Below are 69012 nucleotides of genomic sequence, written 5' to 3' on the forward strand. Positions count from 1 at the left end.
GCTCACCTCAGCAACAGCTGAGAGGCTGCAGAGATTTAAAAGCAGCCCAGAGCACAGCACAAACAACACAACCTTGAAACTGTTTCGTGCAATTGTGAGTCTTCAAACAAACGCCTTGCATTATTTAACAGTTTCATGGCACTTCTCTCTTTCTCTTATTGGACTGGCAGACTCGAATGGGATTTTGAAAGGATATCCACTTCTGCACTGCTAGATGCTCAAGACTCAAAGTGAACTTTAAGCCAAAGAGCGAAGATGTCTTTTTCCCCGGATTCTCCCTTCTTCCCGGATCTCCACCTCTCTCCCGTCTCCAGTTTGTCCTTTAATCTCAACAGTCTCACCTGCCAGGAAAGGTGAGATGTCAGCTCTGAATTAATCTGCAGCCACCCCAATTAATAGTTCACTTCTAAAATGCATATTTTTATTTTAATTGTTTCATTCATTGCAATATTTAGTAATCTCACTTTTTTTTTGCTGTTCATGGTTTTTGGGTAACGCTGGCTAGTTGTCGCCATCATTTGTTGTCCATGTCTAACTGCCCCTTGAGAAAGTGGGAAGATGAGTTGTCTTTTCTAGCCGTAGGAATATTCACAATCCAAGATTTTGTCTCATCTCTTTGCTCAGGCCTTTGAATATAGGAGTTGGGATGTTATGTTGAGGTTGTACAGGATGTTGGTGAGGCCTCTCCTGCAGTACTGTGTCCAGTTTTGATCGCTCAGTTATAGGGAGGATATTATTGAGCTGGAGAGGGTTCAGAAGAAGTTTACCAGGAGGCTTTGGGTAATAAGAAGAAGCTAGGTAGGCTGGGACTTAATTCACTGGAGCTTGGGAGGTTGAGGGGTGACCTTATAGAGGTTTATAAATCATGAGGGGCATAGATACGGTGAATGGCAGATGGCTTTTCTCTTGAGGTGGAGAATGTCAAGACTTAGGGGGCATATTTTTGAGGTGAGAGGAGAAAGATTTAATAACGACATGCAAGGCAATTTTTTTTTACACCAACAGTTATGTATGGAATGAACCTCCAGAGGATGCGGGTATAGTTACAATGCTTAAAAGACATTTAAGTAAGAACATGAAGCATTTGGAGGGATATGGGCCAAGTGCAGGAAGGTGGGACTGGTTTAATTTGGAATTATGGTTAGCATGGACTGGTTGGAATAAAGGGTCTGTTTCCGTACTGTCCTACTCTATGGTGTGGAAAGAAAGGAATGGCAGTATTGAAGGGAAAGTTGAGGGTGCTGGCATTCCCATGTGTCTGCTGTCTTTGTCCTTCCAGCTGGGAAAGGTTGTGGTTTTGAAAAGTGCTGTCAAAGGAGCATCTTATAGATAGTATATACTGCTGTGACTGAGCATTGCTGGTGGAGGGAGTGAATGTTGAATTCACTGGTGGTTGAAGTGCTAATCAAATGGACTGCTTTGTCCTGTGTTCCTTCTGAGAGAGGGACTTCATTTGTTTTGCACCTTTTTGACCCTTGCTATCTCCATGCGCTTGACAGCGTACTTTTGAAGTATACTCGGTAGTGTTAAATGAAAAAAATAACATGTAGAAGTTTAACATGTGTTTGCTGTGTAAAAGATTAAAGCCAGATGAGAAAATCTCCCTCTGAAGTTTTGAGGATGATGTGACAAATGAGGGTCCATCATTGCCTGAACCAGCTCGCTCTAAAAGAGCTATGCAATTCATCCCACTCCACCTCCATGTTTCCAAATCTCTAAGAATGTTTCAGTTTCAATTCTTTATCAAATTCCCCTTTTGGATGTTGGATCTGCTTCCTCTGCAGTTTCAGGCAGTGCATTCCAGGTGATAACAACTCTGTTTAAAAAAAAACCATCTCTGGTTCAGTTGCATTCTGGTAATAAAACAATTACAACAGAGAAACCAATCACTTGACCCACCGTCTATGCTGATGTTTATTCTCTACACAAAACTTCCTTCCATTTCACTTTATCTAACCCCACCAACATCCTCTTTCAGATGGAAATACTGTAATGGTTTTGTTTTCTGGTTCCAAAGAATTAATGACCACCTTTTGAGCCTCTAAGCCAAGGAATGAATTTTGATTTTCCCAATTTCTTTTCCTGAAGGCTTCAGTTTTTGATGAACTTGGATTCACTGGCTGCAAATGCCAGGGGCTCTCTGGTAACTTTTGTGAGTTGCAAACAGGCAATTCACCGTGAGGGATATCACAACTGTCAGATCATGATCATATTCCCATCTAATATTTACACACAATTTTACAGGTTTCAATTCAGCACCAAATCAGGATCTGAAGTCAGGACTTGCCTGCATCCATCTTACAAAATGAGTTGGCAACTGTCCCCACCTCTCATTTAAAAGGCACGGATTCAGGCCCAAATCCAATACATGCTGTCAATCCCTACGCCATGGCTGGGGGAGTGCCACACTGTCAGAGAGCCCATTACTTCTCCAAAGAGCTATTAAATTAAGGCTCAATATGCTCTCTAACATGAATTTGGGTTTGTAAGAAAACAGGAGAATTCTCCCCAGGGTCCAGTCCAAAATTTATCCCTAACCAATATCATAAATAGATCAAGTCTGAAGATGTGCAGGTTACATGGGTTGGCTGTGCTAAACTGTCCTGTCATGTCCAGAGGTGTGCAGCTAGGGTGGATTAGCCATGGAAAATGCAGGTTAACAGGGATAGACTAGGGGAGGCTAGGTTTGAGTTTGATGCTCTTTGGAGGTTGGTGCAGATTCAATGGGCCGAATGGCCTCTTTCTGCAGGGATTCCATGACTCTATCGTAGGGCCATTGTCACATTGTTGTTTGTTTGAGTCCAAACTGGTGGCATACCTCCAACATTAAAATAGTAACTATATTTCAAAAGTCCATAAGTTTTTTTTTAAGTAATTCTGATGATGATATAGAAATGCAATGTCACATTTGAAGCCACAATGCCTCTGACAGTGCAGCAACTCCCTCAGCTATACAATCTGACATTTTATTAGTGCAACTTGAACCCAGAACCTTTTGACTGGAATATGAAAATATACACATTGAACAGAGGAAGGGAAGTCAAATGGGATAACGCCGGATTCTCCTGAGATAAATTTATCATCTTGGACAATCCGTGTTTATTAGAAGTCTCATTTCTTTTAGCATGCTCTATGATTTTTTTTGAATGCAGATGATGTTTCAGGCAGGAGGTTTAAAAAACAAAGCACCCACTTGACAACTGCGGTAAAAAAATTGTTGAAAATATTTGGCCTCATTCATGTTCTCCCCACTGTTTTTTTGTTATTCCCGCAACTCGTGACACCCCGAAGCGCAGACTCAAGCTTTCTCCCGAGAGTGGAAACCCGAGCCCGAGGCCTTGCCAGTTGCCACGGATACCAAAACTCCTACAGGTCTGTACAGGTTGTGCTCAGCTGGTAAATTGGGTTTGTTTGCCGTGGTTTCAGCATTCTGTTAGGGACAATGTGGGGGGGGGGGGGGGGGGGCGTTGATAGCGGTGGGGTCAGGTAACAGAGTACTTTGCACAAAAAGGATTATTGATGGGAGAGCAGCCAAGGGGGTCCTACATTGTGCGTTCATTATTTCTGCAAGAGACTGCAGGCCCAAAACAAGCCTCAAAATACAAAGGCAGATTTGAATATCTTCTATAAAACTGTCTCTGTGTACAAATGTGAGTTTGGTGCAGACTGTTTGTAGGACCTGCCTTTGCATATTTTTCCTACTAACTGCACAAGGGAAAAGATCACTTTTGCCATATTGGAGTTTAAGCTCCATGTGAGCCTCCCCATTCTACCTTAAACACTGTCATATTCCTCCACTCCTTTCTCCATTCATATGTTTATTTAGCTTCCTCTTAAATATACCTTGCACCTCTTCACTGTGGTCCTGTATTCGGTCTATCCAGGTAAAGAAATTCCTTATTGGATTTATGTGACCATATTGATGTTGCATTGGTCCATTGTTTTGTGGTCGCTAACTAGTGAAAACAACGTTTCTACATCCATCGCATTGACCTCTTAACAATTTTTGAACTCTTTAGGGCCCTGAATCTTAAATATCTCTAGCCTCTTCAATCTTCTAGGACATAAACAATGTTATCATCCGGAGGCCCACTGAAGATGTTACCTAGTATGGTGATGAAACGTCTGAAATGAACCTTCCAGCTCAGCACGCAACTACATCCATAAATAATGTGAACTAAATTTTTCTAAATGGGTGTTGAATGTGTTAAAAATTGGGAAGGAAAAAATCAGTGAAACTTGGAAATGCCTGAAATGCTCCAAACTAGTTTTATGTCCCTTCATATGGAACACCAGTTCCAAACATTCTCACCATTTCCAAATGTAATGCATTTTTATTGGTTTCCTACAGTTCTAATACCCAAGGAAGTTTATTTGGTAGAATTTCTAATGTTCTGTTGTCCTTTTTTATAACAGAGAAAACTAGATCTGTTCATAATGCCTCCCAAGTGTGGTCCATCCAAGGTTCTGTACAAATTTAACACAACCATCATGCTTTTCAATGCTAATTTTTAGACATAAAATATTCTATGGCCTTTATCAAAAGATTTTTATTTCAATAAAGCCTCCCACCTCCCTGGTTGAAGAGCCTAATGGCAATCACTGTCTAGATTTCTCGGGGGAGGGGGAAGGTACTAACAATATTAGTTGAAAATATTACAAAATTAAATCAGTGTGTTATATGATGCCTTTTTGTTTATGGAATACTGCCATTGCTGGTTAGGCCACCATTTATTGTCCATCCTAATTGCCTAAAGTCAAATTTTTTTTTGTCCATCTAGAGTCACATGTAGGCTAGGACAACAAATTTCCTTCCCTGAGGGACATTAGTGAAACAAGTGTTGACCAGTAGTGGTTACCTGGTCATCATTAGGTGAGCTTCTCTAATTCCATATTTTATTGAATTAAAATTTCACCATCTGGGATTTGAATCCATGACCTCAGAGCATTGTCTTGGGGTTTATGGATTACCAACATCATTACACCACCACCTCCAACATGCAGCAACTTTTCTACAATGACTAACATTAAAGCATGGAGTTAATTGCAACATATTGTGAAAGCAGGACCTCACAAGTAAACAACTCGTGAGGTTTATTAAGGGAAGAATGTTGGCCAATAAACTCTTCTTCAAGTGTACAATATCTGAATGGGGGCCATGGTTTTAATATTTGATCTGAAAGACAGCACCTTCAACAGTGCAGCACTTCCTCAGCGTACTCAGTGCAACAGCCTAGCTTAATCTTAGCAGGACTTATACACTTAATGGTAAGGTCCTAGGGAGTGTTGCTGATCAAAGAGACCTTGGAGTGCAGGTTCATAGCTCCTTGAAAGTGGAGTTGCAAGTAGATAGGATAGTGAAGAAGGCGTTTGGTATGCTTTCCTTTATTGGTCAGAGTATTGAATTCAGGAGTTGGGAGGTCATGTTGCAGCTGTACAGAACATTGATTAGGCTACTGTTGGAATATTGCGTGCAATTCTGGTCTCCTTCCTATCAGAAAGATGTTGTGAAACTTGAAAGGGTTCAAAAAAGATATACAAGGATGTTGCCAGGTTTGGAGGATCTGAGCTACAGGGAGAGGCTGAATAGGCTGGGGCTGTTTTCCCTGGAGCATCGGAGGCTGAGGGGTGACCTTACAGAGGTTTACAAAATTATGAGGGGCATGGATAGAATAAATAGACAAAGTCTTTTCCCTGGGGTCGTGGAGTCCAGAACTAGAGGGTGAGAGGGGAAAGATATAAAAGAGACCTAAGGGGCAACCTTTTCACACAGAGGGTGGTACGTGTATGGAATGAGCTGCCAGAGGATGTGGTGGAGGCTGGTACAATTGCAACAGTTAAGAGGCATTTAGATGGGTATATGAATAGGAAGGGTTTGGAGGGAAACGGGCCGGGTGCTGGCAGGTGGGACTAGATTGGGTTGGGATATCTGGTCGGCATGGACGGGTTGGACCGAAGGGTCTGTTTCAATGCTGTACATCTCTATGACTCTATATCAGTGGAGTGTGATTTGAACCTATTGTGATTTGAGACCACAGTACTACCCATTGAGCCACAGCTGATACTTACAGAACCTCAAGAAATTCCTTGGCACTGTGATAGGGGAGGTGATAATGGCGTGGTAATATCACTAGACTGATAATTTAGCACCCCAAGCTAATGTTCTGGGGATGTGGGTTTGAATCCCACTCTGGTAGATGGTGAATCTGAATTCAGGAAAAATCTGAAGCCAGACTAATCATAACAAAGTAACTGCTGTCCATTATTGTAAAAGCCCATCTAGTTTAATAATGCCTTTTATTGAATCTGCCATCTTTCCCTGGCCTACGTGGGATTTCAGATGCTGAGCAATATGGTTGACTCTTAACTGCACTCCAGACGATAATTGCAGTCTAGCCAAGAACACACATGAATGAATTACAAAAGTTAAAGATACCAGAGAAAAAGCAATAGATTGGGATTCAGAGACTCTGCACAAGTGAGTTAATTGGATGTCTTGTGTTACAGGTCCATCCCCCAGTTCACCATGTGGATTTGACAAAAACAGCGTGAAGAAAGGGTATGTCTGCAGGATGGAATCACATGGCATTTCAATCTGACGTCTTGTCTATTCTGTAATGAGCCTGTTGTGTGTGTGTGTGTTGGGGGGGGAAGCGGTGCGTGGTGGGGGGTGTCTAGGGTTTTCATTTCTATTCATCACTGGAAAAGCCAGCATTTATTGTGTCTTCTTCTAAACTTCAGAGGGCAATAGATGGTCAGCCATGTTGGTGTGAGACTGGGGTCACATGTAGGCCCAGAAAAGGCAAGGACAGCAGGTTTCCTTACATAAAGGACTTTGGTGAACCCATTGAGTTCACACAACAATGCGATAAGTTCATAGTCACTTTTACCGACACCAGGATTATACTTCTATTATTTAAAAACTGCATTCAAAGTTCTCCAACACCCATGTTGGTATTTGAACTCACTTTATTATTGGTCCAGTAAATTCATCGTAACTTGATCAAGTCACAGCTGTTGAAAATGTCTACATTGGGAGGTGACTAATTGAGATTTCTTGGCTTTTGCAATTGATCAGTTCCTGGGACCAAGGTTCAATTCCAGCGTCGGGCGACTGTCTGTGTGGAGTTGGCATTCTCCCCGTGTCTGCATGGGTTTCCTCCGGTTTCCTCCCACAGTCCAAAGATGTGCAGGACAGGTGAATTGGCCATGCTAAATTGCCCATAGTGTTCAGGGATGTGTAGGTTAGGTGCATTAGTCAGGGATAAGGGAATGGTTCTGGACTGGTTACTCTTTGGAGTGTTGGTGTGGACCAAAAGGCCTATTTCCAGATTGTAGGGATTCTATGATAGAATGGCTATACCACAGAAATCAGTCATTATCCCATCATCCCTGTGCTGTTTATTTGTAAGATTTGTTCAACTAATTCCCGTCCTTCCTTTTCACTCTGGCCCTCAACGTTTTCCTTTAAATTCCCTTCATAGGGAAAACCCTTTTCAAAACTCCTTTTTGAAAACCATGTTCAACTCTGAATCCATCACACACTGAGTTACTGTGATCCCAGAAACTCGCTACACAGAATAGGTTCCCCTCTTGTTAGCACTGGCTGTTAATTCTGTCCTCTCGTTCTCTATTCTTCCTCCAATGGGACCATTATCTCCCTAACTACCTTGTTTAGTGCTTTCATGACTTTGAATCCTGCCCTGTTAAACTTCCTCATATCCCCATGATAGGGGAGTCTAAAACAAAATACAAAGGTTTAAGATGAAAGGGGAGAGATATAAAAGGGTCCCCGGGGCAATTTTTTCACACAGAGGTTGGTGAGTGTCTGGAACGTGTGCCAGAGGTAGTGATGGAGGCGAATACAATTTTGTCATTTAAGAATATTTGGACAGGTACATGGATGGGATAGCGATCTGGACCAAATGAAGGCAAATGGGACTAGATTAATTATGAAAACTGGGCAGCATGGATAAGTTAGGCCGAAGGGCCTATTTCCATGCTATAAACTTCTTGGACTCTATGACCTGGAAACACTTTCAATAGAGTTTTTCAGAAGATTTGTAGCTCAGGTTGAGGTTCTGGATGTAGGTTTGCTCGCTGAGCTGGAAGGTTCGTTTTTAGACGTTTCGTCACCATTCTAGGTAATATCTTCAGTGAGGAGAAAGTGAGAACTGCAGATGCTGGAGATCAGAGCTGAAAAATGTGTTGCTGGAAAAACGCAGCAGGTTAGGCAGCATCCAAGAGGCAGGAGAATCGACGTTTCGGGCATAAGCCCTTCTTCAGGAAGGAGGGGGGTGTGCCAAGCAGGCTAAGATAAAAGGTAGGGAGGAGGGACTTGGGAGGGGCGTTGGGAATGCGATAGGTGGAAGGAGGTTAAGGTGAGGGTGATAGGCCAGAGAGGAGGTGGAGACGGAGAGGTCGGGAAGAAGATTGCAGGTCAAGAAGGCGGTGCTGAGTCCGAGAGTTGGGACTGAGTTAAGGTGGGGGGAGGGGAAATGAGGAAGCTGGAGAAATCTGCATTCATCCTTCTGGTTGGAGGGTTCCTAGGCGGAAGATGAGGCACTCTTCCTCCAGGTGTTGTGTTGCCATGTTCTGGGGATGGAGGAGGCCAAGGACCTGCATGCCCTTGGCGGAGTGGGAGGGGGGTTTGAAGTGTTCAGCCACGGGGAGGTTGGGTTGGTTGGTGCGAGTGTCCCAGAGGTGTTCTCTGAAATGTTCTGCAAGTAGGCGGCCTGTCTCCCCAATGTAGAGGAGGCCACATCAGGTGCAGCGGATGCAGTAAATGATGTGTGTGGAGGTGCAGGTGAATTTCTGGCAGATATGGAAGGATCCCTTGGGGCCTTGGAGGGAAGTGAGAGGGGGAAGTGTGGGTGCAAGTTTTGCACTTCTTGCAGTTGCAGGGGAAGGTGCTGGGAGTGGAGGTTGGGTTGGTGGGGGGTGTGGACCTGACGAGGGAGTCGCAGAGGGAGTGGTCTTTCCGGAACACTGATAGGGGAGGGGAGGGAAATATATCCTTGGTGGTGGGGTCTGTTTGGAGGTGGCGGAAATGGCGGAGGATGATACGATGTATCTGGAGGTTGGTTGGGTGGTAGGTGAGGATCAGTGGCATTCTGTCCTGATGGTGATTGGAGGGGTGGGGTTCAAGGGCGGAGGAGCAGGAAGTGGAGGAGATGCGGTGGAGAGCATCGTCAACCACGTCTGAGGGGAAATTGCGGTCTTTGAAGAAGGAGGCCATCTGGGTTGTTCGATATTGGAACTGGTCCTCCTGGGAGCAGATGCGGCAGAGGCAAAGGAATTGGGAATATGGGATGGCGTTTTTTCAGGGTGGGAGGAGGTGTAATCTAGGTAGCTGTGGGAGTTGGTCGGTTTATAGTAAATGTCCGTGTTGAATTGGTCACCCGAGATAGAAATGGAGAGGTCTAGGAAGGAGAGAGAGGAGTCTGAGACGGTCCAGGTAAATTTGAGGTCGGGATGGAAGGTGTTAGTAAAGTGGATAAACTGTTCAACCTCCTCATGGGAGCATGAGGTAGCGCCGATACAGTCATCGATGTAGTGGAGGAAAAGGTAGCTGCAGAAGATGGACTGTTCCACGTATCCAACGAAGAGGCAGGCATAGCTGGGGCCCATGCGGGTGCCCATGGCTACTCCTTTGGTTTGGAGGAAGTGGGAGGATTGGAAAGAGTTGTTCAGGGTGATGACCAGTTCAGTCAGTCGAAGGAGGGTGTCAGTGGAAGGGTACTGGTTGGTTGGGTGGGAAAGGAAGAAGCGGAGGGCCTTGAGGCCTTCGTGATGGGGGATGGAGGTGTACAGGGACTGGATGTCCATGGTGAAGATAAGGCGTTGGGGACCTGGGAAGCGAAAATCATGGAGGAGGTGGAGGGCGTGGGTGGTGTCCTGAACGTAGTTGGAGAGTTCTTGGACTAAGTGGGACAGGACCATGTCGAGGTATGCAGAGATGAGTTCGGTGGGGCAGGAGCAGGCTGAGACAATGGGTCGGCCGGGACAGTCAGGTTTGTGGATTTTGGGCAGGAGGTAGAAATGGGCGGTGCAGGGTTGTGGGACTATGAGGTTGGAGGCGGTGGATGGGAGATCCCCTGAGGTGATGAGGTTATGGATGGTCTGGGAGATGATGGTTTGGTGGTGGGAGGTGGGGTCATGGTCAAGGGGGCAGTAGGAGGAGGTGTCCATGAGCTGGAGTTTAGCCTCAGCAATGTAAAGATCGGTGCACCACACTACCACTGCGCCTCCCTTGTCTGCTGGTTTGATGGTGAGGTTGGGGTTGGAGCGGGGTGAATGGAGGACTGCACATTGCAAGGGTGAGAGGTTGGAGTGGGTGAGAGGGGTGGACAGGTTGAGGCGGTCAATGTTGCGGCGGCAGTTGACTCCCTCCCCTACCCTATCAGGGTTCTGGAAAGACCACTCCCTCCGCGACTCCCTTGTCAGGTCCACACCCCCCACCAACCCAACCTCCACTCCCGGCACCTTCCCCTGCAACTGCAAGAAGTGCAAAACATGCGCCCACACCTCCCTCCTCACCTCCCTCCAAGGCCCCAAGGGATCCTTCCATATCCGTCACAAATTCACCTGCACCTCCACACACATCATTTACTGCATCCGCTGCACCTGATGTGGCCGCCTCTACATTGGGGAGATAGGACGCCTACTTGCAGAACGTTTCAGAGAACACTTCTGGGACACCCGCACCAACCAACCCAACCGCCCCATGGCTCAACATTTTAACTTCCCCCTCCCACTCCACCAAGGGCATGCAGGTCCTTGGCCGCCTCCATCGCCAGACCATGGCAACACGACACCTGGAGGAAGAGTGCCTCATCTTCCGTCTAGGAACCCTCCAACCACAAGGGATGAATGCAGATTTCTCCAGCTTCCTCATTTCCCCTCCCCCCACCTTATCTCAGTCCCAACCCTTGGACTCAGCACCGTCTTCTTGACCTGCAATCTTCTTCCTGACCTCTCCATCTCCACCCCCTCTCCGGCCTATCACCCTCACCTTAACCTCCTTCCACCTATTGCATTCCCAATGCCCCTCCCCCAAGTCCCTCCTCCCTACCTTTTATCTTAGCCTGCTTGGCACACCCCCCTCATTCCTGAAGAATGTCTTCAGTGAGCCTCCAAATGAAGCATTGGTGGTGTAGCCCGCTTTCTACTTATATGTTTGAGTTTCCTTGTGTTGGTGATGTCATTTCCTATGGTGACATCATTTCCTAAGGTTGATGTCATTTCCTGTTCTTTTTCTCAGGGGGTGGTAAATGGGATCCAAGTCAATGTGTTTGTTGTTAGAATTCCGGTTGGAATGCCATGCTTCTAGAAATTCTCATGCGTGTCTCTGTTTGACTTGTCCTAGGATGGATGTGTTGTCGCAGTCAGCTAGAGGGCATGGTGTTATTCCCCAGGATGAGTCAGAACCTTGAGTACTAGGAAGGAAGGGAATTTTTAAACTAAAGGATTTAATTCCATTGGACATACGTGCACAATAACATTGCTCTTTCCTTGCAGCCAGACTCCATCAAGGCGCACAATGTCTCAGCCGGTGAGTTAGAAAACGATTTCTGTTTACTTCATATGGCACTAGAAAGTTGAGATAAGAACCAGAAATTGTTGAAGAAACTCAGCAGGTCTAGTGGCATCTGTGGAGAGAATGCAGAGTTAACGTTTCAGGTCTGGTGACCCTTCACAAGAACTGATGGTTGCTAAGAATTGAGATTGCTGAAAAAGACATCTTGTTGAAACTTTTCACCTTTCGCTCATCAGGACAACTTACAAGAAATACCAACACGAGAGGAAAATATCATTTGAGAATGGTGATTGGTTGACTGTTGTACTCTGATATTCAACAGCCAATGCTTGCAAAATTCAAAATTTGGTATCCAACATTGGATCTAAATTCACAACAATATTCTTGACAGCATTTATCAAATAATCCAGGATGTGCTAGTCATCACACTGATGTCAATTTAGGATTGTCAGTTGGGCTTACAACCTGATACACTTGCATGTACTGGAAGCTACATAAATTAACACACAGGATCCTGTTCTTTGCAGAGAGAAAGAACTTTTACACATACTGTATCTGTTTTAACTCAGCAAAACAGGTGACAACCATTCTCTTGTTGAAGGCAATACTTTGACTACTCAGAGTTTTAAAATTTAAGAAAACTATAAGTTAGCTGTCAGTCATCATCTAACTTGTACATTCTCCATGGCAACACTTATAATAATGAAGGTCCTCTTATTAAGCAATCAGTACCCTATTCTCCTACAATGTATAATGTTGTTTTTCAGATTTTTTTACAGATTACATTACAGTGTGGAAACAGGCCCTTCGGCCCAACAGGTCCACACCGATCCGCAACCCACCCATACCCCTCCATTTACCCCTTACCTAACACTACAGGCAATTTAGCATGGCCAATTCACCTGGCCTGCACATCTTTGGACTGTGGGAGGAAACCGGAGCACCCGGAGGAAACCCACACAGACATGGGGAGAATGTGCAAACTCCACACAATCAATTGCCTGAGGGGGGAAATGAACCCGGGTCTCTGGCGCTGTGAGGCAGCAGTGCTAACCACTGTGCCACCGTGCCGCCCACATCCTTACATTTTCCTTACATTTGTATTGCTTGTGAATTATCCTGATGCATGAAGACCAAAGCTTCAACATTTTTCTTTGACAATACACAAGTTCTGTACTACCAAATGATTATTTGTGCACTAACAAATGATGTAAGCTACTCCCTGTTATGATTATAGTTAGTCATCAAGAACGTTAGAGCTTTAATGATAGTATAAGATAATGACAGGGGTTAAAAGAGAGTCTTTTTAAACTCACACTAAAGAGGTATCTACTGTTAGCTACAACATGACAGACAACTCTTTTTAGATACTAGATTTCCATTCGAAAAGCTTAACTTAAAAGCTGAGAAGAGGACATTGCAAAGGAAATATATGTAAACGCAAAACACATAGTATTTATATAATCCAACTTATTATCAATCATGTATACTGCCCAAATGATGAAGGCAAAACTCCATCTCCAGGAAGATTGAACCAAAGTCGTCTTGATGTTGTTAAAAGTCACCCAACACCAGGTTATAGTCCAATTGGTTTACTTGGAAGCACTAGCTTTCGGAGCGCTGCTCCTTCATCCAGAATGAGAAGCAAGAGGATAACTTGACCTGAGAAAATAGACTAATTCAATTCCCATTTTAAAGTTATGCACTCCGTCTTTGTTTTTAGACGATGCTGTGATATGACATTGCTTGGTATATCTATCTTTAACAACCATAACTAAACTTTCTGACTTACAGCATCCTCAGTTGTTTTGGTTTTTATTTATATCTGCCTTTAACACAGCTTTAATAATTTGGTAAAAACAATGACTGCAGATGCTAGAAACCAAATTCTGGATTAGAGTGATGCTGGAAAAGCACAATAGTTCAGGCAGCATCCTAGGAGCAGGAAAATCGATGTTTCTGGCAAAAGCCCTTCATCAGGAATAGAGGCAGAGGGCCTGCAGGATGGAGAGATAAATGGGAGGAGGGTGGAGTAGATAGGTGGAAAGGAAGATAGGCAGGTAAGGCAAGTCATGGGGACAGTGCTGAGCTGGAAGTTTGGAACTGGGGTGAGGTGGGGGAAGGGGAAATGAGGAAGCTGTTGAAGTCCACATTGATGCCCTGGGGTTCAAATCTTCCGAGGTGGAAGATGAGGCGTTCTTCCTCCAGGCGTCTGGTGGTGAGGGAGCAGCGGTGAAGGAGGCCCAGGACCTCCATGTCCTCGGCAGAGTGGGAGGGGGAGTTGAAATGTTGGGCCACAGGGCGGTGTGGTTGATTGGTGCGGGTGTCCCGGAGATGTTCCCTAAAGCGCTCTGCTAGGAGGCGCCCAGTCTCCCCAATGTAGAGGAGACCACATCAGGATCAATGGATACAATAAATGATATTGGTGGATGTGCAAGTAAAACTTTAATGGATGTGGAAGGCTCCTTTGGGCCTTGAATGGATGTGAGGGAGGAGGTGTGGGCGCAGGTTTTACAGTTCCTGCGGTGGCAGGGGAAGGTGCCAGGAAGGGAGGGTGGGTTGTTGGGGGGTGTGGACCTGACCAGGTAGTCACAGAGGGAACGGTCTTTGTGGAAGGTGGAAAGGGGTGGGGAGGGAAATATATCCCTGGTGGTGGGGTCTGTTTGGAGGTGGCGGAAATGTGGTCAGATGATTTGGTTTATGCAAAGGTTGGTAGGGTGGAAGGTGAGTACCAGGGGAGTTCAGTCCTTGTTACGGTTGGAGGGGTGGGGTCTGAGGGCGGAGGTGCGGAATGTAGACGAGATGCGTTGGAGGGCATCTTTAACCATGTGGGAAGGGAAATTGCGGTCTCTAAAGAAGGAGGCCATCTGGTGTGTTCTGTGATGGAACTGGCCCTCCTGGGAGCAGATAGGGTGGAGGAATTGGGAATATGGGATGGCATTTTTGCAGGAGGTAGGGTGGGAAGAGGTGTAATCCAGGTAGCTGTGGGAGTCAGTGGGTTTGTAAAAAATATCAGTGTCAAGTCGATCGTCATTAATGGAGATGGAGAGGTCCAGGAAGGGGAGGGAGGTGTCAGAGATGGTCCAGGTAAATTTAAGGTCAGGGTGGAATGTGTTGGTGAAGTTGATGAATTGCTCAACCTCCTCGCGGGAGCACGAGGTGGCGCCAATGCAGTCATCAATGTAGCGGAGGAAGAGGTAGGGAGTGGTGCGGGTGTAACTACGGAAGATGGACTGTTCTACGTAGCCAACAGAGAGACAGGCATAGTTGGGGCCCATACAGGTACCCATGGCTACCCCTTTGGTCTGAAGAAAGTGGGAGGATTCGAAGGAGAAATTGTTGAGGATGAGGACCAGTTCAGCCAAATAAATGAGTGTGTTGGTGGAAGGGTACTGTGGGGACATCGGGGGAGGGAGAAATGGAGGGCGTGGAGGCCCTGGTCATGGTGGATGGAGGTGTAGAAAGATTGGATATCCATAGTGAAGATGAGGCGTTGGGGACCGGGAAACTGAAGTCTTGGAGGAGGTGGAGGGCGTGGGTGGTGTCTCGAACGTATGTTGGGAGTTCCTGGACTAGGGGGGATAGGGGGTTTGGTGGGGCAGGAGCATGCTGAGACAAAGAGTCGGCCAGGGTAGTCAGGCTTGTGGATCTTGGGAAGGAGGTAGAACTGGGCAGTGCGGGATTCCTGGACTATGAGGTTGGAAGCTGTGGGTGGGAGGTGTCCTGAGGTGATGAGGTTCTGTATGGTCTGTGAGATGATGGTTTGGTGATGAGGGGGTGGGGTCATGGTCGAGGAGACTAAGAGGAGGTGTCTTCGAGTTGGTGTCTGACTTCAGCGGTGTAGAGGTCATTGCTCCAGACTACCACTGCGCCCCCTTTATCTGCTGGCTTGATAGATTAATAATTGGTCTACCATTAATTGCTAGGAGAAAATGAGACAGCAGATGCTGGAGATCAGAGCTTAAAAATGTGTTGCTGGAAAAGTGCAGCAGGTCAGGCAGCATCCAAGGAGCAGGAGAATCGACGTTTCGGGCATAAGCCCTTCTTCAGGAATGAGGAGGGTGTGCCAAGCAGGCTAAGATAAAAGGTAGGGAGGAGGGACTTGGGGGAGGGGTGTTGGGAATGCGATAGGTAGAAGGAGGTTAAGGTGAGGGTGATAGGCCGGACCTCTCTGCCGCCACCCCCTCTCCGGCCTATCATCCTCACCTTAACCTCCTTCCACCTATCATATTCCCAACGCCCCTCCCCCAAGTCCCTCCTCCCTACCTTTTATCTTAGCCTGCTTGGCACACCCTCCTCATTCCTGAAGAAGGGCTTATGCCCGAAACGTCGATTCTCCTGTTCCTTGGATGCTGCCTGACCTGCTGCGCTTTTCCAGCAACACATTTTTAAGCACCATTAACTGCTGTTTGTGTAAGAGAGTCCCAAACTTCTACCAGACATGGTGTGAAGAAATGCTTTGGAATTTCACCCCTGAATCTTTACACTCTGCCCGAGTCCTTGATTCGCCAACCAGAGGGAATAGTTTTTCAAATAAAACAGCAAGTGGTGGAGAAGTTCAGCAGGTCTGATGGCATTTGGGAGAGAGAAATAGAATTTGAGTCTGTGATGACATAATTTCTATATACCTTATTCGCACCAACATTTTAAAACTTGGAACAAACTATACTCTGAATTTGAGGGAATACTAACTGTTTGTTTAATCTCTCCCCATAGCGTAATCCTTATAGCCAGGTAATATTCTGGTAAATCTATTGATTCCAGTATCTCCAGTATTTGTGGGCGGCATGGTGGCACAGTGGTTAGCACTGTTGCCTCACAGTGCCAGAGACCCAGGTTCAATTCCTGCCTCAGGCGACTCTCTGCGTGAAGTTTGCACATTCTCCCCGTGTCTGTGTGGGTTTCCTCCGGTGCTCCGGTTTCCTCCCACAGTCCAAAAATGTGCAGGTTAGGTGAATTGGCCAAGTTAAATTGCCCGTAGTGTTAGGTGAAGGGGAATGGGTCTGGGGTAAATGTAGGGGAATGGGTCTGGGTGGGTTGCACTTCGGAGGGTCGGTGTGGACTTGTTGGGCTGAAGGGCCTGTTTCCACACTGTAAGTAATCTAATCTAATCTAATCCTTCCTAAAGTGCTGTGCCCAAAACTGCTATTAATGATTCCAGAGCAGGAACATGATATTTGTACTATTCATATCCATTAGATATAAAGGCCAGTATTCCACTTTCTATTATTTTCTGTATTTGTGTATGACATTATAATGGTTGAGATATATGGATCACAAATTTCTTTGGATCTCCATTGTTTGCAGCTTTTCACTATTTATTAAGTCCTCTGTTTTATCTCTTTAGATCCAAAATGGACGAACTCTCATCTGCCTACTTTAAAATCTCTTGACACAGTTTTGTCAAATTATTTCATCTGTCAGTACTTCTGCAATGTTACACATGCAACAACATAACTTACTTTATGTTATAATAAAATGTTGGATTTGTGTTTTTTAATCTCATTATCTGCCTTGTTAATAGTGAATTAAGAGTGAATAGCTGAGGGCACAACGTAGATTTTTGATGAACACTAATAGTTAGGTTGTGTTAGAAGAGAAACATAGGCAAAAGTGAGGACTGCAGCGGCTGGAAACCAGAGTCTAGATTAGAGTGGTGCTGGAAAAGCACAGCAGTTCAGGCAGCATCCGAGGAGCAGGAAAATCGACATTTCGGGCAAAAGCCCTTCATCATGAATGGAGGCAGGGACCCTCCAGGGTGGAGAGATAAATGGGGGGGGCTAGTTGAGAAACATGTCTATTATTCCCTCCTCTCTCTTGCTGCTCAGCCAGATTCCTCACGGGGTCAATAATTTGCCATTAATTCCATAAGCTTCAACTTTAGCTAAGAATTTATTCAATGCCATCTGTATTTTCATATACATAACATCCATAGACATAAACATTGTCCATTACTTTATAAATCATCACTTCACAATAAATTAGTCAGCTTCTTCAGGCATGACCTACCTGTTACAAAGGTGTACTGGCTTTCTTTGGTCAACTGGATGTTTTCAAGCTGTTCGATCAATGCGTTTTAAATTATAGAGTCCACTAATTTCCTAGCAATGAAGTTTGGCTTTGATATTATAATTTACTAATTTCCCTCCCAGACCTTTTTCAGGTAAGTTTTAAGAATTGGCTTAAAAAGAGACTCAGGGATGTTAAGAGGTGGAAAGGTTTGGGAGGGAAGTCCTGTGCTAAGGGCATCAGAAGCTGAAGACATGACTGTAAAAGATGGAATGATTGGAGGGTGTGATTTAGCAGAGTGCAGCAATCAGGGAGGGGTGAGAGACCATGGAAGGATTTGGAAGAAAAAGGGATGATCATTTGAGAATTTGAAGCATTGCTTAACCTGGAGTCAGTGTAAGTCAGCATATAGAAGGTAATGAGTTGATGGGACTTGGTACTACATTGATTCATTGCATTGTCATTATTGCCAAATGAGAAATTTCCAAAAATCTTACACTGTATTCATAATTTCAGTTCGCAAAAAACATAGTTTCTGAAATAGTTTTTTAACCGCTATCTTAAGAGGGGTATGGGCGAGCCTGATGAGTTGAGAGTTTCCGTAGACAAAACCCATAATAAACTTGAATGTAGCAACATTTGGAGGAACAATGTGACACACGTAGGCATCAGGTTTGGTGGATTTCACTCACCTCCAGTTAAAAATATGTTGAAACATTACCGGGTTTATTTGCACAGATCAGGCTTCTGGACAAAATGCGGATGAAAGTGGAGGGAAATTTGCATCAACCAGACAAACAACACGTAAGACCCAACACTCAATTTCTTTTCTCTTTCCTGCGTGTGAGATTATTTGACCTCTTCAGATCTGTTCAATACCGACTGTGATTGGGATCCATGTTAACATTCATTGGTTATCACACCTACCTCTCTAGCATCATGTGAGCCTTCATTGGCTGTTAAACTGTTGACATCAGATAACTGTCAGACCTTTTCAATGTCTGTTACTCTGTCCTGCTTTCTGGTGTAGCTTCTTAGTTAATGATCGGAGGCAGGAATACTATTTTGTGGATGTTCCTGACAGTGTCCTAGAGACACCAATTTCAGCTGTAGCTATCCTACAGCCTGTTCCATCATAGATCGCTGAATTGAGTACACAAAATGTATGGAAACTGGGATCCTCATAAGCTGGATCGGCCAGTAGCACAACAAGTAGTTCACTTCCAACGTAACTACCATTGGTAGTCTTTGTTTATGTGTTTGATGGGATAGTGCAGAGGGTGCTTTACTCTCAATCTAACCCCATCCTGTATCTGTCCTGTGAGTGAGAGGACAACATAGAGGAAACTTTACCCTGTATCTAACCCCACGCTATACTTTTCTTGGGGAGTTTAATGGGATAATGTGAGGGAGCTTTACTATGTATCTAACCTCATACTGTACCTGTTCTGTGAGTGTTTGATGGGGACAATGTTGAGGGAGATTCACTCTATCTAACGCTGTGCTGTTTCCATCCTGGGAGCTTTTGATTGGGACTATAAAGAATGAGATTAACTCTCTTTCGAACCCTGTGCTATTACCTGTCCTGGGTGTGTAATTGAAGGAGGTGTTTATTGATTTTCCAGTTCGATTTCATGTTGAGCACAAAGGCATTGAAACTTTTAATTAATGTCTTTTTATAATTTCAGACCTATGTTGAATTTCTTCTGATATGAGTGATTTTGTTTTGCCTATTTCTGTTGCAAACAGGAAGATGGGTGTGCGCGATCAGGGATCAGTTCCTCCCCACTGACCCAGCTCCATGGAAAACGCACTGAACAGGCTGATGGACATCAATCATCAGCTCAGAAAAAGAGAAAACACAGTAACCATGGAAACTGGGAAACAGATCAAAGACAGGTGACTTTTGGAGAAGTTGCTATTAATTCATCGATGTTGGTGTTTTGGGGTGCAATTTAATTGAAGGGAACTCCCAACTTCTAACACTAAAGACCAGCTTTTGAGTCTCTGATTCCCTGATGTGATAATGGAACATGGGTCCACGTCTGTGACTTCCCCACACAGTGATGGTATGGGGGTCAGTGTCTGTGATATACCCCCACACAGTTAAAGGAAGGAGTCTGTGTCTGTGATATACCCCCACACAATGACAGGACAGGTGTCTGTGTATGTGATATACCTGTACACAGTGACAGGACAGGGGTCTGTGTCTGTAATATACCCCCACACGGTGAAATGACAGAGGTCTGTGAGTCCCCCACATGGTGACAGGATGGGGGTCTGTGTCTGTGATTCCCCCACACAGTGACAGGATGGGGGTCTGTGATTTCCCCACATGGTGACAGGCTGAGGGTCTGTGATCTCAGGATATGAAAGTAGATCAATATTCAGTCTCAGAGTCCATGAGTGGAGCATTAGAAGAAAACTGTCCAGATTTTCTCTGCAGAATACTAGCCAATGGAAAATCTGTGCGTTTTTTTGTTGTAAGGGAAAGCATCAAGTTGTATTCCTGTCACAGTGGGGTACCCCAGCCTATCTCACTGTCTACTGGGATGTCTCTTACACAAACCATGGGTGACATGTCCAACTGAGCCATTCCTGAATGTAGAGTTTGTGCAATGAGGGGAGTAAGGGAGAGCACTCCAGGCAGTTCTGTTTGTCTACTCCCCACTGATTGGACATTCTGGTTTCTGTTCCAGCTTTATAATCTCCGCTGGTTGTCCTGCCTCCAGGAAGTCGACGTTAAACAAATCCCAGACTCAGAGGAGAGAGTCCTCATTGGTGATTTCTCTAAAGTAAGAACGATCTCAGAACCCATTCTTTCTTGGTTGGCCTAGCTTTACGTTGTTAAAAATTATTCCAACTAAATTAAATCACATCGGCTAAATTAATCCTGTTGTTGTACTGGTCTTGGGATGTTTGACAGGAGCAGTGTAGAGAGAGCTTTGCTCAGATCTAATCCCATGTTATGCCTATCCTGGGAGAGGGACACTGGGTACTTTGAATTGTAATTTTCTGCATTTCCCAGCTGTGACATTGTTTGAGCAGAAAGTTCAAACAACTGATGAATCTTGTATCTTTGCTTGCTGCTTCAGGCCTGCATCCTGCCAATAGAAGATGGGAAACATCAGGATCTGAAATACATTTCAGCTCACACTGTGAGTATTGATGTCGAGGTGCTGGTGTTGGACTGGGTTGGACAAAGTTAAAAATCACATAACACCAGGTTAGAGTCCAACAGGTTTATTTGGAAGTACTAGCTTTCGGAGTGCTACTTCTTCATTGGGTAGCTGTGGAGCAAGACCTTAAGGCACAGAATTTATAGCAAAAGATCAGTGTCATGCATGCAATAAACCTTAAGTTATGTGGAGCTCTCTCACTCAGTCACTCATTCATGCACACACACATACGTATAAGTCTATGGGGTGAACTTGCATTTGCAGAATTGTAACTGCAGATACAATTTATTTTGTTCAAAAAGCACACCATATGGAGGCAACCCATCCATGTAACATTTTATAAATTCCTCCTTTGGAAATAGAACCAATCTGACTCAAGGTTGGGATACAAACAGACTCTTAACTTCACACCTTCAATGCATTGTCTGAGCTGAGATGTCACCTTTTTTAATAAAACATTAAGTTACCTCAAAAATGTGACTTGAAAAAAAAAGTCTGGGATTTACATACCGTGTATAGGTTGAGTTTTGAAGATGGTTTTCTAAATCTGAAATTAGGGGGTTGACTTATATATGATTTATTGTTTTCGAGGGGATGAATATTTATCTACAAAATAGATAAAATGGGAAATTTACCTTCCTGGCAGCCCCCTGGTTCTGGAATGTTCCCTGTAATATGTTCGGGATGTGATAAACCATGGATAATTGAAACCGTGGAAACCGACTCCATGGATACAGCTGTCGCCCGGTACTGTCATACCATTACAGTAATTCTGAAAACCTGGAGGAGAGTGTGATGGCTGCTGGGCTGGAAAATCCAGAATGGAACAAAATAGCCAGCAGACTGGAATGCTGGAATGGAGCGCAATGGGCAGGCACATTGACTCATAAATGTTGATCTTAATTGTGAAGATCTAGGGGTGACTTATATGCAAGTTATATATAAAAAAAAGATATTTTGGCCAAAAATAAGGGGTTTACGTATGCATGAGATTGACCTATACACAAGTATATACGGTATTAATGAACTAACCTGCAACCCATTCTAAAAGATGAAAGTCTAAAAGCAATCTAGGTTTGTTAAATATATTGTATCAGTTGCATGCATGACTCTAATCTTTTGCTATGAAGTCTGTGTCTTATAATCCTGCACCACAGCTACCTGATGAAGGAGCAGTGTGCTGAGAGCTAGTGCTTCCAAATAAACCTGTTGGACTATAATCTGGTGTTGTGTGATTCTTAACTGTGAGCATTGCTAGAGCACTGGGAACAATTAGCAGCTCATTGAACAATTGGGGTGCCAATCAGCAAAGAGTGTGTGTGGAATGGAGCTCTCAGCTCTAGGAAATTCACAGGCCCTGTACACACTGCTGCTGCACACTGTCCACCTTTTTCCCTCATCCACCACCCAGACACGCCCTGGTGTAACCATTTGCCACCTGGCGGTGGGAATCCCCAGTGGAAGGCTCTCTACGTGGGACTCCGCCCCATTTCACTCGGGGATCTGGGGTGGAGGGTGCTGCACACAACTGCTTGTTCTGTGGTGCCGCGGAGTCTGTGGACCATGTATATACGGGGTGTGGGTGTTTGCACTCCCTTTTTGATTTCCTTGAAAACCTTCTCCTCTGCTTTTGGCTGCTCTTCAGCCCCCCACTCCCGATCTTTGGGCACGTGGTGCGAAGGGGGGAGGATAAGTCAGAAGACCTCCTCATGGGTCTGCTGCTGGGCCTGGCCAAACTGGCCATCAACAGGTCCAGGCAGCGGGCCGTGGAGGGGGTCGTTAGGGCCGACTGCCTGCCCCTCTTCTGTGGTTACGTTAGAGCCCGGGTGTCCTTGGAGAAGGAGCACGCGGTGTCTACCAACACCCTTGAGCTGTTCACGGAGAAGTGGGCACCACAGGGAGTGGAGTATATTATTTCCCCTTTCAACTCTATTTTGATTTAACCCCTGCCCTCCCTTTTCACTTTTTTGATCACACAGCATTACCCTTTGAGAAGGGCTCTGCTTGTCACTGGCCACCCGGGTGCTCCAATTTCCTCCCACAGTTCAAAGATGTGTAGGTCAGGTGAATTGGCCATGCTAAATTACCCATAGTGTTAGGTGCATTAGTCAGAGGGAAATGGGTCTGGGTGGGTTACACTTTGGAGGTGTGGACTTGTTGGGCTGAAGGGCTTGTTTCCACACTGTAGGTAATCTAACCTAAAATCTTTAATCACCTGGAAATACAAAGCTAGCCTGTGTAGACTTTTCTCACAATTCAAATCTTTAATCCCCTAGAGGATTCTGACCAATCAGTGCTGCAGACCTTCCAATCTCCTTCCTGACGTATCAGCCAAGAACTGATCCCAGTTAATCCCAGAGGGGTAGGACTAAAGCTCTGTACAACTGATGCATCACTTCATGTCCTTTATACTATAGATACCTTGAGATAAAGGCCAACAGTCACTTAGACATTTTGATTCCTTTTTCACCTTATGATTTTTTTGGAAGAATCCGTGTACAGGGATCTCTAAATCCTATGGTTTGTCACAGCTTCTAGTTCACTCCATTTGGAAGTTCTCGCCGTTTATCCCTTTCGGATCCAGTGATGACTTCGCTTCTGAATAGTCACTGACTCCCTCAAGGCTGTTTATATCCTCCCTGAGTACAGTCAACCTCTTGGAGTGCAGCAGCCTGTATGCACCTTCCACAAGGGCCTTTATGTAAAATAGTGTTCCTTGGGGCAGAAGCTGCTGAATCCATGGAATCTGTGTCCCAGGAAGAGGCAACATCTCCAGCAGAGGGCAACGGGAAAGAATTGGATTTTTGTCAAACCAGCACTGGCTTTTTGGGTTGTGGCGTGGATCCTATCACAATTCGGTCTTGGACAAAGGCAGTGCCTCCTTGTTTTTCTATCCAACCTTATCTAATCGGGTCAAAAGATTTAATGTGGCTGACGCTCCCAATGTAATACCCATGGAGTGCGGCACTGTCAGAGGGGCTGGGCTTCAGATGCTGCATTGAACAGAGATCCTGCAATGACTTCTCATTTGGGTGAAAAATATTCCACGGCCACTATTTTGAAAAAGATCCCTGGGGTCCTGACCAATATCTTCCCCTCAATAAATATCTGAAAAACTGATCCATGGGGTGTAGGAGTTTGTTATGTGTAAATCAGCTGGTGCATTTCCCCTCATAACTGAGCAAGCTTTTCATAATGACAGAAATGATTGTAAAATCCTTTGGGATGTCCCGAGTTGGTTGGAAGGCGCTACAGAAATGCAAGTGCTGATTTTATTTGCCTCTCTGCATTATAGTACAATGATCTGACCAAGATTCTGGGATGTTTTACAGGTATCTGCACTGCTGCTCGGGGAGTATGAACATGTTATCCATGATTACGTGATAGTGGACTGTCGTTACCCATACGAATTTAATGGCGGGCACATAAAGGTGTGTTTGTCCCTTACTGTTCAGGATCTGTGATCTTGTGACAGTGTTTATCCTCATTTACGGCATTTCAGTTCCTCAGTGGTTGAGCCTTTCCCTCCACCTTGCCACCTCTGAGGTGGAAAGACTCTGCTTCTGGTGGCAGGGGGTGGGCACGCGAAGGCTCCCCTTTCCTTCTGGGTTCTTTTACTCTTTCAATTGCCCTCATTTTCTGTCGGAGATGCAGTTTTCAAACATCTGCCTGCTAGAAGCTGCGGCTGTGTTGTTGTTCCCACCCCTTTTCCAGAGGCCCCAGAGAACATGATTGGATTTGATGTCCATCTGTGAAGCCTGGCATGGCTGACTCACCCGTCAACATTTCATTCCTGATGAAGAGCTTATGCTTGAAACATTGACTCTCCTGCTCCTCGGCTGCTGCCTGACCAGCTGTGCTTTTCCAGCACCATACTTCTTGACTCTGATGTCCAGCACCTGCAGTCCTTACTTTCTCCCCATGGTTCCGGCTTCTCGTGTTGACAGTTAGTAGCTCTCTCAGCTCTGAATCACAAGCTTATGGTTCACACCCAATCCACAGACTTCAGCAAAAAAAGTCTCTGTTGATGCTGCAGTGCAGTACTGGAGAAATGCTGCACTGTTGTGGCTGCAGGTTAGTTTGGAGGTAGTGTTAAACTGAAGCCCATCTCCAACATCAAACTGCAATTTTCAAATGTTCTGCCTGGTGCATTGGCGAATATTTTCCCTTCTATCCACATCACAAAGTAGGATTGTTATCACTTCAGGGTTTGTGGGATCTTGCTGTGCAGAAATTGGCTATCAATATTTCCTGAAGCACATATGCCACTGGAACACTGAGCATTTGAAACACAACATAGAATTGCACTTCTTTCTTTTCCCCCTTTACTATGGTGGGGGAATTGAAATGTACTGATCCCAGTGATCCTATTCATTCTGAACCTTTTCCCTGGTGTATTTTGCAGGGAGCCCTGAACCTGTACTCAGAGGAACAGCTCATCAGCACATTCTTTTCAGGTCAACGATCACCTCGTCCCAGGAAGCGGTGTAGGGTGATCATTTTTCACTGCGAGTTCTCCTCAGAGCGAGGTCCAAAATTGTAAGTGAAACTAACCCTTTTGTACTTCTCTTCTGTTCCCTGACCTCACTGTCACTTTATGGACACAGCAAATTGTATACATCTGGTCATCTTATTTGAAAAGTGCATTCTCTGGCTGTGGAGCTGAGAAATGAGCGTTGCAAAATGACTGACCACGGCAAGGTTGAACCCATGTCTGATCTCACACACACACGAAAACGGGATGTGGTCACTCCCTCCTTATGTGCCAGGTATAACTCTGAGTAACGATAACATCTCCAAGTTAGAAAGTTGTGGGGTTCAACTTCCATTCCAGGAACTTGAACCCACAGTCCAGGTTAATTTTCCCATTGCTGTTCCAGACAGTGATCAGGTCCTGGTAAAAGACAGGCAGCATCTTGAGGGCGATCTCCAAACCGTCGCGGTCGACGAACAAGAGCTGCGTGTTGTAGTTGAGGTTAGGCACCTGGCGGAAAAAATACGTTGCCAGGGCGCACCACCTAGGAGGAGGCTCGACGTAAAGGTATCGCCGCAAGGTCTGAAGGCGGAACGTCGCGACCTGGGTGCGGACGCACACCAGCGACTGACCGCCGTCCTCAATAGGGAGACTCAGAACCTGGGCGGCGACCCAGTGCATCTTTTTGTCCCAGAAGAGGTCGACCAACGTTCTCTGGATGTCAGCGACAAAGCCAGGAGGAGGGACCAAAGTGACCAGCCGGTACCACAGCATGGCGGCCACCAGCTGGTTTATGACCAGCACTCGACTCCTGTAAGATAGCACTCGGAGCAGTCCTGTCCAGCGGCCTAGGCGAGCCGAGACTTTGGCCTCCAGCTCCTGCCAGTTGGCCGGCCAGGATTCCTCAGCCGGGCTGAGGTAGACCTCCAGGTAGAGGAGATGGGTGGTACTCCAGCTGAACCCCCGTAACTCCTCCGGCAGAGAGTCCACCCGCCACGGACCGACCAGTAGTCCGGAACATTTGGCCCAGTTGTTCCTGGCGGAAGAAGCCACCGAGTACATGGCCTGGCACTCGCGCATCCTCCCCAGGTCAGCCGGGTCAGTGAAAGTGAGGAGCACGTCGGCAGAGAGGACCACCCCTGTGCCCACGCCGCGCAGAACCAGCCCCCGACAACCTCCTCCGCAAGAGGCGCAGGAAAGGCTCCACGCACAGGGAATACGGCTGGCCGGACAGGGGGCAGCCTTGACGCACTCCTCTCCCGAAGCGAAGGGGCGCCGTCAGGGACCCGTTAACTTTAACCAGACACTCTGCGGCGGCGTACAAAAGTCGGATCCGGGCGACGAACCGCGTCCCGAACCCGAACGCCCGCAGAGTCCCGAGCAGGTACTCGTGATCGACCCTGTCGAACGCCTTCTCCTGGTCGAGAGACAGGAAGGCGCTCGGCAGACCAGCCCGTCGACAGAAATGGATCAGGTCCCGGACCAGGTGGACGTTGTCGTGTATCCTCCGGCCCGGGACCGTGTAGGACTGGTCCGGGTGAATCATGTGGGCCAGCACGGAAGCCAGGCGAGAAGACAACACCCTGGCGAAGATTTTGTAGTCCGTGCTGAGGAGGGAGACCGGACGCCAGTTCTTTAAGGAACGAAGGTCCCCCTTCTTTGGCAGCAGGACGATGACCGCCCTGCGCCAAGAAAGGGGCAGCTGTCCGGCATTTAGACACTCCCCCAGGACCTGTGCGTAGTTGCTTCCCAGGACGTCCCAGAACGCCCTGAAGAACTCCACAGTCAGCCCGTCCAGCCCTGGGGTTTTGCCCCTCGAGAGCCGGTCGAGGGCACCGGTCAGCTCCTCTAAAGTGACGGGAGCGTTGAGCCTTCCGGTGTCCTCCGGGCTGAGCTGCGGCAGGTCCTCCCACAGAACTCTGCGAGCGTCCTCGCTGGACGGATCCGGAGAGAACAGAGCCGTGTAATAGTTTCGAACGTGGGCCCTGATGCCCTCCGGATCCGAGACGAGGGACCCGTCGTCGGCCAGCAGCACAAGGAGCTGCTGACGGGTGCCACGCCTTTTTTCCAGCGAGTAGAAGAAGGGGGAGCCGCGGTCCAGGTCCTGGAGGAGCTGGATCCGCGACCTCACGTACGCGCCCCGAGCCCCGACGAGCTGCAGGTCCCGGAGCGCGGCCTTCTTTTCTTCGTACACCCCGCGCAGGGCCGGGTCCGCGTCGGGCTGACCGAGGCGGGACTCCAGGTCGAGCATCTCCCTCTCCAACTCCACGATCCTGGATTTCCGCCTCTTGGTCGACCCCCTCGCGTACTCCTGACAGAAGACGCGGACGTGAGCCTTGCCCACTTCCCACCATAGCCTCAGGGAGGGGAAGCTTCCCCGCTTCCTTCTCCAGCCGGCCTAGAAACGACGAAACGAGTCCCAGAACCGCTCGTCCTCCAGCAGCAGGTTGTTAAAGTGCCAGTACGCGGAGCTGAGCCTGGCGCCGAACGGAAGGAGTTCCGCCCACACCAGGTGATGGTCCGTGCACGACACCTGCCGCGTGGAGGCTCTCGGAAAACAGGAGGCGTACGCCCGCGAAACGTACAGGCGGTCGATTCTGGACACTCCGACCCCAGGCCTCACGAAGGTGAAGGCGATGGAGTCGGGATGGAGATTCTGTCAGACGTCCACCAGGTCGAAGGACTTGACCAAGTCCCCCAACCCCTTCCCCGACGCACAGCCAGTGCGGGCACCGCCGTGGTCCCTGCCCTCGAGGACGCAGTTAAAATCTCCCCCGAGGACGACGCACTGGTTCTCGTCGATGGAAGCGAGATGAGCGGACAGTTCTTCGAAGAAGCTCGCTTGCCTCGGCCCGGCCAGGGGAGCGTATACGTTCACCAAGTGAAGCACCGCGCCCCCCAGCCGACCCGTCAGGTGAAGCAAACGGCCTGGCACCGGCTCCCTGACCCCCAAGATCTCCGGCTGAAAATGCGGGGCCAACAGGATAGCCACCCCGCCAGATCTGCGGGTGAGGTGACTCATGTAGACCCCCCCCTCGCCACTCCAGGAGCCAGGTGGCTTCGTCTCCCGGGATAGTGTGGGTTTCTTGCAGGAAGCACACCGCATACCTCCCGTCCCGAAGGACTGAGAAGGTCTGGAATCTGCGCTGTGACTCCCTGCTGCCGTTGATGTTGAGGCTGGCTATAGTTGTCTCCATGTCGGAAGCGTTGTGCTACCACCACCAGTACAGTTAAAACCAAATACAATTACTGGGAGGACGAGGGAGGGGCACAGGAGTCCCTCGCCCTCGCCAGGAGTGCCCCCAGGAAGTTCCTGACTCGCTTTTGCTCGTTGATGTCGAGACCAGGTGCCTGGCGAGCAACATGGACCAACCAATAAACTTTCTCGAAGGAGCTCCAGCGGTCGAGCGCCAGTTGGGCTCTATCCCGGCGACCTCGAGTTTCCTCGACAAATTCCCGGAGTTCCTCGAGGGGGATGAGGGGGAGATCGGCGGGGGGCACCTGGGACTCAAAAACGTCACTACAGACAGAGTCCACGTCGTCCCTGGTGTCCGCCACCGATCCCGAACCCTCCTCCGGGAGGTTGCCCTCGGTCGCCGACTCCTCCCCCACCGAGAGGATGGGGGCTGGCCCGGCGCCGCCAACCGGCCTCGAACCCCCGGCGACCCCACCCCCAGGGTCACCGGCGGTACCTTCCTCGGCGCACCCCGTCCCGGAACGCCCCGAGTTCGGGTCGTCGGGCGGCGGAGGCTCGGGGCCCCGCTCCTCTCCCGACACCGGGACGCCTGGCTCCTCGGGGAAAAGATCGTTCCCCCAGGAAAAGGTCATTCCCCAGGGCCAAGGCCCCCGGAAAAACAGTCTGGGAGGGAGGAGCGAGGATAACACCTTCCTCCCCTCTGCCGCTCGGTGACCCAGTAAAGGGTCCTCTGTTGTCGCCCGCACTGCGGCCCTCATCGTTGTTAAAGTCCCCCCCAGGGGCTAGAGGAGTCGAGGCAGCAGGAAGCCCTGCTGTAGGCCCGGGGATTCTGGCAGGTCGGGCCGCGGTGCGGGACAGTTGGGGGGCACCGTTGGCTCGTTCTCTGGAGAGGGGCAGCACCGCCGGCGCGCTGCAGGAGTGTCTCTCTCCTCCAAGGGCCGGCACATCTTCCACAGAGAGACAGGGGGGAATTTATGTGCCGTCCCCTCCCCGCCCACCATGGTGGTCATGGAGCCTGAGGCCCCTGTTGACTTTGGGGGAGGGGGAGTGGGTGCGGCGGCACCACCGTCAGCCGTTGGCACGGGCTGGGCAGCTTTCCGGGTGGGGCTGTTTTTCCTAATATGCCCCACCTCGCCGCACAGGTGGCACCGCACGCCGTCCGCCGTCAAGAAGGCGCGGTAGGCCGCGCCCTCGTGGAGGAGGGTGAATGAGCCCTCGGTGACCTCCTCCCGGGCCAGGCAAATGAACACCTGGCGTCGGAAGGAGTAGATGTGTCGGAGGGCGGGGTCCTTCAGACCGAGCAGGAGCGGTTGGATCCCTGACCGGATCTCCCCCAAGGTGGAGAGGTGGGGGAGAAGGAACTCGCTGGCAATGAAGGGCGGGACGTTGGAGATCACGACCCTCTGGGCCGTAACCTCCAGAGGGTCGACGGGCAAATGTGTCCCGCCCACAGTGAGCCCCCTCTCCACGGCCAGGTGGACCGCCTACTCGGTCTTGAGGAAAAAGACGACCTTCCTGTACATTCGGGCCGCAGCGATGATGGCCAGTGGGCCGACCACACTAGCCATGGCCTTGCTGCAGGCCTCGATGGTCATGTTGGGGTGGGGATAGGCCTTTACCCCCAGGCGTTTGGTCAGGTGCCTGAAGGGGGTTTTGGTTGCGGCCGGGGTTGGGACAGTCGAGCCTAAGGCAGCGGCTACCCCGGCGTAGGTGCAGCTGGGCCCCGCGACCTTCGGGCTCGCCATACTCTGCTGCTAGGTGTTGGGTTTAGCCTCTGGCAGCAGCAGTGGTGGAGGTTGTGGGGAGAGTCCCAGGCAGTGATGGTGGAGACCGGCCTCAGGCGACAACAGCGGTGGAGGCAGGCCTCAGTGACGGTGAAGTCCCAGGTAGGCCCTCGGTCGCAGTGGTGTTGGGCAGACCTGTTGGGGAGGGTCCCCAAGGCAAGTCCCAGGCAGCCCCAAAATTGAGTCCCAGGCAGCAGCAGCAGTAGTGGTGGTAGAGGTTGTAGGGAGGTGCCTAAGGTAAGTCCCAGGCAGCGGTGGTGGAGGCAGGCCTCTGGCAAGTCCTGGGCAGGCCCTTGGTCACAGCAGTGGGGGGGGCAGACCTGTTTGGGAGGGTCCTCAAGGCAAGTCCCAGGCAGCAGAAGCAGTAGTGGTGGAGGTTGTGGGGAGGGGCCCAAGGCGAGTCCCAGGCAGCAGTGGTGGAGGCAGGCCTCAGGCGGCAGAAGCAGTGGAGGCAGGCCTCTGGCAAGTCCTGGGCAGTTCCTTGGTCGCAGCAGTGGTGTGGGCAGGCCTGTTGGGGAGGGTCCCCAAGGCGGGTCCCAGGCAGCAGCAGTGGAGGTGGGCCTCAGGCAACAGCAGCAGTGGTGGAGGTCCTGGGGAGGGGCCCCAAGGCAAGACCCAGGCAGCAGCAGTGAGGCAGGCCCCAAGCAGCAACAGGGAGAGTCCTTGCACGTGTTCACACATAGTCACAGACTGATCCAATCTCCAAAAGGGGGGGAAAACACCCGAGTGGCCAGTGACAAGCACTGCCCTTCACATCAAAGTGCGGTGCTGTGTGATCAAAAAGGTGAAGGGGAGGGTAGGGACTAAATCAAAATAGAGTTGGAGGGAGAAATAATGCACTCCACTCCCTGCGGCGCCCACCTCTCCCTGAACGACTCCAGGGTGTTGGTGGACACCGCGTGCTCCTTCTCCAAGGACACCCGGGCTCTAACGTAACCGCGGAAGAGGGGCAGGCAGTCGGCCCTAACGACCCCCTCCACGGCCCGCTGCCTGGACCTGTTGATGGCCAGTTTGGCCAGGCCCAGGAGCAGACCCACGAGGAGGTCCTCAGACCTGCCCTCCCTCCTCCGTACCGGGTGCCCGAAGATCAGGAGCGTGGGACTGAAGTGCAGCCAGAAACAGAGGAGGAGGTTTTTCAGAAAATCAAAAAGGGAGTGCAAACGCCCACACCCAATATATACATGGTCCACGGACTCCACAGCGCCACAGAACAAGCAGTTGGGCTGGGAGTCCGTGAACCACCACAATCTGCGGTTGCAGGGGACTGCTGCGTGCAGCACCCTCCACCCCAGATCCCCGAGAGAAAGGGGGAGGACTCCTGCATAGAGAGCCCTCCACTGGGGAACCCCACCGCCCGGTGACAAAGACACTCCTGTTTATCTCCGTTAGTCAGGGTTCCCTGACTGGAGCAGGTTAACAGCCCCAGTTAGGGAACATATTCCATGAAGTTCACCTCGCTGACCTTGTTACAGCCACTACAGTAACCACAGTATGCCTATTACTGATTCGGTTTAGTTTTTGATCAATGGTAAACCCCTGCTGCTGGGCTCTGAAACAGCTGACTCACTGGAGATCCAAGTCAAGTCCATTGAGAAATCCCAGGTAGAAACCGGGTGCACCATCTTCCACTGAAACAGCGAGTTATGTGAAATTAACCTGGGCAACTCAGAATCACAACGCGTTGTACAATTGAATTTTGAAAATCACAAATAATCCAAAAAAATGTAAATATGAGGTGGAACCAGTGGCTTTGTTGTCATTAAAAACTGATCAAATTGACGTCTTATTGCCAACACAACATTAATTTCCTCTTTTTTTTTCCTGTTCTTCCCAGTTGTCGGAGTCTCAGGAGAATGGACCGGAATGCAAATGTGTATCCAAACCTCTGCTTTCCGGAGCTTTACATTTTAAAGAATGGATATAAGGAATTCTTCCAGGAATTTGCGGTAACTAAGTGGGATGGCCACAGGTTAACAGGGGCCAATGGGGAGTGACAGAAATAGAGGTCGCAATTTAAACTGCGTATCAGCATAAGATTTTGTATCAATTATAATCATGCCCAGCGTGTGCATGAGAGAGACAGAAGGGGAATGATAGAGAGGGAGATGGAAAAAGAGGAAGATAAAGGATAGAAAGGAAGAGACAGTGAATAAATGAAGGGGGGATGCAAGGAACACGCGGAAACAAAAAGAGAGCAATAAAATGTGAGACAGATCATGAGAAAGAGACGAACATTGGGAATAACCTTATTTTCTCCTGATTGACTATGGTCTTGTCAGAAGGTTGATGGAAATTCTGATTACACAGTGTATGTGGACTTTACAACAATCTTTTGCCAATGTTACAAGGTGAATCAGGGGAAATGCAACTTTGTTAGTTCAAGAAACTCGGAGAGAGAAATAGAGTGTGAGGGAAAAGAGTGGAAGACAGTGGGATGGAGAGGGACTGAAAGAGGTAAAATGAGAGAGAGAGAGAGACAGAGAGAGATATGCTTACACAGAGAGAGTGAGTGGGAGATAGGAAAAGGGTCCTGACTTTGCAAGTTGCAGAGAGTTTCAGAGAAAGGGAGAGGGAGGGAAAGCCAGGGTGGCAGATAAAGTAAGAAACTACAATTGAAAAAGGAAAGAATCCAGGAATGAGAGGAAGTTGCATTGGGAAAAATAGATAGATTAAGAATTTGGAGAGAAATTACAACAGGGGTCAAAGAGGGAGACAGTTTGCTTGAGGGCAGGTGTTCAGCCCCGATAATGTGACTGCACTTTCCTGTGAATGCTGCTATGTTTTGATCCAATTCTCTGTTCTGTAGACATTTTGTGAACCTCGGGGATACATCCAAATGCATCACAAGGATTACAGAGAGGAACTTCACATGATCCGTAGGAAAGTGCGTTTGGTGGCTGGGCAGCGCAGGCGAAAGGGACTGTTCCAAATGGCAAATGGACATTGACAAGACAGCAGAAGTTTCAGAACCGACCTTCAACTTCAACAGTGTTTCTGATGAAAGTCCTGTTTGCTGTCTGCAGTCTTTACTGGTCATGATCAGTGTTGACCTTCCCTGGCAATATCCTATTCAACACCTACCACCACTCACAGAATATCCAGAGCATTTCATATTCACACATCCCATATTCAAAAAATAGAACTTTAAGTAATTAAGCACATCCCAGGACAGGTATACTTGAGGGTTAGATTCAGAATAAAGCAATGTCTCCATCGTTCCCATCAAATACCCCCACGGTAGGTACACCATGGAGTTAGATACAGAGCAAAATTTCCTCTACGCTGACCTCATCAAACATTCCCAGGACAAGTAAAGTTGAGGTTAGATACACAGTAAAGCTCTTCCGACACTGTCACCATCAAACATTCCCAGGAAAGGGACAGCATTTGATTCAATCCAGCGTAAAGCTCCCTCTACTCTGTTCAACAGAAATTAAAGCTCTCTCCACACTGTCCCCATCAAACACTCCCAGAACAAGTACCACATGGCTTTGGATACAGAGTCAAACTCCCTTTACTCTTTTCAACTGAAGGTAAAGCAACCTCTAAACTTTCTCCATCAAGCACTCCTGGGACAGGGACAATGCAAAGCTAATATAATGCTTCCTCAATACATTGGCAACAAACAATTTAAAAATTAAAATATTAAGTTTCAGTCCAATTTTAGACCATTTTCTGTATCTTTTGGCAAAGATTTGGGAATAAGTGAAAGTTGCAGATTTCTATTTAAGCTGATTTTAAAGAAAATGTTACAATATAACAATACATTACTTTAAAAATGAATCTTAAAGAGAAATGGGTTAGTTTGTGGTCAGTCGCACACTTCATTTTCAATTTGAGGCTTTCCCACCTGCATTGTGAAAATGCTCCCAAAAATGCTGCTTCCCCACTCAGCAGGCAGGAGGCTGGAAGAACACAGCAAGTCAGGCAGCAGTAGGAGCTGCCACTCAGCAGGGACTTTCAAGATTCGATCCAGCAGAAGAATAGTGATCGATTTCAAAGTCTGGATGGTCTGTGGATTGAAAGGGAACTTGCAACTGGTGGTATTCTCATACATTTGCTGCCCTGGTCTATCTAGGTAGTGGAGCTTGCAGGTACAGTGTAGAGAGGTTTGGTGAGTTGCTGCAGTGCACCTTGTAGATGCTACCCTTTGCAACTGCTGTGCAAGGCAAGCGTTATACAATCATCAGTGAACATCCCCACATCTGATCTTATAATGCAGGGAAGGTCATTAATGAGGTTTGACCTGGAACACTCCCCTGACCTGACTCCACTATCAACAGGTTTGCATAATGCTCTACAACAGCAACACTTACCCAATGCCACTCTCCCGCTCAGCCTCTGTATCATCTACATTTTTTATCAGGCCAACACCTAATTCTGCTATGAGAAATATTATCATAATCTCACTGCTTCAGTTGGAATTTGTGGTATAAAATTTCACATCCTGACCACCCTTTAATTCTTTTTTATGTATTTTGATTTGTACCCTTTCACCTCTGTACCTGCTTATCACGTTGTAAACTTTCCTAATCTAGACAACCTGTCAGGTGAACCTTCTAACCCCCTCAACCCAAATGCAAATGCCCTCTTTTCTCAAAAATCTCTTGGTAGGCTATTGCCGCATATAAAAAAAAACTTACATTTATACAGCACCTTTACAAACATCAAGATGCTTTACCATAACTGAGGTACGTTTTGAAATATTGTCAGTGTCGTAGGGACTAAGGCAGCAAATTGACACACAGCAAGATCCACAAACATTAATGTGGCCAAGTAATCAATTGTAGTGATGTAGGTTGAGTGATAACTCTCAGCATATCTGCAGTTCAATTAAAACTGTGCTATGGGATCTTTTAGGTCCAATTGAGAGAATAGATGAAGTTTTGAGAGAGGGTTCAGAAGAGGTTTACCAGGATGTTGCCGGGAATGTCGGGTTTGAGTTATAATTAGAAGTTGGATAGGCTGGGACTTTTTTTCACTGGAGCATAGGAGGTTGAGAGGTGACCTTTTAGAGGCTTACAAAATAATGAGGTGCATAGAAAAGGTGGGGGATTTCAAGACAGAAGACATATTTTTAACATGAGAGGAGAAAGGTTTAAAAAGACTTGAGAGGCAATTTCTTTTTACACACAGCGTGGTTAATGTGTGGAATGAATGTCCAGAGGAAGTGATGAATACAGCTACAGTTACAATGTTTAAAACACATTTGGATCAGTACATGAATAGGAAATGTTTAGAGTGAATTGGATCAAACGCAGGCAAGTCGGGCTAGTTTAGTTTGGGATTATGATTGGCATGGACTGGTTGGACTGAAGAGTCTGTTTCCGAGCTGTATGACTCTAAAAGTCATTCTGGTCTCTAAATGTTAACTCTCTTTCCCTCTCCGAAAATGCTGCTGGTTGCTGTGTTTATCCAGAACTTGTTGTTTTTTTGTTCAGATTTCCAGCATGTGCAGTATTTTATATTTATTTTGTAGGGCAGGTTGGTTTAATGTCTTATCTGAAAGATGGCACCTCTGACTGTGCAGCACTTCCTCACTCCTGCACTGGGAACGTCAGCTGGGATTTTGTGTTAATGTGTGGGTATTATTACCGTCAGTGGTTCATTTCTTTATTCTCCCTGCACCCATCACCCTAATGTACAACCAACTGAGACAATCTGCCATCATCCCTCACCCCTTCCCAGCAATTGGCTGAGATTCACTATGCTGTAAATCTCAAAGCAATCCTCTGGTTTTTGAGCAGTGCATTACTAAGCAGTGTGCTTCCCAGCTTCATAAAAGTGAACTGAAACAGTTTATTCCAATAATGATACATTTAGGAACAAATAAATGGAATAAACTGGTGGTTTGTGGATCAGTATTACGTGCGATATTTACACATGTAATTACGTTGGCTGTTCACAGAGGTTAATAATCTCAGTGTCTGACTGAAATAATTCAGACTGTGGTAGCAAGTTACTTATGCATTGATAATTATTTATATCAATGTGTTAAATAGAAGAAAATTGCAACATTTCAACAGGTCAGTTCTCCTCAACCGATAACATTTTTACAGTTTGCAATTTGTTTTGAAAAGTATAAAATCAGGGTTTTTATTCCACTGAGATTTGTCCAGACGATGTAGATTATTAGGCTATTACTGTGCTGGTACAGGAGTTCCCATGCTCTGTCAATTTCATCTTTGAGACTATTTATAAATCCCAAATACGTGCCTGACTCAGCATCCTCCTGTAATGCAGAGCCAGGGCCTAGGCGTTTTGGACTCGAACAAAAACTCGCAAAAATGCTGTACTTTTTCTCTTTCGGCAAAATGAGAACTTCAAACACAAATCATTGTACTATCTTCGTGTGTTGGCTAATCCAAAAAGTGCAGGCGCAGCAATGGATATTAATTTCCGTCAAATATTAGCATCTCTCTCTATAATTAAACATAATATACCTCATTGAGTCACATAGCATGGAAGCAGATCATTTGGTCCAACTAGTCCACACCAACTATGTTCTCAAAGTCAAGTAATCCCACTTGTCTGCCTTTGGACTATTTATGTACTTATCCAAATGTATTTTAAATGTTGTAACTGTACTTGCATCCACCAACTTTCTCTGGCTATTCATTCCATTTACCAACCACTCTGTATGTAAAATAGTTGCCCCTGTGCCATAGAGTCATAGAGATGTACAGCATGGAAACAGACCCTTCGCTCTAACCCGTCCATGCTTTTAAAGATATGTCAGTAGTTTTGAACTGCCCCACCTGGAGACAAGAATATTGCTGTTCACCTAATCTATGCCCCTCATGATTTTATAAACCACTATAAAGTCACTTGTCAACCACGGACACTCCAGTGAAAAACATCCCAGTCGATCCAATCTTATCTATATAACTCACACCTTCCATTTTTGGCAACATCCTGGTAAACCTTTTCTGAACCCTCTCCATTTTAATAAGGTTCTTCCTATAGCAGTCTGACCAGAACTGGACACAATATTCCAGAAGAGGTCGCATCAATGTCCTCTGCAACCTCAACATGATGTCCCAACTTCTATACTCAATGGTCTGAGTAATGAAGGCAAATGTGCTAAATGCCACCTTAACCACCCTGTTTACATGTGATGCAAATTTCAAAGAATTATGAACCTGAACCCCTAGGTCTCTCTGTCCTAGAACATTACCCAAGGCCTGACCATTTATTGTGTAAGTCCTACCCTTGTTGTACCTAAATGAAATACCTTGTGTTTATCCAAATTAAACGATATCTGCCACTCCTCAGTCCATTGACCTAAATAATCAAGGTCTCTTAATAATCCTGGATAGCCTTCTTCGCTGCCTACTGTAGCACCAATTTTGGTATCATCCACAAACTGACTAATCATGCCTCCTAAATTCTCATCCAAATTATTTAAACAGATGATAAATAAAAGTGGATCCCGCACCAATTTCAGTGGAACGCTGCTAGTCACACGTCTCCAATCTGAAAAACAACCCTCGACCACCACCCTCTGTCTCCTGTGGTGAAGCCAATTTTGTATCCAATTGGCAAGTTCACCCTGAATCCCATTGATCTAACTTTACTTATTAGTCTACCATGCAGAACCTTGTCAAACGTTTTACTGAAGTTCATGTAAACAAAATCTACTGCTCTGCCCTCGTCAATCTTTCTGGTTACCTTCGTTAAAACACTCAATCAAGTTTGAAAGTCACAATTTCCCTCGTACAAAGCCATGCTGACTATTCTCAGTCAGACCTTGCCTCTCCACATGCATGTAATCCTACTGGTCAGAATCACCTCCATCAACGTACCAACCACCAACGTCAGACTCACAGATCTATAGTTCCCAAGCTTCTTCTTACAGCCTTTATAGAATCATAGAATCCTTACAGTGTGGAAACAGGCCCTTTGGCCTAACAAGTCCACACCGACCCTCCAAAGAGTAACCCACCCAGACCTATATCTTACATTTACCCCTGACCAATGCACCCAACTTACATATCCCTGAACACTATGGGCAATTTAGCATGGGCAATTCACCTAACCTGCACTTTGTTGGATTGTGGGAGGAAACCGGAGCACCCGGAGGAAACTCACGCAGACACGGGGAGGTTGTCTGTGTGGAGTTTGCACAGTTGCCCAAGCCTGGAATCGAACCTGGGTCTCTGGTGCTGTGAGGCAGCAGTCTAATCACTGAGCCACTGTGCCGCCCCCTTCTTAAGTAAAGACACAACATTAGCCACCCTCCAGTCTCTGGCAACTCAGCCATGGTTATATATGATACAAATATCTCTGCTAGGGGCCCCTCAATTTCTTCCCTGACTTCCCACAACATCTTGAGATAGACTTGATCAGGTCCAAGAGATTTATTCACCTTTATGTTTTCTAAGACCTCCATGAATTCCTCTTGTGTAATGTGAACTTTTTCCAAAACATAACTATTTATTTCCCCGAATTCTGTAGCATTCATTTCTTCCTCCAACAACATACCAACCACCAATGTCAGACTCACAGATCTATAGTTCCCAAGCTTCTTCTTACAGCCTTTATAGAATCATAGAATCCTTACAGTGTGGAAACAGGCCCTTTGGCCTAACAAGTCCACACTGACCCTCCAAAGAGTAACCCACCCAGACCTATATCTTACATTTACCCCTGACCAATGCATCCAACCTACACATCCCTGAATGCTGACATGAAATATTCGTTTAGTGTCTCTCTCATCTCCTGTGGTTCAACACATAGACAACCTCGTTGATATTCATGGGGCCCTTTTCTCTCCCAAGTTGCTCTTTTGCTCTTAGGGGACTTGTAGAATCTCTTTGGATTATGCTTAATCTTATCTGCCAAGACAATCTCATATCCCCTTTTTGCCCTCCTGAATTCCCTCTTAAAAATGCCCCTACATCCCTTGTATTCCTCAAGAAATTGATTTGATCCCAGTTGTCTGGATCTAATACCTGACTTTCTTATTCTTGACCAGAACCTCAATATCTCTATTCATCCATTGTCCCCTACTCTTACCAACCTTAACCTTCACTCTAATAGGAATATAATCCCTATTAATAATTGCACAAATATACCTTAAATCATATGCAGAAATGAAATAATTATGAATTAATATTGTATATTAATTATCACAATTCAATATGCAGATTATATATTACTATGTCCCTGGACGAGCGCTGTAGCAGACAAGCGACACACAGGAAGGAGTACAACAACTCGAGCAGATCAATGACCACATATAGATGTGACCTCTGCGACCAGGACTGTCACTCCAGTATTGGTCTCTTCGGACACAAGCGGCATTGCTTCAGGGAAGCAGAAAGCTAGAACAACCAGGATGCAACCCATGGTCAGCCATGACCGAAAGGGGCCTCACTCACTGACTCCCTGGAACGGGGGAGTCCAGAACTAGAGGGCAGAGGTTTAGGATGAGAGGGGAAAAATTTAAAAGGGACCTAAGGGGAAACTTTTTAATGCAGAGGATGGTGTGTTTATGAAATGAACTCCCAGAGAAGTGTATAATTACAACATTTAAAAGGCATCTGGGGGATCCAAGATGGCGGCGACCCAGCAAGTCTGAGTCTATAGTGCTCCTCCCAAGACTTGGGCAAAGTGGGTCACCCACCTCCACCACACTCACCAAATCATTCAAAATAACTGTTTAATTGAATTAGTTGCTCAGTGTTGAATTTAAACAATTTAATCTTCAGCAAAAGTGACTAAAAGGCATTTGGATAGGCATATGAATTGGAAGGGTTCAGAGGGATGGGGGCCAAGTGCTGGCAAATGGGACTAGATTAGTTTAAGATATCAGGCTGGCATGGATGAGTTAGACCGAAGGATCTGCTTCCGCGCTGTACACCTCTATGACTGTATAAATAGAAAATGCTGTTAATTTACATCAAATATCTATTCATGAAAGATCTGTGTTAATAGCAATATACTTAATTAACAATTGTTTTCAAACAGAAATGAATAATAACTACTCACATTATCCTACAAAGTATAATTGATTTTATAGTAATTTTAATCAACTTGTTCAAATATGGTGTAACATACTTCGACCATTGGTGGGATTTGAACCCAGACCATCTGAGCCAGAGGCACAAGACCCATTATCATTGTATAGGGTGTATCTCAGACACTAATTGAAGTAGATGAAGAATTGGGTTTGCTGTGGTTCAGGAGAAACTTTGGACAAGAGACTGGTGGATGTGAGGTCCACTACCACCCCAGATGTGGGGCTGTCATTCCGAGTGAGGTACAGAGTGTCCCAGGTGTATATTCTAAAAAAACAATATTCAACTGAAGACTCCAGGAGTGAAGCACACTCTGCTCCATTCAAAGAAGTGCAGGTCTGTGTGTGTGTGTCAGTGTGTGTATGTCTGTGTGGGGGTGTGTGTGGGTGTGGGTGGGTCTGTGTGGGTGTGGGTGTCAGTGTGTGGGTGTGGGTGGGTCTCTGTGTGTGTGTGGGTGTGGGTGGGTCTGTGTGTGTGTGGGTCTATATGTCTGGGTGTGGGTGTCAGTGTGTGGGTGGGGCTGTGTGTGTGGGTGTCAGTATGGGTGTGGGTGGGTCTGTGTGTGTGGATCTGTGTCTGTGAGTGTAGGTGGGTATAGAACATAGAACATAGAACAATACAGCACAGAACAGGCCCTTCGGCCCACGATGTTGTGCCGAACTTCTATCCTAGATTAAGCACCCATCCATGTACCTATCCAAATGCCGCTTAAAGGTCGCCAATGAATCTGACTCTACCACTCCCACGGGCAGCGCATTCCATGCCCCCACCACTCTCTGGGTGAAGAACCCACCCCTGACATCTCCCCTATACCTTCCACCCTTCACCTTAAATTTATGTCCCCTTGTAACACTCTGTTGTACCCGGGGAAAAAGTTTCTGACTGTCTACTCTATCTATTCCTCTGATCATCTTATAAACCTCTATCAAGTCACCCCTCATCCTTCGCCGTTCCAACGAGAAAAGGCCGAGAACTCTCAACCTATCCTCTCCATTCCAGGCAACATCCTGGTAAATCTTCTCTGCACCCTCTCCAAAGCTTCCACATCTTTCCTAAAGTGAGGCGACCAGAACTGCACACAGTACTCCAAATGTGGCCTAACCAAAGTCCTGTACAGCTGCAACATCACCTCACGACTCTTGAATTCAATCCCTCTGCTAATGAACGATAATACTCCATAGGCCTTCTTACAAACTCTATCCACCTGAGTGGCAACCTTCAAAGATCTATGTACATAGACCCCAAGATCCCTCTGTTCCTCCACCTGACCAAGAACCCTACCATTAACCCTGTATTCCGCATTCTTATTTGTTCTTCCAAAATGGACAACTTCACACTTGGCAGGGTTGAACTCCATCTGCCACTCCTCAGCCCAGCTCTGCATCATATCTAAGTCCCTCTGCAGCCGACAACAGCCCTCCTCACTGTCCACAACTCCACCTATCTTTGTATCATCTGCAAATTTACTGACCCACCCTTCGACTCCCTCATCTAAGTCATTAATAAAAATTACAAACAGCAGAGGACCCAGAACTGATCCCTGCGGAACTCCACTTGTAACTGGACTCCATGCTGAATATTTACCATCTACTACCACTCTCTGACTTCGACCGGTTAGCCAGTTTTCTATCCAATTGGCCAAATTTCCCTCTATCCCATGCCTCCTGACTTTCCGCATAAGCCTACCATGGGGAACCTTATCAAATGCCTTACTAAAATCCATGTACACTACATCCACTGCTCTACCCTCATCCACATGCTTGGTCACCTCCTCGAAGAATTCAATAAGACTTGTAAGGCAAGACCTACCCTTCACAAATCCGTGCTGGCTGTCCCTAATCAAGCAGTGCCGTTCCAGATACTCGTAAATCCTATCCCTCAGTACCCTTTCCATTACTTTGCCTACCACAGAAGTAAGACTAACTGGCCTGTAATTCCCGGGGTTATCCCTATTCCCTTTTTTGAACAAGGGCACAACATTCGCTACTCTCCAGTCCCCTGGTACCACCCCCGTTGCCAGTGAAGACGAGAAGATCATTGCCAACGGTACTGCAATTTCCTCTCTTGCTTCCCACATAATCCTAGGATATATCCCGTCAGGCCCGGGGGACTTGTCTATCCTCAAGTTGTTCAAAATGTCCAACACATCTTCCTTCCTAACAGATATCTCTTCTAGCTTATCAGTCCGTTTCACACTCTCCTCTTCAACAATACAGTCCCTCTCGTTCGTAAATACTGAAGAGAAGTACTTGTTCAAGACCTCTCCTATCTCTTCCGACTCAATACACAGTCTCCCACCACTGTCCTTGATCGGACCTACCCTCGTTCTCGTCATTCTCAGGTTTCTCACATACGCATAGAATGCCTTGGGGTTATCCTTGATCCTATCCGCCAGGGATTTTTCATGCCCTCTCTTAGCTCTCCTAATCCCTTTCTTCAGGTCCCTTCTGGCTATCCTGTATCCCTCCACTGCTCTGTCTGAACCTTGTTTCCTCAACCTTATGTAAGCCTCCTTCTTCCTCTTTACTAGACATTCAACCTCCCTCGTCAACCAAGGCTCCCTCACACGACCATTTCTTTCCTGCCTGATCGGTACATACATATCAAGGACACGTCGTATCTGCTCCTTGAAAAAGTCCCACATTTCCACCACATCCTTCCCTGACAGCCTATGCTCCCAACGTATGCTCCTCAAATCCTGTCTTACAGTGTCGTAATTTCCCTTCCCCCAATTGTAGAAACTTCCTTGTTGTGCGCACCTATCTCTCTCCATAACCAAGGTGAAAGTCACAGAATTGTGGTCGCCATCACCAAAATGTTCACCCACTAACAAGCCCACCACTTGTCCCGGTTCGTTACCGAGTACCAAATCCAATATGGCCTCCCCTCTGGTTGGTCAATCTACATACTGCGTTAGAAAAGCTTCCTGGACACACTGCACAAACACCGCCCCATCCAATCTACTTGATCTAAAGAGCTTCCAATCAATATTTGGGAAGTTGAAGTCGCCCATGACTACGACCCTGTGGCTTCTGCACCTTTCCAAAATCTGTTTCCCAATCTGTTTCTCCACATCTCTGCTGCTATTGGGGGGCCTATAATAAACACCCAACAAGGTGACTGCACCTTTCCTATTTCTGACTTCAGCCCATACTACCTCCAGAGGCAGATCCCCCTCAAACTTCCTTTCTGCAGCCGTTATACCATTTCTAATTAGCAATGCCACCCCCCCTCCTTTTTTACCACCCTCCCTAATCTTACTGAAACATCTGTAACCAGGAACCTCCAACAGCCATTCCTGTCCCTCATCTATCCATGTTTCCGTGATGGCTACAACATCGTAGTCCCAGGTACCGATCCATGCCTTAAGTTCACCCACCTTATTTCTGATACTCCTTGCATTGAAGTATACGCACTTGAGCCCATCTCTGTGTCTGTAAGTAGTCCCTGTCAGTGCTACCTTCTCCACAGCCTCCCTACAGTCTTGGACATCCTGACACACAGCTAGCTTACTTGCTGGACTACAAGTCCGGATCCCATCCCCCTGCCAAATTAGTTTAAACCCCCCCGAAGAGTGCTAGCAAACCTACCCCCCAGGATATTGGTGCCCTTCTGGTTCAGGTGCAACCCGTCCTGTTTATACAGGTCCCACCTTCCCCAGAATGCAGTCCAATTGTCCAAATATCTGAAGCCCTCCCTCCTACACCATCCTTGCAGCCACGTGTTCAACTACACTCTCTCCCTATTCTTTGCCTCTCTGTCACGTGGCACCGGCAACAACCCAGAGATGACGACTCTGTCTGTCCTAGCTTTTAGCTTCCAGCCTAACTCCTTGAGCTCTTGAATGACCTCCCCGCCCCTCTTCCTACCTATGTCGTTGGTGCCAATGTGTACCACGACTTCTGGCTGCACACCCTCCCCCTTAAGGATTCTGAAGACACGGTCCGAGACGTCTCGGACCCTAGCACCCGGGAGGCAACAAACCATCCGAGAGTCTCGCCCATGTCCACAGAACCGCCTGTCCGTCCCTCTAACTAGAGAGTCCCCTATAACTAGCGCTCTCTTCTTCTCCCCCTTTCCCTTCTGAATCTCAGAGCCACAGACCCCTTCACTGCAGCTTACACCTGCAAGGCTGTCCCCCCCAACAGTTTCCAAAGCTGCATACTTATTTTTTAGGGGAACGACTACAGGGGAACCCTGCACTGCCTGTTTCTTCCCCTTCCCACCTCTAACTGTTACCCAGCTACCTCTGTTCTCTGGCGTAACTATGTCCCTGTAGCTTCTATCGATCACCCTCTCAGCCTCTCGAATAATCCTCAGCTCATCCAGTTCCAGTTCCAGTTCCCTAACTCGTTCGGTGAGGATCAGGATCTGACTGCATTTCCTGCACACGAAGTCGGCAGGAGTATCGGTGGTCACCCCTACCTCAAACATCCTGCAGGAGGAACATTCCACCGCCTGTGCTGCCATGACTGTACACTGTCTCCAAAAACAAGAACACTGAGTCAATAACCTGTGGACTTTAAAGTTAGGTTAGAGGAGGAGGGTGGGAGGGAGGCCCTACGGAAGTAGGACCTGGGGTCTAGAACACACCCACTCAAATACTAATCACTTGCCTTCCCGCCCAGCTATGCGCTCCAACCTCACTTCCGCTGCCCGCTACAGGTAAGTAATTTTGAAACAAACTGTCTTACCTTAGCTGTAGTCTCCCGGGTTCGTTTTTCCTCGGCCGCTGCTCCCACTCAAATGACCGTTGGTGAATTAAAGGGGGAGTATTTATACTCACCGTTCTCCTTCCCGGCTGCCCCTCTGTTTACCGTCACTTCCTCTGCTGCTCCCGCTCTTTTTGTGAAGAGAGAAAAAAAAAACCGCTGCCCGCTACAGGTAAGTAATTTTGAAACAAACTGTCTTACCTTAGCTGTAGTCTCCCGGGTTCGTTTTTCCTCGGCCGCTGCTCCCACTCAAAAAATGTGGGTGTGTGGGTGTGGTTGGGTGTCAGTGTGTGGGTGTGGTTGGGACTGTGTGTGGGTGTCAGTGTGTGTGTGTGAGTGGGTATTTGTGTGTGTGTGAAATAGTGTGTGGGTGTGGGTGGGTCTGTGTGGGTGTGGGTGGGTCTGTGTGGGTGTGGGTGTGGGTGGGTCTGTGTGTGTGGGGGTCTGTGTGTGTGGGTGTGGGTGGGTCTGTGTGTGTGGGTGTCAGTGTGTGGGTGTGGGTGGGTCTGTGTATGTGGGTGTCATTGTGTGGGTGTCAGTGTGTGGGTGTGGGTGGGTCTGTGTGTGTGTGGGTCTGTGTGTGTGGGTGTGGGTGGGTCTGTGTGTGTGGGTGTCAGTGTGTGGGTGTGGGTGGGTCTGTGTGTGTGAGTGTCATTGTGTGGGTGTCAGTGTGTGGGTGTGGGTGGGTCTGTGTGTGTGTGGGTCTGTGTGTGTGGGTGTGGGTGGGTCTGTGTGTGTGGGTGTCAGTGTGTGGGTGTGGGTGGGTCTGTGTGTGTGGGTGTCAGTGTGTGGGTGTCAGTGTGTGGGTGTGGGTGGGTCTGTGTGTGTGGGTGTCAGTGTGTGTGGGTGTGTGGGTGGGTCTGTGTGTGTGTGGGTGTGGGTCTGTGTGTGGGTGGGTCTGTGTGTGTGTGGGTGTGGGTCTGTGTGTGTGGGTGGGTCTGTGTCTGTGTGTGGGGGTGGGTCTGTGTGTGTGTGTGATATAGGGTGTGGGTGGGTCTATGTGTGAGGGTGTGGGTGGGTCTGTGTGCGTGTGGGTGGGTCTATGTGGGTGGGTCAGTGTGGGTGTGGGTGTGGGTGGGTCTGTGTGTGTGGGTGTGGTTGTCAGTGTGTGGGTGTGGGTGTCAGTGTGTGAGGGTGTCAGTGTGCGTGTGTGTGTGTGGGTGTCAGTGCATGGGTGTGGGTGGGTCTGTGTGTGTGTGAGTGTCAGTGTGTCTGGGTGTGGGTGTCTGTGTGTATGTGTCAGTGTGTGTGTGGGTGTGGGTGTGGGTGTCAGTGTGTATGGGTGTGGGTGGGTCTGTGTGTGGGTGTGGGTGGGTCTGTGTGTGTGGGGGGGGTCTTTGTGTGTGTGGATCTGTGTGTGTGGGTATCAGTGGGTGTGGGTGTGGTTGTCAGTGTGTGGGTGTGGGTGGGTCTGTGTGTGTGTGTGAGTGTCAGTGTGTGTGGGTGTCTGTGTGTGGGTGTGGGTGTCAGTGTATGGGTGTGGGGGGGTCTGTATTTGTGTGGATGTCAGTGTGTGTGTGTGGGTGTGGGTGGGTCGGTGTGGGTGTGGGTGGGTCGGTGTGGGTGTGGGTGTGGGTGGGTCTGTGGGTGTGGGTGTGCCTGTGTGTGGATGTGGATGGGTCTGTGAGTGTGTGGGTGTGGGTGTGTGTGTCAGTGTATCAGTGTGTGTGTGTGTCAGTGTGGGTGGGTGTATGTGTGGGTTGGCCTGTGTGTGTGTGTGTCAGTGTGTGGGTGTGGGGGTGTCTGTGTTTGTGTGGTGTCAGTGTGTGGGTGTGGGTATGTGTGTGTGGGTGTGGATAGGTGTGTGTGGGAGTGGGTGGGTCGGTGTGTGTGAGTGTCAGTGTGTGTGTATTTGGGTGTCTGTGTGTGGGTGGGTGTGGATGTCAGTGTGTAGGTGTAGGTGGGTCTGTGTGTGTCAGTGTGGGTGTGGGTGTGGTTTTGTGTGTGGGTGTCTGTGTTTGTGTGGGTGTCAGTGTGTGTATGTGTGTGTGGGTGTGGATATGTGTGTGTGGGTGTGGATATGTGTGTGTGGGAGTGGGTGGGTCGGTGTGGGTGGGTCTGTGTGTGTGAGTGTCAGTGTGTGTGTCAGTGTGGGTGTCAGTGTGTGCGTGGGGGTGGGTCTGTATGTGTGTTGGTGTGTGTGTCAGTGTGTGTGTGTTTGGGTGTCTGTGTGTGGGTGGGTGTGGATGGGTCTGTGTGTGTGGGTGTTGGTGGGTCTGTCTGTGTGTGGGTGGGTCTGTCTGTGGGTGTGGGTGGGACAGTGTGGGTGTGGGTGGGACTGTGGGTTTGTGTGTGGGTGTGGGTGTCTGTGTTTGTGTGGGTGTCAGTGTGTGTGTGTGGGTGGGTGGGTCTGTGTGTGTGGGTGTGGGTGTGTGTGAGTGGGTGTATGTGTGTCAGTCGGTGTGTGTGTCAGTGTGTGTGTGGGTGTCAATGTGTGGGTGTGGGTGGGTCTGTGTGGATTTGGGTGTGGGTGTGGGTGGGTCTGTGGGTGTATGTGTGGGTGGGTCTGTGGGTGTTTGTGTATGTGGGTGGGTGTGTGTGGGTGTGTGTATGTGTGTGTGTGTCTGTGTGTGTGTGTCAGTGTGTGGGGGGGTGTCAGTGTGTGGGTGGGTGTTGGGGTGTGGGTCTGTGTGTGGGTGTGTCTATGTGTATGGAGGTGTGGGTGTGTGTGGGTCTGTGCATGGGTGTGGGTGTGTGTGTCAGTGTGTGGGTCTGTGGTGTGTGGGTATGTGGGTGTGGGTGTGAGCGTGTGGGTGTGGGTGAGTGTGTCTGTGTGGGTGAGTATGTGGTAGTGTGTGTGTGTCAGTGTGTGTGTCAGTGGGTGTGTGGGTATGTGTGTGGGTCTGTGTGGGTGTGTGTGTGGGTGGGTGGGTGTCAGTGTGTGTGGCGTGTGTGGGGGGCTGTGTGTGTGGGTGGGTCTGTGTGTGGGTGTCAGTGTGTGGGTGTGGGTGGGTCTGTGTGTGTCAGTGTGTGTGTGGGTCTGTGTGGGTGGGTGTGTGTGTGGCTGTGGGTGTCAGTGTGTGTGTGTGCATGGGTCTGTGTGTGGGTGTGTGTGTGTGTGGTGTGTGTGTCAGTGTGTGTGGGTGTCAGTGTGTGTGGGTGTGGGTGACAGTGTGTGTGTGGGCGTGGATGTCAGTGTGTGGGTGGGTCTGTGTGTGTGTGGGTCTGTGTGTGTGGGTCTGTGTGTGTGTGGGTGGGTCTGTGTGGGTGCGGGTGGGTCTGGGTGTGGGTGTGGGTGGGACTGGGTGTGGGTGTGGGTGGGACTGGGTGTGGGTGTGGGTGGGTCTGGGTGTGGGTGTGGGTGGGACAGTGTGTGTGTGGGTGGGTCTGTATCAGTGTGTGTGTGTGGGTTTGTGTGTGTCAGTGTGAGTGTGGGTGTGGGTGTCTGTGTTTGTGTGGGTGGGTCTGTGTGGGTGTGTGTATGTCAGTGTGGGTGTGTGTGTCAGTGTGTGTGGGCGTGTGTGGGGAGCTGTGTGTGTGGGTGGGTCTGTGTGTGGGTGTCAGTGTGTGGGTGTGAGTGGATCGGTGTGGTGTGGGTGGGTCTGTGTGTGGGTGTGGGTGGGTCTGTGTGTGTCAGTGTGTGTATGGGTCTGTGTGTGTCAGTGTGTGTGTGGCTGTGGGTGTCAGTGTGTGTGTGTGCGTGGGTCTGTGTGTGGGTGAGTGTGTGTGGGTGTGGGTGTCAGTGTGTGTGTGGGCGTGGATGTCAGCGTGTGGGTGGGTCTGTGTGTGTGTGGGTGGGACAGTGTGTGTGTGTGTGGGTCTGTGTCAGTGTGTGTGTATGGGTTTGTGTGTGTCAGTGTCAGTGTGAGTGTGGGTGTGGGTGTCTGTGTTTGTGTGGGTGGGTCTGTGTGGGTGTGGGTGTGTGTATGTTAGTGTGGGTGTGTGTGTCAGTGTGTGTGGGTGTCAGTGGGTGTGGGTGTGGGTGTCAGTGTGTGTGTGGGCGTGGATGTCAGTGTGTGGGTGGGTCTGTGTGTGTGTGGGTGGGTCTGGGTGTGGGTGTGGGTGGGACTGGGTGTGTGTGGGTGGGTCTGTGTCAGTGTGTGTGTATGGGTTTGTGTGTGTCAGTGTCAGTGTGAGTGTGGGTGTCTGTGTTTGTGTGGGTGGGTCTGTGTGGGTGTGGGTGTGTGTATGTCAGTGTGGGTGTGTGTGTCAGTGGGTGTGTGTGTCAGTGTGTGTGGGTGTGGGTGTCAGTGTGTGTGTGGGCATGGATGTCAGTGTGTGGGTGGGTCTGTGTGTGTGGGTGGGTGGGTCTGGGTGTGGGTGTCTGTGTGGGTGTGGGTGTGTGTGTCAGTGTGTCAGTGGGTGTGTGTGTCAGTGGGTGTGTGTGTCAGTGGGTGTGTGTGTCAGTGGGTGTGTGTGTCAGTGTGTGTGGGTGTCAATGTGTGGGTGTGGGTGGGTCTGTGTGTGGGTGTGTGTGGGTGTGGGTGGGACAGTGTGTGTGTGGGGGTGTGTGGGTCTGTGTCAGTGTGAGTGTGGGTGTGGGTGTCTGTGTTTGTGTGGGTGGGTCTGTGTGGGTGTGGGTGTGTGTATGTCAGTGTGGGTGGGACTGTGTGTGTGTGTCAGTGTGTGGGTGTGTGTGAGTGGGTGTATGTGTGTCAGTCGGTGTGTGTGTCAGTGTGTGTGTGGGTGTCAATATGTGGGTGTGGGTGGGTCTGTGTGGATGTGGGTGTGGGTGGGTCTGTGGGTGGGTCTGTGGGTGTTTGTGTGTGTGGGTGGGTGGGTGTGGGTGGGTGTGTGTCTGTGTGTGTGTGTGTGTCTGTGTGTGTGTGGGGGGGTGTGTCAGTGTGTGGGTGGGTGTGGGGGTGTGGGTGTGTGTGTGGGTGTGTCTATGTGTATGGAGATGTGGGTGTGTGTGGGTCTGTGCATGGGTGTGGGTGTGTGTGTCAGTGTGTGGGCCTGTGGTGTGTGTGGGTATGTGGGTGTGGGTGTGGGTGTGAGTGTGTGGGTGTGGGTGAGTGTGTCTGTGTGGGTGAGTATGTGGTAGTGTGTGTGTGTCAGTGGGTGTGTGGGTCTGTGTGGGTGTGTGTGTGGGTGGGTGGTTGTCAGTGTGTGTGGGCGTGTGTGGGGGGCTGTGTGTGTGTGGGTGGGTCTGTGTGTGGGTGTGGGTGGGTCTGTGTGGGTGGGTCTGTGTGTGGGTGTGGGTGTGAGTGGGTCTGTGTGTGTCAGTGTGTGTGTGGGTCTGTGTGTGTCAGTGTGAGTGTGGCTGTGTGTGTCAGTGTGAGTGTGGCTGTGGGTGTCAGTGTGTGTGTGTGCGTGGGTCTGTGTGTGGGTGTGTGTGTGTGTGGTGTGTGTGTCAGTGTGTGTGGGTGGCAGTGTGTGTGGGTGTGGGTGTCAGTGTGTGTGTGGGCGTGGATGTCAGTGTGTGGGTGGGTCTGTATGTGTGTGTGGGTCTGTGTGTGTGTGTGGGTGGTTCTGTGTTGGTGTGGGTGGGTCTGGGTGTGGGTGTGGGTGTGGGTGGGTCTGTGTGTGTGAGTGTCAGTGTGTGTGGATCGGTCTGTGTGTGTGTCAGTGTGTGTGTGGGTGTCAATGTGTGGGTCTGTGGGTGTGTATGTGTGTGTGTGCGTGTGTGAGTGGGTGTGTGTGTGTCAGTGGGTGTGTGGGTCAGTGTGTGTGGGTGTGGATGTCAGTGTGTGTGTGGGCGTGGACGTCAGTGTGTGGGTGGGTCTGTGTGTGTGTGGGTGTGTCTGTGTGTGTGGGTGGGTCTGGGTGTGGGTGTGGGTGGGACAGTGTGTGTGTGTGTGGGTCTGTGTGTGTCAGTGTGAGTGTGAGTGTGGGTGTGGGTGTCTGTGTTTGTGTGGGTGTGTCTGTGTGGGTGTGGGTGTGTCAGTGTGCGAGTGGGTGTGTGTGTCAGTGGGTGTGTGTGTCAGTGGGTGTGTGTGTCAGTGGGTGTGTGTGTGGGTCTGTGTGGGTGTGGATGGGTCTGGGTGTGGGTGTGGGTGGGACTGGGTGTGGGTGTGGGTGGGACAGTGTGTGTGTGGGTGGGTCTGTGTCAGTGTGGGTGTGTGGGTTTGTGTGTGTCAGTGTGAGTGTGGGTGTGGGTGTCTGTGTTTGTGTGGGTGGGTCTGTGTGGGTGTGGGTGTGTGTATGTCAGTGTGGGTGTGTGTGTCAGTGTGTGAGTGGGTGTGTGTGTCAGTGGGTGTGTGTGTCAGTGTGTGTGGGTGTGGATGTCAGTGTGTGTGTGGGCGTGGATGTCAGTGTGTGGGTGGGTCTGTGTGGGTGTGGGTGGGTCTGGGTGTGGGTGTGGGTGGGACTGGGTGTGGGTGTGGGTGGGACAGTGTGTGTGTGTGTGTGTGGGTCTGTGTCAGTGTGTGTGTGTGGGTTTGTGTGTGTCAGTGTGAGTGTGGGTGTGGGTTTCTGTGTTTGTGTGGGTGGGTCTGTGTGGGTGTGGGTGTGTGTATGATAGTGTGGGTGTGTGTGTGTCAGTGTGTGGGTGTGGGTGTGTGTGTGTCAGTGTGGGTGGGTCTGTGTGGGTGGGTCTGTGTGTGTGAGTGTGTGGGTGTGTGTGAGTGGGTGTATGTGTGTCAGTCGGTGTGTGTGTCAGTGTGTGTGTGAGTGTCAATGTGTGGGTGTGGGTGGGTCTGTGTAGATGTGGGTGTGGGTGGGTCTGTGGGTTTTTGTGTGTGTGGGTGGGTGTGTGTCTGTGTGTGTGTGTCTGTGTGTGTGTGGGGGGGTGTGTCAGTGTGTGGGTGGCTGTGGGGGTGTGGGTGTGTTTGTGGCTGTGTCTATGTGTATGGAGATGTGGGTGTGTGTGGGTCTGTGCATGGGTGTGGGTGTGTGTGTCAGTGTGTGGATCTGTGGTGTGTGTGGGTATGTGGGTGTGGGTGTGGGTGAGTGTGTCTGTGTGGGTGAGTATGTGGTAGTGTGTGTGTGTGTCAGTGGGTGTGTGGGTCTGTGTGGGTGTGTGTGTGGGTGGGTGGGTGTCAGTGTGTGTGGGCGTGGGTGGGGGGCTGTGTGTGTGTGGGTGGGTCTGTGTGTGGGTGTATGTGTGTCAGTCGGTGTGTGTGTCAGTGTGTGTGTGGGTGTCAATATGTGGGTGTGGGTGGGTCTGTGTGGATGTGGGTGTGGGTGGGTCTGTGGGTGTTTGTGTGTGTGGGTGGGTGTGTGTGGGTGGGTGTGTGTCTGTGTGTGTGTGTCTGTGTGTGTGTGTCTGTGTGTGTGTGGGGGGGTGTGTCAGTGTGTGGGTGGGTGTGGGGGTGTGGGTGTGTGAGTGGGTATGTCTATGTGTATGGAGATGTGGGTGTGTGTGGGTCTGTGCATGGGTGTGGGTGTGTGTGTCAGTGTGTGGGCCTGTGGTGTGTGTGGGTATGTGGGTGTGGGTGTGGGTGTGAGTGTGTGGGTGTGGGTGAGTGTGTCTGTGGGTGTGTGGGTCTGTGTGGGTGTGTGTGTGGGTGGGTGATTGTCAGTGTGTGTGGGGGGCTGTGTGTGTGTGTGTGGGTCTGTGTGTGGGTGTGGGTGGGTCTGTGTGGGTGGGTCTGTGTGTGGGTGTGGGTGTGGGTGGGTCTGTGTGTGTCAGTGTGTGTGTGGGTCTGTGTGTGTCAGTGTGAGTGTGGCTGTGTGTGTCAGTGTGAGTGTGGCTGTGGGTGTCAGTGTGTGTGTGTGCGTGGGTCTGTGTGTGGGTGGGTGTGTGTGTGTGGTGTGTGTGTCAGTGTGTGTGGGTGGCAGTGTGTGTGGGTGTGGGTGTCAGTGTGTGTGTGGGCGTGGATGTCAGTGTGTGGGTGGGTCTGTATGTGTGTGTGGGTCTGTGTGTGTGTGTGGGTGGTTCTGTGTTGGTGTGGGTGGGTCTGGGTGTGGGTGTGGGTGGGTCTGTGTGTGTGAGTGTCAGTGTGTGTGTGTCAATGTGGGTGTCAGTGTGTGTAGATCGGTCTGTGTGTGTGTCAGTGTGTGTGTGGGTGTCAATGTGTGGGTCTGTGGGTGTGTATGTGTGTGTGTGCGTGTGTGAGTGGGTGTGTGTGTGTCAGTGGGTGTGTGGGTCAGTGTGTGTGGGTGTGGATGTCAGTGTGTGTGTGGGCGTGGACGTCAGTGTGTGGGTGGGTCTGTGTGTGTGTGGGTGTGTCTGTGTGTGTGGGTGGGTCTGGGTGTGGGTGTGGGTGGGACAGTGTGTGTGTGTGTGGGTCTGTGTGTGTCAGTGTGAGTGTGAGTGTGGGTGTGGGTGTCTGTGTTTGTGTGGGTGTGTCAGTGTGTCAGTGGGTGTGTGTGTCAGTGGGTGTGTGTGTCAGTGGGTGTGTGTGTCAGTGTGTGTGTGGGTCTGTGTGTGTGTGTGTGTGTCTGTGTGGGTGTGGATGGGTCTGGGTGTGGGTGTGGGTGGGACTGGGTGTGGGTGTGGGTGGGACAGTGTGTGTGTGGGTGGGTCTGTGTCAGTGTGGGTGTGTGGGTTTGTGTGTGTCAGTGTGAGTGTGCGTGTGGGTGTCTGTGTTTGTGTGGGTGGGTCTGTGTGGGTGTGGGTGTGTGTATGTCAGTGTGGGTGTGTGTGTCAGTGTGTGAGTGGGTGTGTGTGTGTCAGTGGGTGTGTGTGTCAGTGTGTGTGGGTGTGGATGTCAGTGTGTGTGTGGGCGTGGATGTCAGTGTGTGGGTGGGTCTGTGTGTGTGTGGGTGGGTCTGGGTGTGGGTGTGGGTGGGACTGGGTGTGGGTGTGGGTGGGACTGTGTGTGTGTGTGTGGGTCTGTGTCAGTGTGTGTGTGTGGGTTTGTGTGTGTCAGTGTGAGTGTGGGTGTGGGTTTCTGTGTTTGTGTGGGTGGGTCTGTGTGGGTGTGGGTGTGTGTATGACAGTGTGGGTGGGTCTGTGTGGGTGTGTGTGAGTGGGTGTGTGTGAGTGGGTGTATGTGTGTGTGTGAGTGTCAATGTGTGGGTGTGGGTGGGTCTGTGTAGATGTGGGTGTGGGTGGGTCTGTGGGTTTTTGTGTGTGTGGGTGGGTGTGTGTCTGTGTGTGTGTGTCTGTGTGTGTGTGGGGGGGTGTGTCAGTGTGTGGGTGGCTGTGGGGGTGTGGGTGTGTTTGTGGGTGTGTCTATGTGTATGGAGATGTGGGTGTGTGTGGGTCTGTGCATGGGTGTGGGTGTGTGTGTCAGTGTGTGGATCTGTGGTGTGTGTGGGTATGTGGGTGTGAGTGTGTGGGTGTGGGTGAGTGTGTCTGTGTGGGTGAGTATGTGGTAGTGTGTGTGTGTGTCAGTGGGTGTGTGGGTCTGTGTGGGTGTGTGGGTGGGTGGGTGTCAGTGTGTGTGGGCGTGGGTGGGGGGCTGTGTGTGTGTGGGTGGGTCTGTGTGTGGGTGTGGGTGGGTCGGTGTGGTGTGGGTGTGGGTGGGTCTGTGTGGGTGGGTCTGTGTGTGGGTGTGTGTGTGGGGTGGGTCTGTGTGTGTCAGTGTGTGTGTGGGTCTGTGTGTGTCAGTGTGAGTGTGGCTGTGGGTGTCAGTGTGTGTGTGTGCGTGGGTCTGTGTGTGGGTGGGTGTGTGTGTGTCAGTGGGTGTGTGTGTCAGTGTGTGTGGGTGTGGATGTCAGTGTGTGGGTGGGTCTGTGTGTGTGTGGGTGTGTCTGTGTGTGTGGGTGGGTCTGGGTATGTGTGTGGGTGGGACAGTGTGTGTGTGTGTGTGTGGGTCTGTGTCAGTGTGTGTGTGTGGGTCTGTGTGTGTCAGTGTGAGTGTGAGTGTGGGTGTGGGTGTCTGTGTTTGTGTGGGTGGGTCTGTGTGGGTGTGGGTGTGTCAGTGTGTGAGTGGGTGTGTGTGTCAGTGGGTGTGTGTGTCAGTGTGTGTGGGTGTCCATGTGTGGGTGTGGGTGAGTCTGTGTGTGGGTGGGTCTGTGTGGGTGTGTGTGTGGGTGGGTGGGTGTCAGTGTGTGTGGGCGTGGGTGGGGGGCTGTGTGTGTGTGGGTGGGTCTGTGTGTGGGTGTGGGTGGGTCGGTGTGGTGTGGGTGTGGGTGGGTCTGTGTGGGTGGGTCTGTGTGTGGGTGTGGGTGTGGGTGGGTCTGTGTGTGTCAGTGTGTGTGTCAGTGTGAGTGTGGCTGTGGGTGTCAGTGTGTGTGTGTGCGTGGGTCTGTGTGTGGGTGGGTGTGTGTGTGTGGTGTGTGTGTCAGTGTGTGTGGTTGTCAGTGTGTGTGGGTGTGGGTGTCAGTGTGTGGGTGGGCGTGGATGTCAGTGTGTGGGTGGGTCTGTATGTGTGTGTGGGTCTGTGTGTGTGTGTGGGTGGGTCTGTGTGGGTGTGGGTGGGTCTGGGTGTGGGTGTGGGTGTGGGTGGGTCTGTGTGTGTGAGTGTCAGTGTGTGTGTGTCAATGTGGGTGTCAGTGTATGTGGATGGGTCTCTGTGTGTGTCAGTCAGTGTGTGTGTCAGTGTGTGTGTGGGTGTCAATGTGTGGGTCTGTGGGTGTGTATGTGTGTGTGTGCGTGTGTGGGTGTGTGTGTCAGTGTGTGAGTGGGTGTGTGTGTCAGTGTGTGAGTGGGTGTGTATGTCAGTGTGTGGGTGGGTCTGTGTGTGTGTGGGTGTGTCTGTGTGTGTGGGTGGGTCTGGGTATGGGTGTGGGTGGGACAGTGTGTGTGTGTGTGTGTGGGTCTGTGTCAGTGTGTGTGTGTGGTTTTGTGTGTGTCAGTGTGAGTGTGAGTGTGGGTGTGGGTGTCTGTGTTTGTGTGGGTGGGTCTGTGTGGGTGTGGGTGTGTCAGTGTGTGAGTGGGTGTGTGTGTCAGTGGGTGTGTGTCAGTGTGTGTGGGTGTCCATGTGTGGGTGTGGGTGAGTCTGTGTGTGGGTGGGTCTGAGTGTGTGTATGTGGGTCTGGGTGTGGGTGTGGGTGGGACAGTGTGTGTGTGTGTGGGTGGGTCTGTGTCAGTGTGTGTGTGTGGGTTTGTGTGTGTCAGTGTGAGTGTGGGTGTGGGTGTCTGTGTTTGTGTGGGTGGGTCTGTGTGGGTGTGAGTGTGTGTATGTCAGTGTGGGTGTGTGTGTGTCAGTGTGTGGGTGTGGGTGTGTGTATGTCAGTGTGGGTGGGTCTGTGTGTGTGTGTGTGTCAGTGTGTGTGTGTGTGTGTGGGTGTGTCTGTGTGTGGGGGTGTGGGTGCGGGTGAGTGTGTGTGTCAGTGTGTGGGTCTGTGGTGTGTGTGTCTGTGTGTGTGTGTCAGTGTGGGTGGGTCTGTGTGTGTGTGTGTGTCAGTGTGTGGGTGTGTGTGTGAGTGTGTCTGTGTGTGGGGGTGTGGGTGCGGGTGTGTGTGTGTGTCAGTGTGTGGGTCTGTGGTGTGTGTGTATATCAGACTGTGTGGGTGTGGGTCAGTGTGTGTGGGCGTCAGTGTGTGGGTGGGTCTGTGTGTGTGTGGGTGTCAGTGTGTGGGTGTGGGTGGGTCTGTGTGTGTGTGGGTGTCAGTGTGTGGGTGTGGGTGGGTCTGTGTGTGTGGGTATCAGTGTGTGGGTGTGTGTGTCAGTGTGTGTGTGGGTGTCAGTGTGTGTGGGTGGGTCTCTGTGTGTGGGTATCAGTGTGTGTGTGGGTGTGGGTGGGTCTGTGTGTGTGAGCGTCAGTGTGTGTGGGTGTCTCTGTGTGGGTCTGTGTGTGTCAGTGTGGGTTTGGGTGTGTGTGTGTGTGGGTGGGTGGTTGTCAGTGTGTGTGGGCGTGTGTGGGGGGCTGTGTGTGTGTGGGTGGGTCTGTGTGTGGGTGTGGGTGGGTCTGTGTGGGTGGGTCTGTGTGTGGGTGTGGGTGTGGGTGGGTCTGTGTGTGTCAGTGTGTGTGTGGGTCTGTGTGTGTCAGTGTGAGTGTGGCTGTGGGTGTCAGTGTGTGTGTGTGCGTGGGTCTGTGTGTGGGTGGGTGTGTGTGTGTGGTGTGTGTGTCAGTGTGTGTGGGTGGCAGTGTGTGTGGGTGTGGGTGTCAGTGTGTGTGTGGGCGTGGATGTCAGTGTGTGGGTGGGTCTGTATGTGTGTGTGGGTCTGTGTGTGTGTGTGGGTGGTTCTGTGTTGGTGTGGGTGGGTCTGGGTGTGGGTGTGGGTGGGTCTGTGTGTGTGAGTGTCAGTGTGTGTGTGTCAATGTGGGTGTCAGTGTGTGTAGATCGGTCTGTGTGTGTGTCAGTGTGTGTGTGGGTGTCAATGTGTGGGTCTGTGGGTGTGTATGTGTGTGTGTGCGTGTGTGAGTGGGTGTGTGTGTGTCAGTGGGTGTGTGGGTCAGTGTGTGTGGGTGTGGATGTCAGTGTGTGTGTGGGCGTGGACGTCAGTGTGTGGGTGGGTCTGTGTGTGTGTGGGTGGGTCTGTGTGTGTGTGGGTGTGTCTGTGTGTGTGGGTGGGTCTGGGTGTGGGTGTGGGTGGGACAGTGTGTGTGTGTGTGGGTCTGTGTGTGTCAGTGTGAGTGTGAGTGTGGGTGTGGGTGTCTGTGTTTGTGTGGGTGTGTCTGTGTGGGTGTGGGTGTGTCAGTGTGTCAGTGGGTGTGTGTGTCAGTGGGTGTGTGTGTCAGTGGGTGTGTGGGTCTGTGTGTGTGTGTGTGTGTGTCTGTGTGGGTGTGGATGGGTCTGGGTGGGACTGGGTGTGGGTGTGGGTGGGACAGTGTGTGTGTGGGTGGGTCTGTGTCAGTGTGGGTGTGTGGGTTTGTGTGTGTCAGTGTGAGTGTGCGTGTGGGTGTCTGTGTTTGTGTGGGTGGGTCTGTGTGGGTGTGGGTGTGTGTATGTCAGTGTGGGTGTGTGTGTCAGTGTGTGAGTGGGTGTGTGTGTGTCAGTGGGTGTGTGTGTCAGTGTGTGTGGGTGTGGATGTCAGTGTGTGTGTGGGCGTGGATGTCAGTGTGTGGGTGGGTCTGTGTGTGTGTGGGTGGGTCTGGGTGTGGGTGTGGGTGGGACTGGGTGTGGGTGTGGGTGGGACTGTGTGTGTGTGTGGAGGTCTGTGTCAGTGTGTGTGTGTGGGTTTGTGTGTGTCAGTGTGAGTGTGGGTGTGGGTTTCTGTGTTTGTGTGGGTGGGTCTGTGTGGGTGTGGGTGTGTGTATGACAGTGTGGGTGTGTGTGTGTCAGTGTGTGGGTGTGGGTGTGTGTGTGTCAGTGTGGGTGGGTCTGTGTGGGTGGGTCTGTGTGGGTGTGTGTGAGTGGGTGTATGTGTGTGTGTGAGTGTCAATGTGTGGGTGTGGGTGGGTCTGTGTAGATGTGGGTGTGGGTGGGTCTGTGGGTTTTTGTGTGTGTGGGTGGGTGTGTGTCTGTGTGTGTGTGTCTGTGTGTGTGTGGGGGGGTGTGTCAGTGTGTGGGTGGCTGTGGGGGTGTGGGTGTGTTTGTGGGTGTGTCTATGTGTATGGAGATGTGGGTGTGTGTGGGTCTGTGCATGGGTGTGGGTGTGTGTGTCAGTGTGTGGATCTGTGGTGTGTGTGGGTATGTGGGTGTGGGTGTGGGTGTGAGTGTGTGGGTGTGGGTGAGTGTGTCTGTGTGGGTGAGTATGTGGTAGTGTGTGTGTGTGTCAGTGGGTGTGTGGGTCTGTGTGGGTGTGTGTGTGGGTGGGTGGGTGTCAGTGTGTGTGGGCGTGGGTGGGGGGCTGTGTGTGTGTGGGTGGGTCTGTGTGTGGGTGTGGGTGGGTCGGTGTGGTGTGGGTGTGGGTGGGTCTGTGTGGGTGGGTCTGTGTGTGGGTGTGTGTGTGGGGTGGGTCTGTGTGTGTCAGTGTGTGTGTGGGTCTGTGTGTGTCAGTGTGAGTGTGGCTGTGGGTGTCAGTGTGTGTGTGTGCGTGGGTCTGTGTGTGGGTGGGTGTGTGTGTGTCAGTGGGTGTGTGTGTCAGTGTGTGTGGGTGTGGATGTCAGTGTGTGGGTGGGTCTGTGTGTGTGTGGGTGTGTCTGTGTGTGTGGGTGGGTCTGGGTATGTGTGTGGGTGGGACAGTGTGTGTGTGTGTGTGTGGGTCTGTGTCAGTGTGTGTGTGTGGGTTTGTGTGTGTCAGTGTGAGTGTGAGTGTGAATGTGGGTGTGGGTGTCTGTGTTTGTGTGGGTGGGTCTGTGTGGGTGTGGGTGTGTCAGTGTGTGAGTGGGTGTGTGTGTCAGTGGGTGTGTGTGTCAGTGTGTGTGGGTGTCCATGTGTGGGTGTGGGTGAGTCTGTGTGTGGGTGGGTCTGTGTGGGTGTGTGTGTGGGTGGGTGGGTGTCAGTGTGTGTGGGCGTGGGTGGGGGGCTGTGTGTGTGTGGGTGGGTCTGTGTGTGGGTGTGGGTGGGTCGGTGTGGTGTGGGTGTGGGTGGGTCTGTGTGGGTGGGTCTGTGTGTGGGTGTGGGTGTGGGTGGGTCTGTGTGTGTCAGTGTGTGTGTCAGTGTGAGTGTGGCTGTGGGTGTCAGTGTGTGTGTGTGCGTGGGTCTGTGTGTGGGTGGGTGTGTGTGTGTGGTGTGTGTGTCAGTGTGTGTGGTTGTCAGTGTGTATGGGTGTGGGTGTCAGTGTGTGTGTGGGCGTGGATGTCAGTGTGTGGGTGGGTCTGTATGTGTGTGTGGGTCTGTGTGTGTGTGTGGGTGGGTCTGTGTGGGTGTGGGTGGGTCTGGGTGTGGGTGTGGGTGTGGGTGGGTCTGTGTGTGTCAGTGTGTGTGTGTCAATGTGGGTGTCAGTGTATGTGGATGGGTCTCTGTGTGTGTCAGTCAGTGTGTGTGTCAGTGTGTGTGTGGGTGTCAATGTGTGGGTCTGTGGGTGTGTATGTGTGTGTGTGCGTGTGTGGGTGTGTGTGTCAGTGTGTGAGTGGGTGTGTGTGTCAGTGTGTGTGGGTGTGGATGTCAGTGTGTGGGTGGGTCTGTGTGTGTGTGGGTGTGTCTGTGTGTGTGGGTGGGTCTGGGTATGGGTGTGGGTGGGACAGTGTGTGTGTGTGTGTGTGGGTCTGTGTCAGTGTGTGTGTGTGGTTTTGTGTGTGTCAGTGTGAGTGTGAGTGTGGGTGTGGGTGTCTGTGTTTGTGTGGGTGGGTCTGTGTGGGTGTGGGTGTGTCAGTGTGTGAGTGGGTGTGTGTGTCAGTGGGTGTGTGTCAGTGTGTGTGGGTGTCCATGTGTGGGTGTGGGTGAGTCTGTGTGTGGGTGGGTCTGAGTGTGTGTATGTGGGTCTGGGTGTGGGTGTGGGTGGGACAGTGTGTGTGTGTGTGGGTGGGTCTGTGTCAGTGTGTGTGTGTGGGTTTGTGTGTGTCAGTGTGAGTGTGGGTGTGGGTGTCTGTGTTTGTGTGGGTGGGTCTGTGTGGGTGTGAGTGTGTGTATGTCAGTGTGGGTGTGTGTGTGTCAGTGTGTGGGTGTGGGTGTGTGTATGTCAGTGTGGGTGGGTCTGTGTGTGTGTGTGTGTCAGTGTGTGTGTGTGTGTGTGGGTGTGTCTGTGTGTGGGGGTGTGGGTGCGGGTGAGTGTGTGTGTCAGTGTGTGGGTCTGTGGTGTGTGTGTCTGTGTGTGTGTGTCAGTGTGGGTGGGTCTGTGTGTGTGTGTGTGTCAGTGTGTGGGTGTGTGTGTGAGTGTGTCTGTGTGTGGGGGTGTGGGTGCGGGTGTGTGTGTGTGTCAGTGTGTGGGTCTGTGGTGTGTGTGTATATCAGACTGTGTGGGTGTGGGTCAGTGTGTGTGGGCGTCAGTGTGTGGGTGGGTCTGTGTGTGTGTGGGTGTCAGTGTGTGGGTGTGGGTGGGTCTGTGTGTGTGTGGGTGTCAGTGTGTGGGTGTGGGTGGGTCTGTGTGTGTGGGTATCAGTGTGTGGGTGTGTGTGTCAGTGTGTGTGTGGGTGTCAGTGTGTGTGGGTGGGTCTCTGTGTGTGGGTATCAGTGTGTGTGTGGGTGTGGGTGGGTCTGTGTGTGTGAGCGTCAGTGTGTGTGGGTGTCTCTGTGTGGGTCTGTGTGTGTCAGTGTGGGTTTGGGTGTGTGTGTGTGTGTCAGTGTGTGGGTGTGGGTGGGTCTGTGTGTGTGTGTCAGTGTGTGGGTGTGGGTGGGTCTGTGTGTGGGTCTGTGGGTGGGTCTGTGTGTGTGGGTGTGGGTGAGTCAGTGTGTGTGTGTGTGGGTGGGTCTGTGTGTGTGGGTGTGTGAGTCAGGGTGTGGGTGGGTCTGTGTGTGTGTATGTGTGTGGGTGTGGGTGGGTCTGTGGTTGTGTGTGTCAGTGTGTGTGTGTGTCTGTGTGGGTGTGGGTGGGAGTATGTGTGGGTGGGTCTGTGTGTGTGTGGGTGTCCATGTGTGGGTGTGGGTGGGTCTGTGTGTGGGTGGGTCTGGGTGTGGGTGTGGGTGGGACAGTGTGTGTGTGTGTGTGTGGGTCTGTGTCAGTGTGTGTGTGGGTTTGTGTGTGTCAGTGTGAGTGTGGGTGTGGGTGTCTGTGTTTGTGTGGGTGGGTCTGTGTGGGTGTGAGTGTGTGTATGTCAGTGTGGGTGTGTGTGTGTCAGTGTGTGGGTGTGGGTGTGTGTGTGTCAGTGTGGGTGGGTCTGTGTGTGTGTGTGTGTGTCAGTGTGGGTGGGTCTGTGTGTGTGTGTGTGTGTCAGTGTGTGTGTGTGTGTGGGTGTGTCTGTGTGTGGGGGTGTGGGTGCGGGTGAGTGTGTGTGTCTGTGTGTGTGTCAGTGTGGGTGGGTCTGTGTGTGTGTGTGTCAGTGTGTGGGTGTGTGTGTGGGTGTGTCTGTGTGTGGGGGTGTGGGTGCGGGTGTGTGTGTGTGTCAGTGTGTGGGTCTGTGGTGTGTGTGTATATCAGACTGTGTGGGTGTGGGTGTGTGTCAGTGTGTGTGGGCGTCAGTGTGTGGGTGGGTCTGTGTGTGTGTGGGTGTCAGTGTGTGTGTGGGTGTCAGTGTGTGGATGTGGGTGGGTCTGTGTGTGTGTGGGTGTCAGTGTGTGGGTGTGGGTGGGTCTGTGTGTGTGGGTATCAGTGTGTGGGTGTGTGTGTCAGTGTGTGTGTGGGTGTCAGTGTGTGTGGGTGGGTCTCTGTGTGTGGGTATCAGTGTGTGTGTGGGTGTGGGTGGGTCTGTGTGTGTGAGCGTCAGTGTGTGTGGGTGTCTCTGTGTGGGTCTGTGTGTGTGTGAGCGTCAGTGTGTGTGGGTGTCTCTGTGTGGGTCTGTGTGTGTCAGTGTGGGTTTGGGTGTGTGTGTGTGTCAGTGTGTGGGTGTGGGTGGGTCTGTGTGTGAGTGTCAGTGTGTGGGTGTGTGTGGGTCTGTGTGTGGGTCTGTGGGTGGGTCTGTGTGTGTGGGTGTGGGTGAGTCAGTGTGTGTGTGTGTGGGTGGGTCTGTGTGTGTGGGTGTGAGTGTCAGGGTGTGGGTGGGTCTGTGTGTGTGTATGTGTGTGGGTGTGGGTGGGTCTGTGGGTGTGTGTGTGGGTGTGGGTGGGTCTGTGGTTGTGTGTGTCAGTGTGTGTGTGTGTCTGTGTGGGTGTGGGTGGGAGTATGTGTGGGTGGGTCTGTGTGTGTGTGGGTGTCCATGTGTGGGTGTGGGTGGGTCTGTGTGTATATGTGTGGGTGTCCGTGTGTGGGTGTGGTTGGGTTTGTGTGTGGGTCTGTGGGTGGGTCTGTGTGTGGGGGTGAGTCAGTGTGTGTGTGTGTGGGTCTGTGTGTGTGGATGTGAGTGTCAGGGTGTGGGTGGGTCTGTGTGTGTATGTGTGGGTGGGTGTGTGTCAGTGTGTGGGTGTGGGTGGGTCTGTGGGTGTGTGTGTGGATGTGGGTGGGTCTGTGGGTGTGTGGGTGTGTGTGTCAGTATGTGTGTGTCAGTGTGGGTGTGGTTGGGAGTATGTGTGGGTGGGTCTGTGAGTGTGTGGGTGTCAGTGTGTGGGTGTGGGGGTTTCTGTGTTTGTGTAGGTCTGTATGTGTGGGTATCAGTGTGTGTGTGGGTCTATGGGTGTGGGTGGGTCTGTGTGTGGGTGTGGGTGGGTCTGTGTGTGTGGGTGTGGGTGGGTCTATGGGTGGGTCTGTGTGTTTGTCTGTGGTTGTGGGTGGGTCTGTGTGTGGGTGTGGGTGTCAGTGTGTGGGTGGGTCTGTGTGTGTGTGGGTGTGTGGGTGTGGGTGTGAGTGTCAGTGTTGGTGTTGGTGGGTGTATGTGTGGGTGGGTCTGTGTGTGTGTGTGTGTCAGTGTGTGTGTGTCAATGTAGGTGTCAGTGTGTGTGGGTGGGTCTATGGGTGGGTCTGTTTGTTTGTCTGTGGTTGTGGGTGGGTCTGTGTGTGGGTGTGGATGTCAGTGTGTGGGTGGGTCTGTGTGTGTGTATGTGTGCGTGTGTGTGTGTCAGTGTGTGGGTGTGGGTGGGTCTGTGGGTGTGTCAGTGTGTGGGTGGGTCTGGGTGTGTGTGTGCCTGTGTGTGGGTGTGTGGGTGTGTGGGTGTGGGTGTGTGTGTCAGTGTTGGTGTGGGTGGGTCTGTGTGTGTGTGTGTCAGTGTGTGGGTGTGGGGGGGTCTGTGTTTGTGTGGTGTCAGTGTGTGGGCGTGGGTATGTGTGTGTGGGTGTGGATATGTGTGTGTGGGAGTGGGTAGTCGGTGTGGGTGTGGGTGGGTCTGTGTGTGTGAGTGTCAGTGTGTGTGTGTCAATGTGGGTGTCAGTGTGTGTGGGTGGGTCTGTGTGTGTGTGGGTCTGTGTGTGTCAGTGTGTGTGTGTTTGGGTGTCAGTGTGTGGGTGGGTCTGGGTGTGTGTGTGCCTGTGTGTGGGTGTGGGTGGGTCTGTGGGTGTGTGGGTGTGGGTGTGTGTGTCAGTGTGGGTGTGGGTGGATGTACGTGTGGGTGGGTCTGTGTGTGTGTGTGTGTCAGTGTGTGGGTGTTGGGGGGTCTGTGTTTGTGTGGTGTCAGTGTGTGGGTGTGGGTATGTGTGTGTGGGAGTGGGTAGTCGGTGTGGGTGTGGGTGGGTCTGTGTGTGTGTGGGTCTGTGTGTGTCAGTGTGTGTGTTTGGGTGTCTGTGTGTGGGTGGGTGTGGATATGTGTGTGTGGGAGTGGGTAGTCGGTGTGGGTGTGGGTGGGTCTGTGTGTGTGAGTGTCAGTGTGTGTGGGTGGGTCTGTGTGTGTGAGTGTCAGTGTGTGGGTGTCAATGTGGGTGTCAGTGTGTGTGGGTGGGTCTGTGTGTGTGTGGGGCTGTGTGTGTCAGTGTGTGTGTTTGGGTGTCTGTGTGTGGGTGGGTGTGGATGTCAGTGTGTGGGTGTGGGTGGGTCTGGATGTGGGTATGGGTTCGTGTGTGGGTGTCAGTGTGTGTGTGTGTGGGTGGGTCTGTGTGTGTGGGTGTGTGTGAGTGGGTGTATGTGTGTCAGTCAGTGTGTGTGTGTCAGTGTGTGTGTCGGTGTCAATGTGTGGGTCTGTGGGTGTGTATGTGTGTGTGTGCGTGTGTGGGTGTGTGGGTGTCAGGATGTGGGTGTGTGTGTGTGTCAGTGTGGGTGGGTCTGTGTGTCTGTGTGTGTGTGTCAGTGTGTGTGGGTCTGTGTGTGGGGGGGGTGTGTGTCAGTGTGTGGGTGGGTGTGGGGGTGTGGGTGTGTGTATGGGGGTGTGAGTGTGTGTGTGGGTCTGTGCATGGGTGTGGATGTGTGTGTCAGTGTGTGGGTCTGTGGTGTAAGTGTGGGGGTGTGTGGGTGTGCGTGAGTGTGTCTGTGTGGGTGAGTGTGTGGATGTGTGAGTGTGTGGCAGTGTGTGTGTCGGTGTGTGTCAGTGTGTGTATGTCAGTGGGTGTGTGGATATGTGTGTGGGTCTGTGTGGGTGTGTGTGTGGGTGGGTGGGTGTCAGTGTGTGTGAGCGTGTGCGTGGGGCTGTGTGTGTGTGGGTGTTTGGCAGGTCTGTGTGTGTGTCAGTGTGTGGGTGGGTCGGTGTGGGTGTGGGTGGGTCTGTGTGTGGGTGTCAGTGTGTGGGTATGGGTGGGTCTGTGTGTGTCAGTGTGTGTGGGTCTGTGTGTGTCAGTGTGTGTGTGTGTGGGTGGGTCTGTGTATGGGTGTGAGTGTCAGTGTGTGGGTGTGGGTGAGTCTGTGTGTGTGTGTCCCTGTGTGTGTCAGTGTGGGTGGGTCTGTGTGTATGTGGTTGTCAGTTTGTTGGTGTGGGTGTCTGTGTGTGTGTGTGTGTGGGTCTGTGTGTGTGTTTTGGTGGGTCTGTGTGTGTGTATATGTGTGGGTGGGTGTGTGTCAGTGTGTAGGTGTGGGTGAGTCTGTGTGTGTGTCAGTGTGTGGGTGTGGGTGAGTCTGTGTGTGGATGTGTCGATGTGTGTGGGTGTCAGGGTGTGGGTGGGTCTGTGTGTGTGGGTGTAAGAATGTGGGTGGGTCTGTGTGTGTGGGGGTGTCAGTGTGTGGGTGGGTCTGTGTGTGTGTATGTGTGGGTGTATGTGTGTGGTTGGGTCTGTGTGTGTGTATGTGTGGGTGTATGTGTGTGGTTATGTGGGTGTGGGTATGTGGGTGTGGGTGGGTCGGTGTGGGTATGGGTGTGTGTGGGTGTGGGTGTGTGTGTGTCAGTGTGTGTGTGTCAGTGTGTGGGTGTGTGTGTCAGTGTGTGGGTGTGGATGGGTCTGTGTATGTGGGTGTCAGTGTGTGGGTGTGGGTATGTGTGTGTGGGTGTCAGTGTGTGAGTGTGGGTGGGTCTGTGTGTGTAGGTGTCTGTGTGGGTGTGGATGTCAGGGTGTGGGTGGGTCTGCGTGTGTGTGGGTGGGACAGTGTGGATGTGGGTGGGACAGTGTGTGGGTGGGTCTGTGTGGGTGTGGGTCTGTGTGGGTGTGGTTTGGTGTGGGTGTCTGTGTTTGTGTGGGTGTGGATGTCAGTGTGTGGGTGTGGGTGGGTCTGTGTGGGTGTGGGTGGGACTGTGTGTGTGTTGGTGTGGGTGGGTATGTGTGGGTGTGGGTTTGTTTGTGTGTGGGTGTCTGTGTTTGTGTGGGTGTCAGTGTGTGTGTGGGTGTAGGTGGGCCTGTGGGTGTGGGTGTGGGTGTGTGTGTCAGTGTGGATGTGTGTGATTGTGTGTCAGTGTATGTGCGGGTGTCAATCTGTGGGTGTGCGTGGGTCTGTGTGTGTGTCAGTGTGTGTGTGTGGATTTGGGTGTGTGCGTGGGTGTTGGTGGGTCTGTGGGTATGGGTGTGTGTGTGTCAGTGTGTGGGTTTGCATGTGTGGATGTGTGGGTGTGTGTGTGTCAGTGTGGGTGGGTCTGTGTGTGTGTGTCTGTGTGTGGGTCTGTGTGTGTGGGTGTGTGTGTGTGTGTCAGTGGGTGTGGGGGTGTGGGTGGGTGTGGGGGTGTGTCTGTGTGTGTGGGGGTGTGGGGGTGTGTGTGGGTCTGTGCCTGTGTGTGGGTGTGGGCGTGTGTGTCAGTGTGTGGGTCCGTGGTGTGTGTGTGTGTATCAGAGTGTGTGGGGGTCTGTGGGTGTGGGTATGTGTGTGTGCGTGTGTGGGTGTGGGTGAGTGTGTGTGTGTGTGGGTGAGTGTGTGGATGTGTCAGTGTGTGGCAGTGTGTGTGTGGGTGTGTGTCAGTGTGTGTGTCAATGGGTGTGTGGGTGGGTGTGTGGGTCTATGTGGGTGTGTGTGTGGGTGGGTGGGTGTCAAGTGTGTGTGGATGTGTCAGTGTGTGGGCGTGTGTGTGGGTCTGTGTGTGGGTGTGGGAAGGTCTGTGTGTGTGTGTGAGTGTGGGTGTGGGTGGGTCTGTGTGTGTATGGGTGTGGGTGGGTCTGTGTGTGTCAGTGTGTGTATGTGGGTGGGTCTGTGTGTGTCAGTGTGTGTATGTGGGTGGGTCTGTGTATGGGTGTGGGTATCAGTGTGTGTGTGTGGGCCTGTGTGGGCCTGTGTGTGTGTGTCAGTGTGTGTGTCACTATGGGTGTCAGTGTGTGGGTGGGTGTGTGTGTGTGGGTGTCTGTGTGTGTGTGGGTGTCAGTGTGTGGGTGTGGGTGTGTGTCTGTGTGCGTGTCAGGGTGTGGGTGGGTCTGTGTGTGTGGGCGTGGGTGGGTCTGTGGGTGTGGGTGTGTGGGTGTGGGTGGGTCTGTGGGTGTGTGTGTGTCAGTGTGTGGGTGTGGGTGGGGGTGTGGGTGTGTGTGTCAGTGTGTGTGGGTATCAGTGTGTGGGTATGGGTCAGTCTGTGTGTGTGGGTGTGTGTCTGTGTGGGTGTCAGGGTGTGGGTGGGTCTGTGTGTGTATGGGTGTGGGTGGGTCTGTGTGTGTCAGTGTGTGTATGTGGGTGGGTCTGTGTGTGTCAGTGTGTGTATGTGGGTGGGTCTGTGTATGGGTGTGGGTATCAGTGTGTGTGTGTGGGCCTGTGTGGGCCTGTGTGTGTGTGTCAGTGTGTGTGTCACTATGGGTGTCAGTGTGTGGGTGGGTGTGTGTGTGTGGGTGTCTGTGTGTGTGTGGGTGTCAGTGTGTGGGTGTGGGTGTGTGTCTGTGTGCGTGTCAGGGTGTGGGTGGGTCTGTGTGTGTGGGCGTGGGTGGGTCTGTGGGTGTGGGTGTGTGGGTGTGGGTGGGTCTGTGGGTGTGTGTGTGTCAGTGTGTGGGTGTGGGTGGGGGTGTGGGTGTGTGTGTCAGTGTGTGTGGGTATCAGTGTGTGGGTATGGGTCAGTCTGTGTGTGTGGGTGTGTGTCTGTGTGGGTGTCAGGGTGTGGGTGGGTCTGTGTGTGTGGGTGTCAGTGTGTGGGTGGGTCTGTGTATATGTATGTGTGTGGGTGTGGGTGTGTATGTGTGGGTGTGGGTATGTGTGGGTGGGTGGGTGTGGGTGTGTGTGTGTCAGTGGGTGAGTGTGGGTGTGGGTGTCAGTGTGTGGGTGTGGGTGGGTCTGTGTGTGTGGGTGTATGTGTCAATGTGTGTGGGTGTGTGTGTCAGGGTGCGTGGGTGTCTGTGTGTGTGGGTGTCAGTGTGTGGGTGTGGGTGGGTCTGTGTGTGTGTGGGGGTGGGTGGGTCTCTGTGTGGGTGTGGGTGGGACAGTGTGGGTGTGGGTGTGGGAGTGGGTGGGACAGTATGTGTGTGTTGGTGTGGGTTGGTCTGTGTGGGTGTGGGTGTCTGTGTGTGTGTGTGTGGGTGGGTCTGTGTGTGTGGGTGTGTGTGAGTGGGTGTATGTATATCAGTCGGTGTGTGTGTCAGTGTGTGTGTGGGAGTGGGTGGGTCTGTGTGTGTGTCAGTGTGTGGGTCTGTGTGTGGGTGTGTGTGTGGATTTGGGTGTGCTGTGTGTCAGTGTGTGCGTGGGTGTGGGTGGGTCTGTGTGGGTGTGGGTGGGTGTCAGTGTATGTGGGTGTGGGTGTGTGTCAGTGTGTGTGTGGGTGTGTGTGTGTCAGTGTGTGTGTGTGGGTGGACCTGTGGGTGTGTGTGTGTCAGTGTGGGTGTGGGTGTCAGTGTGTGTGGGTGTGAGTGTCAGTGTGTGGGTGTGGGTGGTTCTGTGGGTGTGTGTGTGTCAGTGTGTGGGTTTGTGTGTGTCAGTGTGTGGGTGGGTCTGCGTGTGTGTGTGTGTGGGTGGGTCTGTGTGTGTGGGGTGTGTGTGTGCCAGTCTGTGTGGGTGTGTGTGTCAGTCTGTGTGTGTGTGTGTCTGTGTGTGTGGGTGTGGATGTCAGTGTATGGGTGTGTTTGTGTGTGTGTGTGTGTGTGGGGGGGGTGGGTGGTTCTGTGTGTGTGGGATGTGGGACAGTGTGGGTGAGGGCAGGACAGTGTGTGTGTTGGTGTGGGTTGGTCTGTGTGTGTGTGGGTGTCTGTGTGTGTGTGGGTTTCTGTGTGTGTGTGTGTCAGTCTCTGTGTGTGTGTCTGTTTGTCTGGGTGTGTGTGGGACAGTGTGTGTGTGGGTGTGGGAGGGTCTGTGTGTGTGTCAGTGTGGGGGTCTGTGGGTCTGTGTGTGTGTCTGTGTGTGTGGTTTTGGTCGTGTTGTGTGTCAGTGTGTGTGGGTGTGGGTGGGTCTGTGTGGGTGTGGGTGTGTGTGTGTGTGTGTGTGTGTCAGTGTATGTGGGTGTGGGTGTGTGGGGTTGTGTGTCTGTGTGTGTCAGTGTGGGTGGGTCTGTGTGTGGGTGTATGTGTCAGTGTGTATGTGTGTCAGTGTGTATGTGTGTCAGTGTGTGTGTGTCAGTGTGTGGGTGGGTCTGTGTGTGTGTCAGTGTGTGTGTGTGGGTGTCAGTGTGTGGGTGTGGGTGGGTCTGTGTGTGGGTGTGGGTGTCAGTGTGTGGGGGTGTGGGTGTCAGTGTGTGGGGGTATGGGTGTCAGTGTGTGGATATGGGTGGGTCTGTGGGTTTGTGTGTGTCAGTGTGTGGGTGTGTGTGTCAGTGTGTGTGTGTGTCAGTGTGTGTAGGTGTCAGTGTGTGGGTGTGGTTCAGTCTGTGTGTGGATGTGTGTCGATGTGTGTGGGTGTCAGGGTGTGGG

At 50.7% G+C, this 69012-nt stretch overlaps 1 protein-coding gene across 5 annotated transcripts; it reads left to right on the top strand.

Moving 5' to 3' along the window:
* The first annotated feature begins 3199 nt into the window (after nt 1-3199).
* Nucleotides 3200-33906, top strand: cdc25d (cell division cycle 25 homolog d). 5 transcript variants are annotated; one of them, XM_072558053.1, is made up of 11 exons: nt 3201-3372; nt 6508-6559; nt 11521-11554; nt 18287-18352; nt 19298-19447; nt 20248-20343; nt 20644-20706; nt 24060-24158; nt 25133-25266; nt 32016-32127; nt 32988-33906. In XM_072558053.1, exons 3-11 carry the CDS (start codon nt 11543-11545, stop codon nt 33126-33128), a joined length of 873 nt encoding a protein of 290 aa, XP_072414154.1. In that variant the 5' UTR covers nt 3201-3372; nt 6508-6559; nt 11521-11542; the 3' UTR covers nt 33129-33906. The 5 variants fall into 5 exon arrangements, with proteins under 5 accessions (XP_072414158.1, XP_072414159.1, XP_072414154.1 ...); XM_072558056.1 differs by having other exon boundaries at nt 18292-18352; XM_072558055.1 differs by having other exon boundaries at nt 11525-11554.
* The last annotated feature ends 35106 nt before the right edge of the window (nt 33907-69012 follow it).

This window comes from Chiloscyllium punctatum, chromosome 38 (assembly GCF_047496795.1).
Source record: "Chiloscyllium punctatum isolate Juve2018m chromosome 38, sChiPun1.3, whole genome shotgun sequence".
Lineage (NCBI taxonomy): Eukaryota > Metazoa > Chordata > Chondrichthyes > Orectolobiformes > Hemiscylliidae > Chiloscyllium > Chiloscyllium punctatum.

What these genes read in the sequence shown, in the direction of transcription:
- cdc25d (XM_072558053.1), top strand. An exon ending in TCATTGGTGATTTCTCTAAA is followed by an intron (nt 20,344 to 20,643) that starts GTAAGAACGATC and finishes TTGCTGCTTCAG; the next exon opens with GCCTGCATCCTGCCAATAGA. An exon ending in TTAATGGCGGGCACATAAAG is followed by an intron (nt 24,159 to 25,132) that starts GTGTGTTTGTCC and finishes TGTATTTTGCAG; the next exon opens with GGAGCCCTGAACCTGTACTC.